The sequence below is a fragment of the Hibiscus syriacus genome, unplaced genomic scaffold (assembly GCF_006381635.1).
Source record: "Hibiscus syriacus cultivar Baekdansim isolate YM2019G1 unplaced genomic scaffold, ASM638163v2 tig00003398_pilon, whole genome shotgun sequence".
In the NCBI taxonomy this organism is placed as follows: Eukaryota; Viridiplantae; Streptophyta; class Magnoliopsida; order Malvales; family Malvaceae; genus Hibiscus; species Hibiscus syriacus.
In genome coordinates, this window is record NW_024061969.1 from 574,367 (window position 1) to 646,455 (window position 72,089).

Below are 72,089 nucleotides of genomic sequence, written 5' to 3' on the forward strand. Positions count from 1 at the left end.
ACTAAAATATAGTGAAATTAAAATTGAAAAACCTAATTCCTAATTAATCAGAATTACAGGGATTAAATATGCTATTTTCTTATTTGATAATTTAGTGACTAAAATAAAATTATCTAAAATTCGGATATTATAATAAAATAAATTAAAAATATAAACTAGGGATTAAAATATTATTTATTAAAATTAAGGGATTAAATCTGTTATTTATCCTAAATATATTATTTTAATATAAAGGACTAAAATGAATAAAATTGAAATTCGAAGACTGAATTAAAAGTATTTATAAATTCAATTTAGTGACTAAAATGTAAAGTTTACAAGTTAGGAGGACGGCGGACGGGGTTTAACTATTGTCTAATTACGCGTATAGTCCTTCCCGAAACGACGTCGTTCGGGAAGGCCTATATAAGGTCAAAACCGGCTGGCCCGAAGGGCCAGCTTCATTTCATTTTTTTTCTTTCTCTCTCTCTTCTCTGAGAGAGAGAATTTTCTCTCGCTTCTCTCTAGAACAGAGAGAAGCCAGCTGGCCGGCAGCCGTCAGTCGGCGTTCGTCCGCTGTCAACCACCGCCGCCGGCCACCGTCTTCGGTGGCCGGAAATTTTTTTTTTTACATCTAAACGTAGATCGGACCGTCCTAATGACGGTTCCGATGCTCTTTTCCGTTAAACTGCTCCCAATCGGAGCAAATCTAAAAAGAATACCTTCGGTTTTTCGAAGGTTTTGGTGAGATCCGGCGTTTGGCTTCCTCGGTAAGTCTTTCTCCTCCTTTTTCTTCTGTTTTTGGTTGCTGGTTGTGGGATGTTGACTGAGATCGTTGGTAGTATTTTGTATATATATATTTTTTTGGTTTTGTATCTCTGGTATGTGTTCTCTGTCTTCTTCCTCTGTTGTCTTTTTTTTTTCTCAGGTTCGGGTGGTGGCTTTTATAGCCACCACCGTTGTGGCCGTCGGACCGGTCCGAAGAGGGGGTTTTGGTGAATCACCGGACTACCAGTGGTGACTCGCCCCTTAGCCATGGCGTGTGGAGGGCAACTGGTCTTCTGGAGTCTTCATTTGGGACGTGGCAGCGGCGGAGGCGACGAAAGAGTGTCGGCAGCGGTGATTGGAAACTGGGGCGGCGCCGCGTGGCCCTAGGGTAATGATACCCTAGGGTTTCTTCTGGCATATCAGAGGACCGTTGGATCTCTCAGATCCAACGGCTGTGATGATGAGGCGGCTGGGATTAGGGTTTAGGAAACCCTAACTGAAACCCCCAAATGTTTAGGGTTTCTGGTTGGTCTGGACCGGTTCTGGTTTGTTTGTAACTGGGCCGGTCCAGTTGTAATTGGGCCTGTAATTAATTATTTATATTAATATATTTAATAATATATTAATAATAATAATAATAATAATAATAATAATAATAATAATAATAATAATAATAATAATAAATAATAATAAGGGTAAAAAATTAGTATCTTCATATGTTGTTAAGGAAATTCGACTCTTTTGCAGCTAGTCCAGAGCCATTGGAACAGCATATGCAGTGGGATGATCCTAAGTACATTCCCAGTTTTAAGCTGCTGAAAGAATCACCATAATGGTGAAAAGCATTGCTTTTGCTATTAGCAGTAATCCATGTATGACAATTTCTTTCGTTGCAATTTTGTACTGGACTGCAGTTGTTTTGCTAGTAGGAAAACTGTAAACAAGTGGCAACTTGAGTTCCATTCAGGTTCAGGTTTGAGATGAAATGAAAGCTGATTGAGTGTCTTTTTTATTAAAAATAAGATCGTTTAACTTTGAACGCAATATGACATCAACATGAATTATAATACCAGAAGAAAAAAAAGATTAGAATATGAAGGTAGCAGGAATTAGAGCTGTCCACCGCAGAATTTACTTAAGTTGAATTTAATGCATCCTTTGACGAGATAATGAAGGTAGCAGGAATTAGAGCTTTGGTTAGAGACTGCAATGGAAGGTTGATGGACAGAGCCAATAAACTGGTACAAACCTCATCAACACCGGTCGCTGAATTAGGCTTGGTTCTCACTTAGCCAATTGCAGCATGTGGTCATTGACAACTCTCTTATAATTTCTAGCTAGAAAGCTACCAGCCCTTGATTGTTGGAGGCCAAAGCCATCCAAGATGATACTTTCTTTAAACTATGTTGATGGAACTAGTTTGAATTGGAGGCAGAATTTTATGTTTTGTGTGAGTTTCAGCTGGATCTAGTAGTATAAATCGATTCTAAGCCTTGCTTTTTAACTGGAGACTTGGGTGTGAGACGTTTTAGTTGGTGTTGGAGTTTAAACTCTTTGTATTTTACTGCTAATAGTTGTTTATTCTATTAATAAAATTATCTGATTGAATTAAAAAATGGTTAAACGAATTCATTTTTATTAGAAAATGTTATAATTACAATAAAATGACTAAAGATTTTAAGAATATTTATGGAATGCAGATAAATTAATGTGAGGTTCTTTTTGGGAAAAAAAAGCCTCGTTAAAATCCTCCCTTATATCATAGTTTAGAAGCTACTACTCGAACAGCAGAAGGCGGAAAATAGTGTCCAAATAATTTATTAATACTAAAAAACCATTACATTATCTGCTCGATACAAGCCATGACCCTGGTATGTTGATGATTTCGTCCAACGCACTGCAGTTCGTCTTCGACACAATTGAGGCCTGGAAGATAGTATTGAGGATGAGCATGAAAAACCTCATCTCCCATTGACCCTATTATGTTTCGCTGCTGTTGTTGTTGATGTAATGAAAGGGTTGGCAATAGATAACTATGCACAACGACATTCTGTAAGCTCATTCTAGAATCTCTTGTTCGTTGAAAGCTCTCTAGTTTCGTCGTCGGCATAGTAAACCGATGGGAGGGTCCTTTTGAGAGGGTTAACAATGGAGTTATCTTCATCATCGTCGGAGGGTTTTTTAATCAAATTAAATGAATTAACCAAATTAACTGAATTAATCGAAAATATTATATATATATATATATATATATATATATTTATATATTACTTAGCATTAGGGGTGTTTAAACTTTGATTTTAATCAAATTAACCGAAAGTATTGACTATTGACTATTGACTATTTAATATTTTGGTTTGATTAAAAAATTTAAAAAAATTAATTCAGTTAACAGTTAAAGGGAAGAAAATTTCGATTAAAAAATTTTGGGTTATTTGTTATCATGAAGATCTTTCATACTTTAAACCCTCGAATTGGACTTGGATACACGATTTTCGTTCGTTGATAGTGTTTCACGTCGCTCGATTCTAATTTGTGGTTTGTCGGTGGTCTTTCAATAGCTTCATCCCCCTTTGTGGTTTGTTTGCCAACGCGGTTAAATTTGTTCGTATCTATCTTTTGTTCGAGTTTATTTAGTTAGGTTTTTTGACCTTTTCCTATTATGGTCCTTGTGTTGTGATCTTAAGTGGCTAATTTTCTTGTTTTTCAGAAAATATATTTATTATAAGTTTAGTTTACTGTTGTGATTGTAAACATTCATTGTAATTTAGATATTTTCGATTTTAATAAAATTAGATGCTTTTATAAAAAAAACTCTTGTATGAGTAAGCATATTTAGTTGGTTGGTCAAGTTACTCATTTTTATTCTCTCATATTACCTTAGATTATATGTTCTAAATCTACTACGAGCACTCTCATTCCTTCCTTTAGAGTTCCCACTTCTTTTACCCTCTAGATAAGATTAAGATTAGACTTAAAATTTATAAAAAAAAATAATACTCTTTTACTTTCTCTCTGTATCGTCTGGTTATGTTTTTTCCTACTTGTAATTAATTTTTTTAAGAAAGTACTTTTTTTTGCATTTTGAAGATGAATAGTGAGAAGCTGACGTAGGGGAGGTAAAGTTTCAACAAAGATAAAGAAAAGCATATTTGAAAAGGGCTAATTTTTTTCCTTAACTGCTTTTGGTTTATAAAAAATTATAATTAGTATTTATCCCAAATTAAAGGGTTAAAATAAAAATTAAATCATTTTATTAACGTGTCACATTATCAAACTAACAACATTTAACGTTTTAGTGACCAAATTTAATAAAACGATAACATAAACTGCTAAAAGTTAATTTTTTTATATTTAATGAGTAAAAGTATATAAATATAAAAGGTAAGTAGTCATTTTTTTATTTAAAAAAAGTTTGTTACCAAAATAAGCCGATATGGAGGAAGCATGTTAGTCAACCCTGCTGATAATAAAAAACGAAAAAAACGACATCATTGAAGAGAGAAATCTTGAATTCAAATATTGATATTTTTTCTCACATTATTTTATATAAATTCTGATTAAATAATATTTTTTAGAAGTGCTAAATTTATATATTACACAAAAAAGGTTTGTTACAACAATAAGCACATGACAAAAAACATAGTAAAAAAAAGTTAGTTACAACAATAAGCACATGACAAAAAAATAGTAAAAAAAGTTAGTTACAACAATAAGCAAATTATAAGAATTCAACTGTTGGTGTGTTAATTGTCATCATAAGATAATGACACGTCATTATTGATTTATTTTTGAAAAACTGTCACTGTATACATTCATTTTCACCCAAATATTTCGTTAATATTATTATTATTTTTATTATTTAACTATTATTATTATTTTTATTTCTTTCTTTTACAGGCCCATTACAAAATGCCTAAATTGGGCCCAATTACAACTCAAGGGCTAACTGGCCCAAAACCTAGCCCAACAAAACCAAACAACTAGGGTTTGAAACCATAGGGTTTCCAGCCGCCACCGCTAGTAAAAGAAGGCTCTCGTCGCCGTCAGTGGTTTGGTTATCGATTCTTGTCATCTGACAGTCACCATTTCAACTACCCAACATTATAATCTCTGCAAACAGTGAAAAAACAAACAAATCAGTTTAAATCTACACCTAAACCCATTAAAAAATAAGTTAAATCCCGATAAATCCAGGATGATAATTGTTAGGTTTAGGGGAAATCATACCCCTATTAAGAAGCCTTACCAAATCATCACCAAACACACAAAGGATTCATATAGAACATACAAGGAGGAGAGAAGAAATGGGTATCCGATTTTCAAAAAGAGAGGAAAATGAAAAAAGAAAAACTTGAGAGAAAGAAGAAGAGGAGTTAAGTTGGATTAAAAAAGGGTTCGAGCTAAAGATAGAGAGAACAACAATCATTTTGAGAGAGAGAGAAAATAGAGAAAATAAAATATAAAGGAAGAAGCCTCACCCCTCGGTGTCAACAAAGTAGTTTTGAGGTACCTTTTATTCTTTTTTTTGGGTTGGGGTTTTTGAGAAAAAGAAAGGCATAGAGTTTACAATTTGGGTGTTTGTTTGTTTAGGGGTTTGAAGAGAAGAGTTTTAGAGGGTCGAGAGGGGTTACTAGACCCCCACCGGATCTGTTTAGGCGATGGCCGAAGGGTTTTAAAAATGAGCTTTATAATGAAATTATAATATTTCTTTATTTCGATTGGAGTATGAATTGACTGTTCTAAGGTATAGAAAGTCGTTTCTTCTTGATAGGAAATAATTAAATATTATTGTGTTTCATCCTAATATTCAAATAATACTAGTTGCAGGGATCTTGAATTAAATTAAACTTGAATTCGTAAATTACATTGCAAATATAACTAATTAATCGACTAGGTACCAATTTAGGGCGATGTGTGAGGTACTAATACTTCCCCATGCGTAACTAACTCTTGAACTCAATTTTTTTGGTAATGTAGACCGTAAAATTGTTGTTTTAATTAAAATTAATATTTTTATTAAAATGAAAAATATGTTTTTGGGTGCCCAATCACACCCTAATCAAAGATTGGCGGCGACTCCTCGAACCGTTTTATTTTAAAAGGAAACACCAAATCAACCGAGATGACATTCTTATATCACTTAAAATTAAATTTATTTGTTTTAAGAAAATGTCCTTAGTGTGGCGTGGTATAGTAGACAATTGGAGCAATGGAGATGCAAGCAGATGGGTAAATGACGAGGCATTCAGCTGGGTGTTGGGAGATGGAAAATCAATTTTATTCTGGGAAGATAATTGGTGTGATTATGGTTTTTTGAATATTTTTCTCCCAAGATCATACAGGTTGGCGATTAACAAAGGGTTAATGGTGGCAGAGTTTGCGACAAAGAAAGGTTTTGAGGATATTGAATGTAGTTCCATTTTTCTAGATATTTATTGGAAAGAGAAAAGCTAATGGTTTCAAAGCTGGTAAATCAAATTATGAATGTGAATTATGTTTTTCTTCCAGCCAGATCGACTAGTGTGGTTACATGATAAGACAGGGCTGCTCAATGTTAAGAAATTATCCTCGCTCATTGTTAATGCTAATTTAGAAAAACCTTAGTTTAATTTTGGCAGGATTTGGAAGTTGAAAGTTCCACCAAAATTTAAAAACTTTTTATGGATGCTTAAATTGGAGAATCCCGACAAAGGTGTTTCTTAAAGAAATAGGGTGAAGCTGGAAAACGACCAATGTGTGTGCTTTTGGTGTGGGATATATCAAGAGGATTCGTTCCACCTTTTTGATGGTTGTGCTTTTGTGGAAAAATTTTGGTTCATCTTCTCGGAATGGTGGAACATCAATTGGAATAGTGTACCTGACCTTGAAAGTTTATTAAATTTTGTTTCAATGTTCCATTTTCTGGTGATAGCAAGTCTCTTTGGATAATCATGATTAGGGTAGCCTTTTGGAGTTTGTGGTTGGCAAGGAACGAAAGAGTTTTTGAAGGGAAATCTATCTTGATTAAGGATGTTATCTTTTCTACAAAGTTTCATGCTTAATATTGGCTTAAGGCATCGAAAGATGATTGGCCTCCAAATCTGGATGATTGGTGGATTAATTCGCGTTGTGAACCGAAAAATGTCTCAGGTGGTTCTTGCGAGGTACATGCAAGGTGTACTCCTGCAGTAGATTTTGTCAAATTCTTTCTAGGTCGGTCATAGGCGATAACATAGAATTAACATTGTTGACAGCGATTAAAAGAGTTTTGAAGATTTTCATCGAGCCCAAGTGGTGAGGGAAGGGTACGCTAAAGGTTGTATTTCCCTCAAAGACGGTGTGGAAATGGTTAGTGGATGTGGAATCAAGGCCGTAGAATCGGTGACAATGCTTAATAGAGATCGACAGGTTGGTGAGTTCCATTGAAGTTGTTCATTTCTCCACTTCTAGTTAGAAACTTTCTTCTTTGGCTCATCATCTGGCAGTGGAAGAAATGCATCAGAGTATTATGTTTAAAGCATGGTGGTAACTTATTCGAACGCTGTGGAATCGAGATTGGCTTAGTGATCGTTATGCCTCTAGCTTTGGTGATTGTTTGTTATATTTTATTACGATGATCTATAGTGTTGTCATGTTTGTAGCAGCCTAGTTCTTCACTCTTTTATGTGTGGGAGGCCTCCTGTGGCTACTGTGTTGATTGTTTGCTATATGCTACGGTTATGTAGATAGGGAGTCTTTTCTTCTTTTTTGGCGGGATTGGAGGACTTCATATAGGTTGTTGTAGTTTAGATGGGGATTATATTTCAATGCAGTGTGTTGTTAGTAATATTGTGGTGGCCTACGTGTATCATAGCTTTATGTTTGTATGGCCTTAGGGGATATGGTGTATCTGTGGCTGAAGCATTATTGTTGTTTATTTCTCTGTCCCAAGTCAAGAGTACTCTTTTCCTCCATTTAGGTTTAGGGAGGTTTTTAACAAGGTTTTTAACTTAGGCTGGATTAATAAAAATCATTTTACTGAGGAAAAAAAGAAATAACTCTATAAAGTTTTAATATCACATATTTCTTTATAGCATGTCAAATCCAATATGTTCATGCATCACGTGAATACACAGGACACAATATTTCAGGTCAAGCGGTGTAAATTTAAGAAGTTATTAAGAATTTAGGGGATACAGAATTAGATAAATAATAGAAAATACAAATAAAATATCTAAACCATATATGAATTTGAATATTATGGATCACACCCGAGCACCCCTTAGTGTATCTTTGTACATATATATTTATAATTTATAGTATAACGTATACAACAATGTTCAAGATTAAATAATTGAGAATTCATCTTTCTAACATAGTCTCTAAATTTAAATTGATTGAGTTAGTTATAGGACTTACATGAGGAAATAGTTATACGGTTCAACACGTTATAAACAAAGTCCATAGCCTTACACAAGCTTTATCTGAGATTGCTTGCAATACAAATTGAAACACTGGAGTAGTGCAATTATGATAGATTTGAGGCTGACATCGTCTTCCCAATTGGTTAATACGATTCGAGATTGTCCACATCAATTGCCAGTAAAAAATGGTACTATCACAGGCCCCTGTAAAACCATGTCAACTATTGTATATTTTCCTTAATACTCCTTTCCCCCAATAAAAACTTGGGTAAAGTACATAGATGGTCTCCCAACTATAAGGTGTTGCTTTGTTGAGTCATCTAACTATTAAAAGTTACAAAATAGTACTCTGACTATAAGGGCACTTTTTGATTGGGTCCCTTGACTATTTAAAGTTACAAAATGGTCACCTGACTATTCATATATTCCGAACTTGTCCTTTTCTTTTAAAATTTGACAGTCATCTAAGTTGGACGTAACCTATTGACTGAGATATGATAAAATACAATACCATAATTGTTTGAATTTTATATTCGTTTGAGATTCTAGTGTAATATTTAATCTTATCATAATCAGGAAGTTAACGCTTAACTCAAATAACTGTTAATTTTTAACGGAAAAGGGTGAGTTTGAAACATATGAATAATTCGGTGACCATTTTCTAATTTTTAATAGTTGTGGGACTCAATAAAGTATTGTCCTATAGTCGGAAGATCATTTTATAACTTTTAATATTCAAATGACTAAATAAAATAACATCATATAATGGGAGCATCATTTGTATACTTTACCCTACAAACTTTGAATAATGGTTATTGTAAACCTTCCAAGTTAAAAGGCCTGTACTTATCTCTATATATTTTCTAACATGATCATTATGATATTTAAAATAAATAATTCATATCGTATCTATTTTCAAATTTTAAGGGTGTTTATAATTATATTTATCTTACCGATATTATAGTTACTCCAGTAGATTTTCTATCTAAGAAAAATTAATAGGAAGATTAACGATAATGCTTTAATTTTTTTATAAAAATAATGTATTTATAAATTTAATATAGATAATAAGAGAAGAAAGAAGATAAAGAAATGAGGGGAAATAACCGGGAGAAAAAAAAAGAGAAATCGGGGGAATGGGAATCGGTTTTCTGGAAAAAAGAAAAATGGTTTCTATCGGTTTTGTAAAAGGATTCAAGAAAAAACAATGTAAAAGGGGAGTTCCCCATTTTCGAACAGGAATAAAAAAGGGAGTTCGAAGCAAATTTTTTTAGGTTTTTGTATTTTCATTCGATATATATATATATATATATAAAATTTTATTTTCTTTCTATTGAAGCAATATAGAGTAAAAAAGGTAAAGAGGAAAAGGAGGTTACCTTCATCATCAGGAACTTCACCAGCGATCGGGCCTCCTTTCATAGATTTTAACGGTCAGGAGGAGCGCAAGGAGGAGGTTACCAACATACTGTAAAATCGGCCCAATCCAACAACGGATGGAGGCGATCTGAGCCTGGGAAAATGAACGATTTTCGACATTTTTGAGACAAACGACGCATCTTCTCGCAAAGCTAAGCCCAGATCCGAGACAGGGAGGTTAAGGCGAGCCTCATGGTGAAATTTGGTGGCCAAAGACCACCGAAGGTGCGACGACTGATGACAGTGTTGAAGACGGCGCGACGACCGATGTCAGCCCGGACGGCGGCATGATGGCCGGAAACGTAGAGAGTGGTGAGAACATATCTCTCTCTAAAAAAATTTTAAACGAAAAAATGAAATAATTAATAAAAAAAGAAAAAGATGATTTTTATAGGAAATTTTAGGGAAAATTACACTTAGGTCCCCTTAAGTTAGGCATGTTTTTGTAAAATGGTCACCTACAGGGACCTTTTTTGGAATTTACCCATTTATGATTCATGTTATATATATATATATTAATTGTTGTTTAGTCCCTATATATTTAGGCATATTTTACATTTTGGTAATATGTAGTGATTATTTAATTTTTTTTGTTAAATATTTAGGGATTGATTTAGTGATTTTCCCGTTTTATTTCTCAGCACTAACATTTTGGTTTATTTTCTTATAGGTCCTTCTACTTTATTCATGTTTTTCCATTTCCGTCTCTAGTCCTCTGTTTATTTATTTCTTTTATTATTTTCTCTAATTTGTGTTTGTTTTAATTTAGACACTATTATTATTATGGTTTATTTGAATTTATTCACTAGTTTTTATTTTTATTCATTTTAGCCACTGTTTGGGTTCCGTTTATTATTTCATTATAATTTAGATATGATATCTTCAACTTATACATATTAGTCACTGATGGTTTATGATTTGGCTATTATTTTTATTTTTATTTCATTTTAGTCCCATTTCACTTGTTATCTTTTTTTAGGAATATTTTAATTTGAGAGCCTTACTTTAATAATTTCCATTTTGATTATGAATAATTAAAGTTAGTATATTTACTATTGTAGTATCTGGTTTGTAAAATATTTGCAGTGGTTGCCTTTATTTCTTGTTGGTTGTATAGTTTAATCCCTAAAGTCTCTATCTTTATTATCTTGATCCATTGTTTACATATTTCTTAATTTCTTGCTATTTATAATATTTTTAAATAGTATTTTACTCGAGGAATTTATATAAGCGCGCCTTAAACGACAAGGAGTGTATTTCCAAGAATTGTTCGAATAAAATAATACATTTTATGTCCGAATGAATTTGTTTTTAATGTAATTAATATATGTATTTTATCTAAATTTTGGGCAATATTATTTTGTATGGAGAATCCATAGAAATGCCCCCTTAAATGAGAAGGAAGGTATTTCAAGAATTGTTTGTGCAAAATAACAACCTTATATCTTTCTAAAAAAAATTATAATTTAAATGTTATTCGAATTTGCCAATTTCAATATTTAGATGACGTATAATCACCTAGGTACATATTTCGGACGTTGTGTGGGTGCTAATCCTTCCCCACGTGTAATTGACTCCCGAACCCTTTTTTTAAAATGAATTTCTAGTTAAACACATATCATTTTTTTCATCTTTTAAAATTATTTTTTAAAATTATTTTAAAATGTATTTTTTAGGTATTCGACCTACCTAACCCAAAGGTTGATGGCAACTCCAAATCCGTTTATTTATGCATTTATTTAAAAACCCAACCTTTTCCAAGATTAAGTTGGATCGATCCCCGCCATAGCCCCAAAAAGCTTAAGGATCGTTCTGATAGCTTGGCGACTCCGCTGGGGAAATTAGAGAGTCATATTGTAATCGATTATACATAATATTTTTAGTTAAAAATAGTAAATTTGAATGATATTTTAATTTTGATCCTCATATTTTGGTTACATCGCATTGTACATCTTTTATTTATTAGTTGTACTAACATGTGATTTGTATGTTTCAAATTTCAAACTTATGTTTTACTCTGTTTATTTTTGGATCGAGGCAAAGAATTGTGAGTTCCCACCCCGCTCGCGCTATAACTGTTCAATTATTAAAAGTCTTCTAATTGTGCTCTATCCCCGTTTGGTATAGGTGAACGCTATGCTTACGCAAGAATTTTTTTTTCTCCGCATGGACTTTAGCAAGTAACCTCTGGGGTACATATGCCTCATGTTTACGAGCGAAACATTAAGTTTTCTCACATGGACATGGGGAAATGCATCATCTCGAATGGAACTCGATCTATTTTAGCCTATAATGGGTGAGGATCGAGGGTCTTGCAGGCCCAAGGGGGCACCAACAAAGGACAATTTGAGGACCTTTTTAGTAGTACCAAAACCTTGTTTGTTTTGTTTCAAAATTCTGTATGTGGTTCTTCGCAAGTCACAAAGGGGAAATTCACTCTAATCTTTTCCTCAAATCTATTTATTTATTTTGCAAAAAGCATGAGATCTAGAAGAGTATACGATTAGGTTTTATATTTATGCATGAAGCCTGCGAAGTAGATATCACAATGTTAAGATTTATATGTTGAACGTAGTATGGGGGTAGAAAACATGTCTGGGTAGGACTATTATAAAAGCATGTCAGGGTAGATACCATGTTTGGTAGGATCTTTTCCTTTTGTAAATATTTAATATGATTTTTGATTAAGTGGTACTAACAATTTCTTTTGTTTATCTTATTTTTATCTGCCTTATGTTTGCATTTGCATTTTCACATCATAACAAAACAAGTTGTTAATTCACAAGTGATTGATCAAATCAAAATGCTTTCATATCATCAGAAGAGTTCCATAACTAGATAGTCAACTTCGTAAGGGTGATGATTTACAAACAAAGTTGATAGACGAGAGAAGAGCTCAAAGATCGAGAGAAGATTCCCGTTAAACAAAGATCAACATGGTATCAAATAGTCAGATGATAGTTAAGTCAAGAGTGAGAAGATTCTTCACAAGATATAAAGGCTTCTTTCCTCTTGGAGAATCCCATGAAAATGGAAATCTAGAGATCACATAATCACAAGGGATGAATTAAAATGAAGAAATTTGGGTTAACACTTTTAGCAGTCCAACAATGACTACAAATACAACATCAAATTGCGAGAAAGGCCTAGATCTAGTAAATAAAGAAAATGAAGCTTGTCAGTCTAGTGTAAGGAGCACTTATGGTCTGATGAAGGTTGTTCTATGTGTTAGAGTATGCCCAAAGACCAATCATATGATGATTGTAATAATACATTTATTTACCGATTTTATTGGAAAAAGACATTGCCACTATTATTTTCAGTTATATGTATGTGTTTAACATAAACTGAAAGATAATAAAGTCCATATAATAACATTATTAAAAGATCCATAGTCAAGTATTATTATGGGCATGGACAATAATAATACGCTTAAGACTAACAAGTTATTGATTGATGACAATGAATTATCATTGACATAGAGATGTCAGAATTGACACATGATTATATTGTTAGAGAACAATGTATTAGATTGACCCATCATGAGCATATGTCTTGGATTATTATCTAACGGCCATAACATTACTCATGGTGATGACTATATGTATGATCCTCAGACTTGAGATCAATGTCATCCCAACATTTATTGTTGTATGTTTTGATACAGTTAAACATGCTCTGTAATTGGTTGCACTATAAAGACTGTTATTGAATATATCTCAATATATATAGTGGGGTGTGTATGATTTTGATATTATTTCTCCTTCCTACATAATAGGAAATATATCACATGCCACTTGATTGAGTGAGACTAGAAATGCATGGCCATGTTTGAATAAGTTGATATGTGATATCACAAATTGTTTGATAATTATAGTCTACTCTAGAAATCAAGAAACAATAGAAGAGCTATAAAAGTGTGACTATTCTAAGACTTGTGCCTATTTTAGATATAAAGGAAAAAAAGATGCAATAAATAAAAGAGTTAATCACGAAGATGATATGTCGAATCATAATTTCTTGTAACTTAGCTGACAATGATATATTGCTAGATGTCACTCATTGTATGTAATATTATAATTATTCTAATAATTACTACAAATATTACAAGAACCTACAAGGTCACACCCTACGATTGAAATGAGCAAAGATCTACAATTTGTTGTATGTTACTAAAATATATCTAGAGTTAATATATGTATTTGATGTACATATGATTTTAATTATCCCAAATATAGTAAGTAAACATTAAAAGAATGTAATTTTGATTACAACTCTTTTAATTGATATTTAATTTGAAATAATTAAATAAGATTTTCAATAAACATTAAAGATTGTAATTCATATTATAAGCCTTTGATGTATATTTAATTTGAATTAATTAAATAAGAAATTTATTAATTCAAAATAAATTTAAAAACCCTAAGTGTTCGGTTAACTGATATATTTAAGTAAGGTAAGGTCTAGCAGCCACTAACTTTAGTCGTTTTTCTTAAAACAGATTTTGGGAAAAGAAAATTTTGCTCTCAATCGGGTGAACTAAGTAGAGGACGAGACTTATTTTCGTGGAGGCTTACGATTGGAACCGTTTGTGATCACCACTTCTCGCTGTTGTCTTTGTTGTTTTTCAAGGATCACATTGTAAGTATTCGCATCATTTCCTCTCGATTTTGGTTTCACATACTTGGATCGTTGGTGAGACCATTGAGTTTTGTTTCCGCTGTGCCGAGGGGTGCGTCGACGGTCCCAACACTATAATTATCACTTTTAGAATTAACACTTTGTGTATTTGCATTTGCATCTGCGTTTGCATTATCATTTTGCATTAGCTTATTAATTTTTCTATTTGCTTCTATAATAATATTGTTATATCATTTGTACTAACTTGCTTTTATGATTATTTTTCTTTTTGCTTGCATCACATGATCATGACATAATCAAAAGGTGTTGATTTGTGAGTGTTCATCAGAGTAAAAGGTTTTCATGATGGACAAAGGGTTTTATGTCAAGTAAACTATAACACAACTAGGGAATGGTATCTTGAGGAGACTTCAAGGATAGTGGAGAGTTATGCACCCAAAGATCGTATGTATAACGAAGAGCAAAAGGTGATAAGAGAGATAAGAGACCAAATGTCCAAGAGGATGGATAGATTAGTTGTTCTGGCCAAGGGAAAAAAGACTTCTGCAAGAGAGAAGAAATAGCTCGATGAAAATGATCTTGAGACATTAAATACACAAGGGACTATTTTAGAGCAAGCTAATCCCAACCAATCTGAGAAGTCACACACATCCACCATTCATATCAATAAGTTATCTGGAGACCCCAAGGAAATGATGACAAATGTAGAAGTTCATAAATATGAAAAGAAGTCATACAATTAGAACTCGTGGTAATTTGAGAGTATGGTCCCAACGTCATAAGAAATAAACCTGAAGACTCTAGTTCAATCCAAGTCGAGAGGAGATCAAGGACATGCCACTGAGAATTGCACCACCTTCAAGCATCGAGTCAAGCACCTTTTAGATCATGGAGTTTGAGATGAAAGGGTGACCTAGTTTTGTAACTGATGTCCTATTAGGTTGGAGCCAAAAGCGTTCAAAGGTAAGGATATCAATGGAGGCATCCAGGAGGAAGAATGTTTGTTAAGGTACGGAGCTCAAGTACGTTCCTTGAGGAGTAGACAAAAAGGGTCCCTGAATTGAAAAGTGATACAAAACAATGGAGAAAGAATAGAAAGATGCATGAAGGTCGAGCCAAGAAATCCTCTCATAATTTATAGATTGTAGAAAGAAGATGAAATACAGTTGTGGATTATTAGGAAAAATGCCAAGTCAAAAATTAGATGTTAAATGTGTCCATAGCTAATATGGAAGCTTTATATCAGTGCCACAAGCATAAAAATGATGATGAGTTAGAAGCCACTAGAGCCAGGAACAAGACATTGATAAAGATTGTAGATGATTATGGAGATATTTCACGATAACTTTGTAACCACAAAGACTTTCTTACGAGGAAAAATGAACAACATTTTCTACAACTCTGAGAATAGACACAGAAGATGAAACAAAAAGACGATGGTATGAAATAAGCTATGATCTAAGCAGGCACTGTGGTTCACAAGCTGAATAATTTAGCTGGATTTGCAAGAAAATTGAAGCAGATTGACAACTCAGCACCTGAGCATGAGAGGACGTTAACTTGGCTTCTGAGAGAAATAGAAAAGTTAGGAGTTAAGGCTATTCCTTATATGTAAAGTTTGTTTAACATACTGAAACCTTTGTGTTCAATGAAAGTTGTTTTAAGATGATCACTCTAGTATGATACCTCTTGCATTGGCATCACACCTTTTGCATTTCCATTTCTGTATTTTAACATTCGTATATGCATTTTTTCATCTTTACATTCACATCTATATGTCATACATTGCATAATATATATTGCATCTTAGCATACATTAATCACGGATCCTGGTGGTAATTCACGGAGAATCTTGTGACAGAAATGATGAAGGTAAATTGAAGCAACCCCGTTTGTATGTAAAGAAGGTTTGAAAGCCATGGAGATTAAGCTTGGGAATGCCATTAAGAATTGTGGGATACCTTAGAGCAAGTTACAAGATCTGATCAATTTAGAGACATGGTTTTTTAATGAGCAAGTGGGGCATCAAATTATAACAACCTTGAATATCCAGTTGAGAACCCACATGTTGGATGAGTAATAGGGGTTTTAATTAGAAAGATACCATTTCATCCATCATGAAGCCCTGTTTCACTTGCATTGTCTTGTTTGAGTTTTTATTTCTTTCTTTATTTATCTAAATATTTTGTAAAAATGTTAAATGATTGAACTTATGCTACTTTTAAGGCTATGAGCAATAAATCAAATTATTAATCCGTTATTTCTTTGAGTATCAAATTAATTAAAGATTCTTTTAATTTTTAATAATTATAGATCTTTGGCAAGTGGCAAAATTAGACATTTCATATCTCTTCCAAAGCCAAAAATACAATTACTCGATCTTTTTTTACCTTACATAATTCATGGTCATTACCAAAACTAAGTTTTGTTACGACATTTATGTGAGACTCCAAAGTCATACATTTACTTTTTTTGAGACACCAAATTCATACTTTTACCTTCTCGGGTAAAGTCGATATGTTTATAACACTACCTTCCCCCATATACACGACTTCAAAGTCACACATTTGTCTTTTCAAATACAAAACCATCATTTTTCTTTATACCAGTGAAACCAAAAGGCCTCAAAGTGAAAAACTTTCATTTGTCTGTGAATCTGCCTGCAAGAAGAGACGAGATGGGGCATCATGGATTAACTTGTTGAAGAAAAGCTCGAGTAATTGGGGCATATTTGAAGAAAGAAGAAGAAGAAAAAAAAATAAAGGGATTGATTTAAATAATTCTATCATGCATGAATTAAAATTGTTTTCATGTAAATAAAAAATAATCCTGAATATTCATCCCTGGGATACCTCTTTTTAGAAGAACTACTATGTATGAAATGATGAACGACATTATTTCATTCATCCCTTCACAAAAAGTGAAAATATATCCCTTTTTCTCCCCATTTGAGCCTGAATTATGTTTTTTTTCCGATTCAATCCTAACCAGGGATCACCCTCCACATTGGGGGGCAAGTTGAAGGATATTTGCTCGTAGGAGTAAAGATCTTCAATCCAATTTTGTTACAGGGGGAAGTCTCCGTGAAATAAAGAGGAATAACAAGGAACCACAAGGTATATCAAAGGCAAAGTGCTTAGAGATCATATCTAGTCCAGAACAACAAACGAGGTTCCAAATACAATAAACAAAACATACAAGAAAGTGATCAAAGCAATTGGAGTCCTATACTCATCCAATAAATTCATAAAAATATAAAGATAAAAAGGAGATAGAAGAAAAAAGAGAAAAGAGAAAAGATAGAAAAATAAAAAGGAAAATATATAAAAAGAAGAAGAATAAAAAGAGAGAAAAAGAAAAAAAATGAGAAAAAAATAAATCAAATATTTTAGAGGGATTCAACAAGAAGAGTGAGAAATGCAGAAGGTTGATCAAGCCACAAATGTTGATCAAGTGTAATCATTTCAAAGATTGAGATTCAACAAGAAGAGTGAGAAATGCAAAAGATATAAGAAAATGGAAATGAACTCTATGGTGAAAACCCAAAAATGGGCAGTTTAGAGGGATCCAGAAAAAGCAAAAGAAAATAAAAGACATATTGCAAGCAAATCCAAGCCAAGCAAGGCAAGATTGAAGGCATCAGAATGAATTAATCCTTGGTTTAATTACCCTTAAACACTTTTTTGGGAGCCATGAGCCCTGACCTAAGTTACGTCCCTAAAATAATCCATTATAATCATACATGGATTTTTAAGTTAAATAGACTATCTTCAGATTTCATTCCGCTTCTCAGGATTAATTTATATTTGAAAAAAATTGGTTTTCTAAAATCTTTAATGCATGATAGGAAAAATAATAAAGGGGTTCAAGTCATAAAATTTTTAATAACATCTTGAAGACAAAAGAGGATTCGAGTTGAAAACCTGAAAGGGCAGCTCGAATATTAAATTATGCAACGACGACATAAAAGACATTTTTACAAAGTTCTTGATGAAGTACTGCATATCCCAAAGGTGTTCCTAAGAGTTTGGAACCAATGAGTATCTTTAGAAGATGAGCATAACAACCACTTCTTCAAGTCAGTGGATGTCCAAAGAGACATATATGTTGTAATAAAAAGGCCAATATGAGAGACCTTACCTTTTCTATCAACCTACACCTTAAATTTGTCAGTAATTTTGACACTTTCCAATGGGCTATGATTTGTTTTGAAATATTAAAAGAGTAGTTGACTTGTTTGATATTCATTAAACTCTTGTTTTATGATTGTGAAACCTAGAAAGGGGTAATATTTTTCAAAAAATTTTATTAAACATTTATCAAAATTCCTTCAATTGATATTTTTAATTTTTTTGGAAATAAAAAGAAGAAGAAAAACATTTTCAAACAAGGCAATCTCTTTGGAGTAGGTCTTGGTAGTTGACACATGTCTCTCAGACACAGAGTTCATGTTTATAATCAGTGCTGGAGCAAGGAAATGACAAATGTTGGGGCATTTTTGAAGGCCTATATCATCCAGGAATATAAGATTATTGAATTGAGCAAACATTTATTTTCAAAGAAACATAAAGGTGTGAAGAATGAAAATGGTGAAACAATGAATTTGCTTCTAAAAATCAATAAAAAACTTAGAGTGCTAAGTTCAAGGTTAACAATTGAGCGAACACTTTTAATTCCAGTTGTTTCTAAGGTTCCGACCATCATCCATGGTATGTATGTGTCTCATGGTTCTCTTAGGTAGTCTGATATTCCATCAATTGTTGTGATGGTCAACTCCAGGAAATGACCTTTGATTTCCCACTATAGGGAAACAACACATACACAGTCTGCAAAGCTTGAAATGGTGGATCATCTTTTCAAAAATGAAAGCTCTATTGGATTTCTACAAAAGTTCATGCGAAGAAAGTCAATATTATCATGGGCAAATATTTATTGGGGGTAAAAAGAAATTGAAACAACTCAAGAATTGCAAGAGTGTACATTGGTGCAAACAAAAAATAACTTAATCAGAAAGAGAATAAAGATCGCTCTTCCAGCCGTTCCCACCACAGATCAAGAAAACGTGCATTTATACATGATACATGAATTTGTGTCATTGCATCATACACCATTTAATACATACATGATAATTTTGATCTCCCTCGTGAGGATGTCTTTAAAATTTGTTTTGAGAAATTTTTGTATTACTTAAGATGGTTTCCATAGAAACTTCAATCTTTGTTATTCTTGACTTCCTCATGAAGAGAAGTTGATCTTTGTAATTTTTAACTTCATCGTGAAGAAAAGTCAATATTTGTTATTCTTGACTCCCTCGTGAAGAGTAGTCAATATTTCAAGGTTATTCTTGACTTCCTCATGAAGAGAGGTTAATCTTTGTTATTCTTAACTTCCTCGTTAAGAGAAGTCGATCTTTGTTACTCTTGACTTCCTCGTGAAGAGATGTCAATCTTTGTTATTCTTCACTTCCTCGTGAAGAGAAATCAATCTTTGTTATTCTTGACTCCCTCGTGAAGAGGAGTCAATCTTTTAATATTATTCTTGACTTCCTCGTGAAGAAAAGTTAATCTTTCGGTATTGTCTTTCTTGACTCCCTTGTGAAGAGGATTCAATCTTTCAATGTTATTCTCGACTTCCTCATGAAGAGAACTATGACTCCCTCATAAAGAAGAGTCAATCTTTCAATATTATTCTTGACTTCCTCGTGAAGAGGAGTCAATATTTCAATGTTATTATTGACTTCCTCGTGAAGAAAAGTTGATTTTTGTTATTCTTGACTTTATTGTGAAGAGAAGTTAATCTTTGTTATTCTTGACTCCCTCGTTAAGAGGAGTCAATATTTCAATGTTATTTTTGACTTTTTCATGAAGAAAAGTCAGTCTTTCAGTGATTTCATTCTTTACTTTCTCGTGAAGGGAGTCAACCTTTATTGTTGTCATTCTTGAATTTCTCATGAAGAGAAGTTAATATTTCAGTGTTGTGATTCTTGAATTTCTTAGAAAGATGAGTTAATCTTTTAGTGATGTCATTTTCAACTTGACTTTCTCGTAGAGAGGAGTCAACTTTTCAGTAGTATCTTTCCTCAACTTAGCTTTCTCTTATAGAGGAGTCATTCTTTTTGTAATGTTGTCTTCAATCTTGACTCTCTAAGGATTTGTGTCCTAGAAAGTTCACTTTAGTCTTTGTTGAGATCGTTTCCCTAGAAACCTCAACCTCGTCTTTCATAAGAATCTGGAAATTAACGTTATCTATTTTGGGTCGTTTTGGTGAAAGATCTAATTTTGTCTTTCTCAAAGACCTTTTCACTTTCTCAAAAGATTACTGATAAAAGAATTGTATCGTTGTATTCATTATTCAGAGACATTGCACTTTCAAGATGAATATTTTATATGTTTTTCATGAAAACTACATATTTATTACAAGTAAAAGTCATCAACCAATTCAAAATCCCAAGAAGGGAGAGGTTCAAATGGCATTCGAGTTAAACCAAATTCCCATATCTGGTGGCTAGGAGACAAATTTCAACAGGAGATATTGATTTTTCAAAGATTCTCCCAGATTCTAAATCTTTGGGCGTGCTGGTTTCAAATTCTCAAATAATACGCTAATGATTAATAATGTTTGATTTTGAAATTTGGTCTTTCTGAAAAGAAGTAAATCAAACCACATTCGATTCAATATTTTCTGAAGATAATTGGAGTAGATCAAATATTTCTCAAATATGATCTCCCCTAAAGAGTAGTGGAGCATATTTTTGTTCTTTTAGATTTGGTCTTCCTGAAGAGAAGTGAAACAAATCGATTTTGATTCAATATTCCCTGAAGAACAGTGAAGTAGATCAAAGTTTTCTCGAGTCTGATATCCCCTAAAGAGTAGTGGAGCAGATTCTTCTTTTTTCAGATTTGGTCTTCCTGAAGAGTAGTGAAGTAAATCAATTCTGATTCAATCTTCTATGAAGAGCAGTGAAGTCTATCAAAGTTTTCTCGAGTTTGATCTCCCTTAAAGAGTAGTGGAGCAGACTCTTATTGTTTTAGATTTGGTCTTTCTGAAGAGAAATGAAGCAAATCGATTATGATTCAATCTTCCATGAAGAATAATGAAGTGGATCAAAGTTTTCTCGAGTTTGATCTTCCCTAAAGAGTAATGGAGCATATTATTCTTCTTTCAGATTTGGTCTTCTTGAAGAGCAATGAAACAAATCGATTCCGATTCAATCTTCCCTGAATAACAGTGGAATAAATCAAATTTTCTCGATCTGTTCTACCCTGCAGAAACAGTGGAGTAGATCCTTTATCAAATTTCAAAGTACGAAGATGGAATCAGATAAAAACGCGTTGTCTTTTTATCTTTTCCCTATTATTGTTAACACAATAATGGGCAAAGAGGGGTAGCTGTCGACAACCGTTTTAGTCCGGAAACCTATTTCTATATTATTATTATTTATTATTATTATTATTTTGTTTGCAAGATACAAACCCGAAATTGGGCCCAAATTACAAACATGCTCGATCGGGCTAAACAAAAACAAAGCCGACCCAATTACAACAAACCCAAACCAGACCCAAACCAACTAAACCCTAACCCTAAGACTGTATATTCTTGTTTCTACCATCAAAGCATGTTGTCGTCGCCGGTAGAGCTCCTCGTCGTCGGTAGAGCTCCTCATCGCCCATCATCAGTGTCGTACAACTCCTGTTCCACCATCATCCTACAACCACCATAAAAAAATCAATCAATCAACCCTAAATAACAAATCAAATCAAACCTACCAACTAATCCCGAAAACTCTGGGAGCCATACTTGGAAAATTTAGGATCTCAACCGCACACCATCATCATCCTCACCAAACCCGTAATAACCATAAAAAAGAAGAAAATAGATAAAGAAATGAGGGGAAAAGAATCGGGAGAGAAAAAGAGAAATAGGGGGAATGGGACTCAGTTTTCTAGATAAAAGAAAATGGGGTTTCTTTCGATTTTGTAAAAGGATTCAAGAAAAAGAATGTAAAAAGAGACTTCCTCATTTTCGAATAGGAATAAAAAAGGGTGTTTGAAGCAAATTTTTTCAGGTTTTTGTATTTTCATTCGATATATATATATATATATATATGTATGTATATATATTATTCTTTTCTTTTCTTTTTATTGAAGCAATATAAAGTAAAAAAAGAAAAGAAGAAAAGAAGGATACATTCGGTCGGAACTTTACCGGTGACCAGGGCCTCATTTCGTAGATCCAAACGATCAGGAGGTGTGGAAGAAAGAGTATACCAACATACTTGAAAATCGACTCAATCTAACATAGGACAGCGGTGATCGGAGCCCTGGACAGCGGTGAATGGAGCCCGGACAGCGGCACGATGGCCGAAATCCTAGAGAGAGGTGAAATAATCTCTCTCTAAAAAATCTTAAAAAAATAAAAATGAATTATTTAATAAAAAAGAAAATATGATATTTATAGAAAACTTTAGGGGAAATTGCACTTAGGTCCCTCTAAGTTAGGTGTGTTTTTGTAAAATGGTCACTAGTAGGGACCTTTTTTGTAATTTACCCATTTATGATTCATGTTATATATTTTTGGTTTAATTTTTTTAGTTCATGTATGTTTAGGCGTGTTTTACATTTTGGTCATATGTAGTGACTATTTAATTTTTTATTAAATATTTAGTGACAGATTTAGTGATTTTCCCTTTTTTATTTCTTAGCACTAACTTTTTGGTTTATTTTCTTACAGGTAGTCATACTTTATGTGTGTTTCTCCATTTCAGTCACTTGTACTCTGTTTATTTTTTTCTTTTATTCTATTCTCTAATTTGTGCTTGTTTTAATTTAGTCACTATTATTATTGTGGTTTATTAGAATTTATTCACTAGTTTTTATTTTTATTCATTTTAGACACTGTTTGAGTTATGCTTATTATTTTATTATAATTTAGATATGATATATTCAATTTATACATTTTAGTCACTAATGGTTTATGATTTGGCTATTTTTTGTTTTTATTTCATTTTTGCCCCATTTCACTTGTTATCTTATTTTTTAGGAATATTTTAATTTGAGGGACTTACTTTAATAATTTCCATTTTGGTCAAGAATGATTAAAGTTGGTTTATTTACGATTGCAGTATCTAGTTTGTAAAATATTTGTAATGGTTGCCTTTATTTCTTATTGGTTGTATAGTTTAATCCCTAAGTCTTTATCTTTATTATCTTGATCCATTATTTACATTTTTTTATTTCTTTCTATTTGTAATATTTTCAAATAGTATTTTACTCGAGGAATTTATAGAAGTGCGCCTTACTGACAAGGAGTGTGTTTCCAAGAATTGTTCGAATAAAATAATACATTTTATATCCAAATGAAGTTGTTTTTTTAATGTAATTAATATATGTATTTTATCTAAATTTTGGGCAATATTATTTTGTATGGGGTATCCATAGAAATGCCCCATTAACTGAGAAGGAAGGTATTTCGAGAATTGTTCGTGCAAAATAACAACCCTTATATCTTTCTAAAAAAGGATCATAGTTTAAATGTTATTCGAATTGGCTAATTTCAATATTTAGATGACATTTAATCGCTTAGGTACCGATTTCGGGCACTGTGGGGGTGCTAATCCTTCCTCACGCGTAATCGACTCCCAAACCCTTTTTCAAAATGAATTTTAAAGTTAAACACAAATCATTTTTACGTCTTTTAAAATTATTTTTTAAAATTTTTTAAAAGGTATTTTTTAGGTATTCGACCTACCTAACCCAAAGGTCGATGACAACTCCAAATCTACTTATTTCTGCATTTATTTAAAAACCCAACCTTTTCCAAGATTACGTTAGATCGATCCCTGCCATAGCCCAAAAAGCTTAAGGACCATTCCGACAATATTAAAATAAACATAAATATAAAAAATAGATCCAATCGAGTCTAACCTTGAATATGAAACCTGAATTGCTTTATATTTTTTAATTTATCAAGTAGCATTAGTGTTAAAAGAGAATGATAATCTCCTTAGAGGTCTTGGGTTTGAGCAGCGATGCCTGTAGGGTGTGTATACAATATCAATTATTTAAGAAAATTTTGATTAGGTACTATATTGTAATTATTTGAGACTATTTAAAAAATTAATTTTTTATTCAATCTCTCCCAATTTTTTCTTGAAAAGGCTTCGATGAACAAATCTTCCTTTAAATAGGTTTAAACAATGATATCCTAATTAATTATGTAATTTTCGTATTTCTACCCAAAGACTATTGTCCATGTACCTACAAGTAATGGTTTAGAATGGATTTCATGTAGTTGTTTAAACTCAATACTTTAAGAGAGAACAACATTTATTTTAACCACTGAGACTACTCAAAAGGTTTAATTATTGCAATTCTAAGTAATCAAATTGTATTCATTTATATAGGTTATCCACACTTGAGCTTGAATGTATAAGCTAAAACTACTTAAGTTGTACGATTAAATGTTTAATTACCTCGTGGTGGAATTTGAATCGATTGTTGAAATTGACGAAAGATATCAGTAGGATAAAATGTAATGATATGAAATAGGGGTCAAAATTCAAGTAGATATTTTTTTAATGAAAATTCAATATTGAATAGGTTCAAAAGGTGAATTCTTGAAACAAAGGGAAATTAAAGTTAAATGAAAGCAAGTTTTTATTTGGTAGAAGATTTTTAAGGATTTAAATTTAGGGAATAAGTTGAACTGAACACAAAGATGATGGACTAAATAATAAAAAGAACAAAATTGGGTTTGAAATAAGGAGTTAAAGTTATTTTTTTTCAATAGAGGTCGATAAGTATCGGATTCAAATTTAGCCAATAATTAACTGATATCAATAAAGAAATTGAAGAATCAGTGACTAAAACACAACTAATAAAATATGACCAAAAGTGTGGTATCAATACATGAGAGCCCTGAATAGCGAAAACTAATAGCAAACGTCATGAAACTCGTGCTTTTGAATAATTTTGATCGATAATCAAATATATTTATGGAGATAGAGTCCATTGGGGTTTTGATCTATGACATTTTAAAAATATATTGATATTGTTTTAATTATTGTTATTTTTTCTGATAAAGGGATAATAATTGAATAAATCATTTGTAAAATTGATTATATATCTATTAAAGTTTTTGAATTAAATTTTGAGCCACTTTAATGATTAATACGATCTTTAAGACTTAGATGTAACGTCTAAACCAAATTTAGAAGACTATAAAATGATCTAAATTAGTGTTTTTGATTCCTCCACACGAGAGATTAAAATGCTTATAGAAAAACAATGCAAATTATTACTTATATTGAGAGCTTGGTCTCACTCAATGGAAAATCAGAGCGTGAGTAAAAATAATTTGAATGCAAACTTTTTTTGAAGAAGTCGTTTTAATAGTATGAAATAATTATAAGATAATATTTGTTCAAAATGTTTCAAAAATATATTGATATTTTTCGTAACTGTCCCTTAAGCTCAGTTAATTAACAATAAAATATTACTTTTGATAAAAAAAATTCTAACCCAATGCCATTGTCCACGTACCTATCAGAATGCATTCTATTTATAACGAATTATTATTTTTATTTTGTTTCATCAAAAAGTTGAAATTTCGATGAGAAGAAATAATGAAATTACAATTAAAGTCAATTTGAGTCGAACTTTTTTAAGTCGTGTTGAGTTGAAAAGATCAAAATTTTGAAGCTCATCCCTACCAACAAATCCTTCCTCCCCGCAAGTCCTCCTGACACAATAGCTTCATGATGCTCACTGCCTAAATCCCCATTTCCAGCACAATGACGATATGAGAATCTACCTATGTAGAGAGAATTGCATCAGAAACAACTTGTACCATTAAATTACCAATTTGAGCATTCAATGTTGCATCAAAAGATTGATTCTCAAAAAACAACATCAACCGCCGACACCGGAGAGAGTACTTCTTCAAACGAGACATTAACATACTCTCCCACAAGATTCACTAAACCTTTAGAACACAAACTAGCTTGATCCACTGAGGTATTTGATGGACAATCAAGACGATCATAACTGCACTTCAACCCCAAATTAGAAGAATAGCAATGAGCTTCTCTTACTCTAACAGGGAAGCTAAAGCCATCACATAAGAGCGATGCATTTTTCTTAATAAAATCCACATGATTTTGTTGACTGGTAATATAGACAACTGTAGAAGGTGGTCGGTCGATAGTTTTGATGGTGGGTGGCTATAGAGGTTCTGGTGGAATCATCTGGGTTTTTGGTGGGGAAGATCGTACGTTAGTTGACTCTGTTGCAAGGTTATCTATAAGGCCTTGGACAGGTGTTATTTGGGAGTTATCGTGGTATTAATGTTGATTTTACGTCCTAAAAAATGATGGTATAGACTAATTAGTCATCAAATAACACCACGTATATCAACAAGTGATCGTCGGTGGTCATACGATCGGTATGTTCTTGAAGATTATTTTCTTGTAAGGTTCTCTAGTATTGTTGTTATTAATTGGATCTGATATACATTTGTTTTGGTCATGAACAGGTGTTGTTTGACCCCTCTACTTGTTTTAATAGCTTGGTTCTAATAAATTGAAGACAAAAGTATGAGGAACGTATAGTACATCAACCATCGGAGGTGCATCAAATTTATGTTGAACACTATGATGGAATATTTGAATGTAATTGAAGAAGTTTTCTTAATAGTATTATATGCTTATAAGATATTATATTTTATAATGTTTTTAGACTATCTACTCAACTGCTCAAACCATATTTTTTATAGAGAACAATATTACCAGAGGTCGTTTAAATGGCATTTGGAATTGAATATAGGAACTACTCTTTTATAAATCTTTCTTTGATAATTAAAGATCTTGATCAAGTTCATTCCATTTTTGAAGTTCTTATGCAGTTTCCTTAAATTTCTTTTCCCCTTATAGTTTTGAAATAATTGATCTCAGGGCTAGATTTGACATCGTCACGACTAAGCAAGATAGAGTCCATTTGTTATCATGTTGTTCTCCTTTACTTTGGACCCTCGAATTGTATTTGGATACACAATTTACATTCGTAGATAATTTTTCTAGATGCTCATTTTGTCCGGAGGGGGTTTCATTCCATTTTCATTTGGGTTATATATATATATGTTTGTATATGGTCATATTATTATTATTAATTATACTGGTTAATCATTATTATGTCATGCATGTGGATATATATATATATATATATATATTATTAGGGCCCACCTAAAGAAGGCCTGAACCAATAATAGTATAGAAGTTTAGGGTTTGGGAAACCCTAGCTACATCAAGCCTCGAACACCACCCTAAATCACAACTGTCATATTGGACAAGATCTAATAGACCAGATCAAAAGCATATTAGGGTTTTGACCCTTAACCCATATGCAATTGACTACCATCCGTTGGATCTGATTTTAGATCCAACGATCCAAATGTTAAGGATATTAGGTTTTACCCTAATGCATCTAACAGCTGCCATCGCCGTCGAAGCCTGACCATTGATCTGCCCCCCGTCTAAGATGTGTTCTTGGCTTGATACACGTGCGTGTCTCTCCAGCTCCCGCATGTGCACATAATCGTTCCCTCACAAGGCCCCAACCATTTTAGGATAGGATCGCAAGAGATTTGGGTCATTAAATGCCCGACTGCGGCCACCGGTCTAACTCACACTGCCACCAGCATGCCTGACCTCCGTGCCTACAGCAACTGATTGTTCCCCCTTCATCTGACATGACAGATTACCAAAAATTGTATTATTTCCTCATTTTTATTACATGCAAACCGAAAACACCAAAAATAATCAGAAAATAGGAAAGATAGTATCCCCTCATCAAAGATCAAACTAGGCAGAGCAAGAACGTGGAAAAATCCTCCCTTTTTTATGATATATAGCAACACAACAAAAAATTGGGGATCTTTTTTTTACATAGCAACATAACCGAGAACAAAAAAAGAGAGGAATTTTTGAAAATTGAAAAAAGGGGGAGAGAGAGAACAACAACCAAAGAAGAAAAAAGAGAGGAAAGGAACGAGAAAGAAGAAGCTTACCTCATTTTTCACCGGAAAGTCTAAACGTCGCCAGAAGGTGGAGTTCTTCGAAGGTAAATCCCTAGATCTAGGGTGTTTTGTGGGTTTTTAGGCTTAAAGAGGTTTGTATTTGGGTTTAAGTGAGAGAGGATGGTTTTGGGGAGGTTTTCTCCAGCTATGACCGCTGTGTATGGTGGCGGGGCACTCCGTGAGCGGTGGCCGGAGGCTTTCGGCATCCCCCGGTGAAGAATAGAGAAGTGAAAGGGTAGAGAAAATTTTTCCCCTTTTGGGAAAAGAGTGAAAATGAAACAAATGAGAATTTAGACCATTTGTTTTTCATAGTTTCGGGGTTATTTACCCAATTCTACGCGTCGTCGTTTTGGGGAGGGAAGACAGCACATTTAGCACCTGGGTAAATCCCTTCCCGAGTCCTTCTAGGTTTGTAAATTTTCAATTTAATCTAAATGAAGGTGTATTTCTTCTTATTTCAGCACTGTATATTAATATATTTTATTTTAGTCCCTTTCTGTTTTTTATTTCATTTTTGTGCTTATTTTATATTGAGTATTTTATTTTAAAAATTTCCATAGTCTTGAATGTTAATGATTGTTTTATTGTGATTATAGTGTTTAGATTATATGATATTTTGTTTATAGCCATGATTTTTGTTGGTTTTACATCTTAACCCTTAAAGTTACTATCGTTTTACTTTGGTTATCCATTCACATGTTCGTTTAATTTCCTATCCACTACTTTTAATATATAATTTACCAAAATTCTATATTATAGCAGTTTGCACTACCTTCAAACAAATATTATTATGTATTAATTTATATAGTGAAAAATTGTTTTGTTTGCACTAATGAAAAAAAAACTAGAATAAAAATATAATCATATAAGGCACTCTGTCTAGTTTCTCTTATACATTTTATAACGAATTTTCAAAGTTTACTGATAGAAGTTGTTTCGGTAGAATTGGCTGCCCTGTTTTCTGACATATCACCGATTAAAATTTCATTTATCGTTTTTTTGTACATCTCGAAATCAGTTACCGTCTATTTTAAATGAAGCTAGACTGATATGCAAATTTAATGATATAGAGATTATTCTCTAATATACTCTGTATAATTTATGGTGAATTTCTAAATTCACTATTTGAATTCTAATTTCTAGACAACTTTCCTTAATTAGCATCCTTAGCTTAATTTCATAATTATGTAAGCTTAATTAATAAACCTTTAGGCTAGAATCACAATTCACATAGCATTAGGAGTCACTTACCGTAGTAACTCTATCACTGGCTTATCGCAAGCCAATGTTTGTATGATAATATAAACATGAGTTAAATGTGCTTACCTTTGCCTGAATATCGAACCTTCTCCACTATAGTCTTCTCAATCCCATAATTTTTCCTTCCTTTCAAGCTACTTGAATCCCTAAATTTACCTTGATATGAGGACATTATATAATAACATAAAATATTCCAACTATATGTTAGCATCGAACTAACATATTCTAAACTTAAATATAAATTTTGATAGAAATAAATGCGATACTTAAAACGATATAAAACTAAATCGTACTTCCATCGTAACTTTTAAATTTCTCAAAATATTATCCTTAAATTTCAAATATATATATATATATATATATATATATATATATTATATATAACTAAATCGTACTTCCATTGTTACTTTTAAATTTTAAATTTCTCAAAATATTTTCCCTAGATTCCAAAAATATATCAACCCTTCGACTTTTGCTAATTGCACTATCAACCCACTAATTATGAATTTTTTCTAGAATTCACCTTAACTTCCCATTAAATTCATAATAGCCTTTCACTATTATGGTAATGTCACATTAATCACATCAAATTTCCATTACCTAATAAAATATACAAATCAACACTTGAATATATAAAAACTTGTAATTTCATCCTTAACTTTCTAAAACTTTTCAATTTCAACAACCCAACTTGATAAACTTGGAATTTAATCCCAACTCAACATTTAAACTCAAAAATCAGAACATAAATAAAATTTCCAAAAATGTATTATTTTACCCAAATGGTACTTCAACAATTAAAAACTTGAAATCAAGTCCATATATTTCTTGGACTTCTTAAATTCCACCCCTAACTTTTACCTAACTTTAAATTTGGTTCCAACCAACTTTGCAACTTAATTTTCCAGCATCTTAATACTAAATATTATCATTGATTACTCCAAATCTCACATTTATACAATAATATCCCAATATCATTAAAACTTTTAAACTAGTCCTTATTCACTTTCAAGGTTCCAAATTGATCTCCAAGTCACTTATAACACTTCTAATATCAATTCTAAACCATAGGCAAATTTTCAATATTTCCCTAATTTTTCCCCTTTGGTCGAATAGTTTTATTCTTTTCGAACTAATCTCTAAACTTGAATCAAGCTCAATTTCATCATTCACACAACATTTAAAACCAATTCAACTCCTTTCCATATCAAATGTAAATCAAACACAACATTTTCCTAAACATAACCCTATGGCCAAACCATAAATATAGTCTTACACTTGATTTTTAACAACTTTCATTCTTGATTTCAACTTCAAAACAATTCTAAGATCAATAATCAAACTTAAATCATAAGAATCACACCTCCCCTTCATCCACATCTCACCAACTTAAACATAAAACATGAAGATTTTTATGCCAAATGAAAGAGAATTTCATGTAGGTCATTTTTTCCTTAATAACCTAACTTAAAATCTTAATAAAAATGGACCAAAAATTAAAAAAAAAAACTCACCTTTGGCTATGGAGGTTTGATAGCTTGCTAGAATAAAGAAGCTATTTTTTAATATTTTAAGCAATTATCTCCTAACTTTGACTTTTAAAAGCTAATTAAATTGAATTTTAATTAAATTTAAACCAAAAGTCTAAATAGCCCTTAATGAATCCCTATTTTTACCTCCATGCCACTTTTTAATTTTTTTTAATATTCTTAAATGGATTTAAAAATCTCACCTCTTAATTTCCCTTATTGACCATCAATTTTTCCAAAATTTCATTTTAGTCATTAAAATTCTACTATTTGGTCAAATCTAAAAAAATTACACTATTCTGAGCCAACTTTCTCTGATCTAAAATATGAAAATAATATTTCCAACCATTTTTATAAGATCCTTCAAATTTTCGTAAAATTCTGGTTCGATCCGATTATCGGATTTCAATACCGAACTTTATCGCTTTATAGATTTTAATATAAATCTCGTACTGACAATCTGATTCCCATAAAAATCCTCGTTTTAGGATAAACTTTTCATTTACGAGCTAAAATCTATAACTTTTAAAAATTAAATTTTTGGTCCCTAAACTATTATAAAGTTTATACTTTAACCATTAAACATTCAAAACTTATATTTTACTCACTAATCAAAATTTGGGGTATTACATGTTATAGGGTGGAATAGGTTATGCTCCACTAAAGATGTTAAGGCAATATGGGACACGATAGTTTGTTCCAGCCACCTTTGGCCTGAGTAAGTCCTAATTTTTGTACCATGGATATCACTAAAAGAAAACAACTCGTTTAATTTCAGATGCTTGTAAGTTAACCTTTCAAACTGATGTGGTAGCATCTGATGTCATGTTAACACCATACTATGTGGTTTGGAGAGATGCTAGGAAGAATGACATTATTCTCTTATCTGATTGTGATCGAGCTATTCCTTTAGAGGAGCAATTCACATTTGTGCCATCCGAGTTATAAATATTGAGAAGTGAATATGAAGCCAAAATTTCCAAAAAAAGAAAAAGAGTGTGAAGATCTTAGGTGAGAAAATTCCATATTGGACCTCGATGTTGGGTTTCATGGCAAACAATTTGAGCTCATGCGAAAGAGGAAGGACGAAGTTGAGGCTGATTTCGCTGATCTACAAAAAGATTATCAAAATATTAATCGAGCTTGGAAAATTGTTGGACTAGGAAAAACTTCAGAATGGTGGAAGTTGGAACTCAACGCTAAAAATAACTGTTGAATTAAGGACATCAGAGATGAAAGAGAACGCATGGTTAGAGAGTTAGATGTAGAGAAAAAGAAGAGAGATCAAGAGCTCGAAGGAGAGAAAAAGACATGGACTAGTGCATTGAATGGTGAAAGAAAAGAAGCCAAAGAATCAAGACAAAGGCACACCCTCAGCAAGAAATGAGAAGAGAAGCTCACTTTTGAAATGCAAGGCTTGCAAGATAAGATTTAGAAGATCAAAGCTAAAAATAAAGGTAGGGTAAGTGAGCTAGAAGGAAAAACTGAAGAATCAAAAAGTTAAAAATTGAGAAAAGTAATATGTTCGAAGGGTTCAAAATGGAGGTGAATAACATGTTGAGTGAGCTTGAAATTAGAGGATAAAGAATAGATGAATTTGAAGCTAAAAAGAGGTAAAGGAGTGAGGAGTTTAAATTGGAAAGGTAGTATCGAGATCATGTGCTCCAAGGCAAGCAGGATGAGGTATTCCTTTGGATACAACGATGTGGAGTGAAGCATGAGAGAATAGAGGTCCTTAATCAAGAGAAACACGAGATTAAACAAATGCACGAGGAAGAGTTAACTCAGATCCAAGCTAAGAATGAGGAGTACAATCCTTACATTTTGCAGCTCGAAATTCCCTATATTTGAAGAATGCTCAGCGTAGACCAAAAGATTTAAGGATCACCCTCGAGGAGAATGTCACTTTGCAAAGAAATGTTCATAACTTAGAAAAGGCACTGCAAAGTTGTCAAGTGTAGATCACTGGGCTTGAGTGCACTATATGAAGCATCAAACGAAAATGGCAGAACGCGAATGATTATTATGAGAATTGGAAAGAAAATATGAATCGTGTGATAATCAAAACTACGAATCAGTTGATTGGCATCACAAGGAAGCTAGGGGAGATGGATAACCAAGCAAGAGTCTTCCAGATCTACGCAAATCTAGCGTAAGATTTAGAAAGAAGGGTCACTTGGTTTGTCAACGAGATAATGGAGCTGAATACTCGAGCTAGGCCTTTTTTGTAATGGGTTCGTCTTGTAATGAGGATACTTTTGTCCTTAAACGAAAGTTGTTCTAAGACTGATCACTTTTTATGAATCAATGCCTTTCCACATGCATTTGCATTTTATTTACCTTTCAAGTTTTATTTTCAGCATTTTACTTGCACTTTTATAGTTATTTGTGTTTAGCATTTCATTTTCGTACAATTTATACTCATCATCAAACCATCAAAATTAATAATGAAGGGTACACTACAAAATACTAGAAACTTCCAAGCACCCGTATAATACCAGGAAAAAGGCAATGGATAAGAGATTAACCCAAATTGAGAAAATCCAGTTAGAAATATAGGAAAATATGAGGAAGGCTCAAGAAGAGATACATGAACAAATAATGAAATCCTAGAATGATATGATGAAGAAAATTGCAAGCATATTATAGGGAAGATATACATTTCAAGAAAAAAACTCCAGCTATCGGTGCTATTGTCGAAGAACCCTTTTACCCCTCAGGTTTCACACCACGAGCTGATCGTGGAAAGGCTCCAACTATTGGTGTTACCACTGAAGAACCCTTATACCTCCAGACATTACACCACCTCATGTTAAAGCACAAAAAGGAACAATTGCTCAGCCAGGAATAGTTCTAATAAACTTACCTAGCACATTTGTAAACCCACACCAAGCTGAAGATGTCCCAGATTTTGATGAAGAGTGAAGAAAAGAGAAATGCAAACAACTATAAGAGAAATGAAAACAACTGAAATATGAAATTAGGGATATGAAAGAAGACACAAGCATATATGGGATTGATGTAAAGGAGCTGAGTCTGGTTCCTGATTTAGTGTTATATCCTAAGTTTAAAGTTCTGGATTTTGAAAAGTTTGATGAAACGAGATGCCCTTCTGCTCACACCACTACGTTCTGTAGAAAAATAATTGGATACGTTGGTTATGATTGTTGATTCATTGCTTCCAATAGAGCTTAGCAGGTTTCGCCATTTGATGGAATAACCAGTTAAGCAGGGTTCACATCAGGTCATGGAAGGATCTGGCCAAAGCTTTTATCGAGCAACATAAGAACATGAAGGATGTGAGGCCTAATCAAATCATGATGCAAAGCATGGAGAAAAGATCTAATGATATTTTCAGGCAATAATGTCAGAGATTGAGGGATGTGGTTATACAAGTACATCCGCCGTTAGAACAAAAAGAAACCAACATGCTCTTCATAAATAATTTGAGATATCCTTTTATTGGCCATATCATAGGGAATTCGTCCAAGAGTTTTGTTGATTTAGTTAATCTAGGAGAGATGATCGAAAGGGCAATCAAGAGTGGGAGGCTTGATGAAGGTGAGCCTAACAAGAAACCGCTAATGAAAAAATGACTCCAATAACATCACTGTGTCTCGACATCAGGCTACAGGATTATCTGTAAAAAATTCTACCAGATAAGGAACAAGAGAGCCGAGACATGAAATGGATAAGATTTAGTTTCACCCCATCCCTATGTCTTACAAGGAATTATTCAGGTCCTGTATGATAGACATGTGGTGTCTCCTTACCATGTGTCACCTCTGCGGCCCCCATATCCCAAATGGTATGATGATAATGTCCAATATGAGTATCATGCAAGGGTTTTTTAACATTCAATAGAGAACTGCATTGCCTTTAAGAAGATCGTCCAATGATTGAGGCAAAAGAACGTCATAAACTTTGGTTATAGTGAGAAACCAAAAGTGGCTTAGAACTCACTGCCAAGCCATGCAGGTTTAGGAGTCAATGCCATTGTTAAGGAAAGGGGAAAAAAGATTATGACAAGTGTGAGTGAGGTAAAATTACCAATGCGCTGGATATGGGGTCAGATGATCAAGGCATGCTTATTGGTTTCTAGCCCAGCAGTTGAACAAGTGGAATAAAACCTTGTCTGCTAATATCATAATTATGGGGGCATGATATACAAGATTGCTCTGAATTTTGAGCTTTGGTTCAAAGAATGATGGACGATAAAAAGATGGAATTTTATAAAAAAAAAGTTATGGAAAAAGAAGAAAGAGAGATTTTTGCATCTGAAGGTTCATCCACGAGAGTTTATAATGTCAATTTCCCTCTAGTCATCACACCAAAAACTTGTTTGGCAGAGAAAGTAACTCCTAAGGGTGTGTTTGGTTGGGGGATTGTGAGATTCCCATGGGAATGGAATCCACATTCACTCGTTTGGTTGGCCGGGAATGTCATTCCCGGTAATCTTACATTACAAATAGTGGATTTTTTGGGGTATATTGCCGGGAATGTCATTACCTCCCTTTCCTTAGGTATTGTTGGATTATCGACGTTTTGGACTAAAATGACGCTAAAAAATTTTTCTTTTAAAAAATATCCTTATTCGGTAATTGAATAATAAAAATTCTATGAAGGTTAAATTACAAATTTATCCTTAAACTATTTTAGATTTACAAAAAAAGTCTATAATTAAAATTTTATATGAAGTTTAGGGGTTAAAATAAAATTTTACCCTTTCATTAAACCTTTTTATATTTTCAATTTTGTAAAAAAATTATATAAATTTTATGAATTTAAAATTTTTAAAGAGAATATATAAATATGTTCCAACTTGTTAAAAAAACAAATATATAATAAGGATAATTTGGTCAAATATACATTCCAATAATCTTTTATTCATTTAACCAAACACGGTAATCTTACATTCCTCCTAAACCAACCAAACACAAAATACAACATTCCAGTAATCCTATTCCCTGGTAATCTTTTATTCCCACTGGTAATCTTACATTCCGTGAACCAAACGCACCCTAAGTTGGTCATTAGACCTCGTCTCTATTCTCTTACAAGGACAACAAACAAGTCCCTTGAGATATGAGTGTAAGATGGATAATGTAGAGGAATCATAGATTGCTGAAGAAGACGTGGGTGAAGTAGGCCATTTCACCAGGAATGGGAGATGTTACTCCCTAGATCAACCCAAAAGACCTGAGAAAAGAACTACCACAGATAAAGGGAAGAAGGTTGACTTACTACTGAAAGAGGATGAGGCAGTCATTAACGAACCTATGACTAAGAACATGCTATTGAGTTATTGAAATTATTGAAACACAGTGAATATATTATTGTTGTATAGCTACACAAGCTACCTGATCGCAGCTCAGTCCTTGCCCTTCTATTGAGTTCTGAGGCGCACCGACACACGTTGTTGAAGGTTTTGAATCATAATTTTATGCCAAAGGATGTACTTGTAGACAAGATGAATAGGTTGGTTGCAAATATCCAAGTAGACAATTTCATTTCTTTTTCTGATGATGAGATCCTGTCTGGAATGATTGGTAGCCATAAAGCTCTACATATCACTGTTAGGTGCAAAGGACATGTTCTGTCTCGAGTGTTAGTTCACAATGGCTATGCTCTGAATGTGATGCCCTTGGTAACCTTGAATAAGTTTCCTACCAACAATACAAACATGAGGAATTTCCAAAGCATTGTTGGAGCTTTCATTGGAACGAATAGAGAAATGTTAGGGAAGATTGACATCCCCTAACCATTGGCCCATCTACCTACGAGGTCGAGTTCCCTGTGATGGATATTATGCCCACTTATAATTGTTTTATGGGAAGACCTTGTATTCACTAAGCAGGGGTAGTTCCATCTACACTACAACAACAGCTGAAATTTGTGATTGAAGGGAGGTTATTATGCATAAATGCCAAATAATACATTATTGCTTTTGTATCCACCACTTCCCCATATGTTGAAATAGATGAAAAAGATGTTGAATGTTCATTCAGGTCCCTCGAGTTTGTTAATGCAACATTTGTGGTTGATGGAAAGAAGATAACCAAGCCCAGACTATATAACTACACCGGAATAGAACTCAAGTTGACATTGGGGAGGGGAGCCAAGTTTGGAAAAGGGCAAGAGAGCCACCTACAAGGACCCATTAATACCATTTTTCTCGTCACTAAGAGAGATCAATTTGGCTTAGGATATCAGTCGACTCTGAAAGAGAAACTGAAGGGCATAAAAAAGAGTCAACAGATGAGGAAAGCGAGGTTAGATGGAGAGGACCTCAGCTGGAAGCCGATGATATTCCTGCCATTGCATTACACTTTTATGTCTGGAGGACATATGTTTCAAGGGGTTCAATGAGACAAGAAGTCGATTGTTGAGAATGCACTGAATGACCTAGGCATCAATGTGATATTCGATGATGAAAATGAAGAATGAATGGATATATGCATCTATCCCGCTCCACTAGGATTTGTATTAGATAATTGGATTGCTGAAGAATTGCCCGTGTTTTTACAAATCTGTTTCAGAGTAATACACAAAATCTTTCCCTTCTGTCTAAACCCGGGGAATTAGGTGATCTTATTTAAAGGGTTAACCTATTTTTTTAATTTTTAATTAAAAATACATTTCTATTAATTCACAAAGTGGCATACATTCTCTCATGCATTTCTTTATTCTTTATTATTTAAATATTATTATTTCATTCTATTTATCTTAACATGGGATAGATTTTCTTGTATTTGTATATGTATATGTATATATATCTTCTCGTTCTTTATTCTTTCAGGGCCTCACATATCAATACTACGAATACTGATAACACTGAACTAGAGATTGACTTCGAGTTACCTATATGTTAGGAGAAATCGAGGATTGTGATAATGATGAGGAATGTGACTTACCTTTTGAACTGCTAAAAATGGTGGAAAGGGAAGATAAGCATATTCTGCCTCATGAAGAGACTACTGAAACTCTGAATTTGGGATCATATGAAAATATGAAAGAAGTAAAGATTGGAACCACCTATCTGTCGAGGGACGATAGAATTTAATTAAATTGCTTCGGGAGTATAAATATATATATTTGCTTGGTCATATAAAGACATACTGGTTTAGACACAGGATTGGTGGTACACAAATTGCCGATAAAGCCAGAATGTAGACTTATGCAACAAAAGCATAGAATGATGAGACCCATATATTGCTAAAAATTAAAGAATAGGTAAAAAAGTAATTCGATGTTGGATTCCTCAAAGTGGCTAAGTATCTTGCGTGGGTGGCAAATATTTTCCCAGTACCAAAGAAGGATGGGAAGGATCATATGTGCGTTGACTACAGAGATCTCAACAGAGCCAATTCGAATGATAATTTCCCTTTTCCGTACATAGACACGCCGGTGGATAATACTGCTAGAAATTCCTTGTTTTCATTCATGGATGGGTTCTCTGGCTATAATTAAATAAAGATTCACCCTGAGGATATGGAAAAGACTATGTTTTTCACCATGTGGGGCACATTTTACTACAAGGTTATGTCGTTTGGGTTAAAAAATACAAGGTAAACATACTAGAGAGCCATGGTGACATTGTTTCACGACATAATACATAAAGAAATAGAAGTTTATGTCGATGATATGATTATAAAGGCTAAAACATAGGAAGAACATGTTGAGAATTTGAGAAAACTATTTCATAGATTGAGGAAATACCAACTGAAACTTAATCCAAGTAAGTGTACATTCGAGGTAACATTTGGGAATCTCTCGGGCTTTGTAGTGAGCAGAAAGGAGATTGAAATAGATCTAGGAAAATTCAGGGCCATTCAAAATTTTCCACCCCACAAACAAAAAAAGAAGTTTGAGGATTTCTATGGATATTAAATTACATCACTCGATTTATCTCACAATTGACTAAGAAATATGACCCCATTTTTCACCTTCTCCGTAAAAGTAACCTATATGTATGGAGTGATAATTGCCAAGAAGATTTTGAACCAGTTAAACAATACTTGTAAAATACCCCAGTCTTAGTGCCACATATCTCAGGAAAACTCCTAATCCTCTACTTGTCAGTCTTTGAGAACTCAATGGGTTGTGTATGAGGGCGACATGATCAAACTGAGAGTAATTTACTATCTCAGCAAAAAGTTTACTGATTGTGAAGCAAGATACTCAACGATCGAGAAGTTGTGTTGTGCTTTGGTTTGATTTACTCAAAGGCTCAGGCAATATATGTTGTATTACACAACTTGGTTGATCCTCAGACTTGACCCTTTGAAATACCTGATGGGTGTACCTTCCCTATCTGGAAGATTAGCTCATTGGAAGATCCTATTGTTAGAGTTTGATATTCAATACATAATTCAAAAAGCAATTAAAGAGAGAGCCATAGCAGATTTTATTACAAGTAGGGCTGTTGATGAATATGAACCACTCAATTTTAATTTCCCAGATGAAGATCTAATGGCTATTTCAGTAGAGGAAGAAGTTATATCCACCAGTGAACATTAGAAGTTGAACTTTGATGGTTCTTTAAATGCATTTGGGAATGGGATTAGGGCAATCTTGGTCTCACCAAATGGAGAACATTATCCTTTATCGAGTCAGTTGAATTTTGGTTACACAAATAATATGGCCGAGTACGAAGCTTGTTTCTTGGGTTTCAGAGTTACCATTGAACATAAAGTAAAACTACTCAAAGTATATAGGGATTTAGCCCTAGTAATTTATCAACTGAGGGGAGAGTGGGAGACAAAAAATCCCAAGCTGATGTAATACCATAAATTGGTCATGAAATTCATCAAATAATTTGAAGAAGTGGCATTCAATTACCTCCCAGAGAAGAGAATCAAATGGTAGATGCCTTGGCTACGTTAGCAGTAATATTTAAAGTAAATGAACACTCAAACATGATGCCCATTAAGATGTAGGCTTATGAGTATCCAACCAATTCATATAGCATCAAAGAAGAGGAAGATGAAAATCCATGGTACTATGATATCTAGCAATACATCAGATATCAAAGTTATCCCGAGCAGGCAACTGAGACCGAAAAAAGACTATTAGAAAGATAGCTGGAGGGTATATGGTTGATGGTGAGATCTTGTATAAGAAAAGTCCATATCATATTCTATTAAGATGTGTGGATGCCAAAGAGGCTAAAACAATCATCGAGGAAGTACATGAGGGAGTATGTGGTACCCATGCCAATGGACATGCAATGACTAGAAAAATAATGAGATTTGGGTATTATTGGTCAACAATGGAAACTGATTGCATCCATTATGCTAGAAAAATATCACAAGTGCTAGATTTATGGAGATAAAATCCATTCCCCTCCCCATCTGTTGCACATAATGACAGTCCCATGGCCATTATCTATATGGAGCATGGACGTCATTGCACAAATTTCACCTAATGCTTTAAATTATTAACTTTTCATCTTGGTAGCAATAGACTACTTCAGTAAATAAGTAGAAGTGGCTTCCTATGCAAATGTCACTCAATCAACAGTCTGTAAGTTCTTAAAGAAAGAGATCATTTTTCGTTATGGTCTACCAGAAAGAATCATCTCTGAAAATGCCTTGAACTTAAAAAAATAAGATGATAGAATTAATCTTTAAGTAATTCAAGATAAAAATATCATAGTTCCACCACTTATCGCCCAAAGATAAATACGGCAATAGAAATAGCTAATAAGAATATCAAGAGGCTTATAGTAAAGATGACTGAGACTTATAAAGATTGAAATGAGAAATTACCATTTGCTTTGTTTGCTTGTCAAACTTTAGTACAAATGTCAACTGAGGCAACTTCATTTTCTTTAGCCTATGGGATAGAAGCCGTGTTACCCATTGGGGTAGAAATTCCCTCACTTCGAGTTTTGTCAGAAGTGAAACTAGATGAGGCAGAATGAGTACAAACTAGATATGACCAATTGAATTTGATCGAAGAAAATAGATTGAAAGCTATTTGTCATGGTTAGATGTACCAGAGGCATGTGATACGAGTATATAACATGAAAGTTAATCCCCAAAAGTTTCATGAGAAAGATCTGGTGCTTAGAAGGATCCTTCCTATTTGAAAGGATTTTCGAGGAAAATGGATACCGAATTGGGAAGGACCTTATGTTGAGAAGAAAGCCTTTTCTGGAGGAGCCTTGATCCTCACCGAGATAGATGGACCAGAGTTACCTAACCCTGTGAACTCTGACGCCGTCAAAAAATATTTTACCTAAAGAAAGAAAAAAGAAGAAGAAGAAAAAAAGAAGAAAAAATAAGAAGAAGAAGAAAAGAAGAAAAAATAAGAAAAATAATAATGATAAAAAAAGAAAAGGAAAAAGAAAAAAAATAAATAAAGGGGTTCAAGATGAAAATTCGTAAAGGGTGTGTTGAAACCGAATGAGGCCTCAATTTGAAAACCCATAAAGGGTGGCTTGAGTCATGTTGAAATTTGAGATTTGTGCATGGTGGAGGTCCTGAATTGACAGTGAAGTTGAAAAGGCTTTGGGTCTAAGTAGTAACGTCAAATGATGGTCAGAGTTGAGACTGAAGACTAAAAGAGTCATGTTTGAAACAACCAAAAAAGAAATTGAATACAAACGAGATTCGATACTTGTTTATGGCATTTAGTATATGGATATTTGTATTCCAGAGAGAACTTCACACCCTTACGCCTTGTTATAATTCTCGGGATCCCTTTAACAGAAGCTACACTTAAGTCACTCTGCGACGTGCCAGTTCAAAAGCATTTGTACTATTGATATATAGGGACGCCTACTTTATTTTCTTTTACTTTTTCTAGTTAAGAGTTTTCCATGTATTTACCCAAAAAACTCTTTACATTTATATAAATAAAAAGAGGTTTTTTCTTGTTAACACTCTTTTACAAGCTTTATACATTGAAATTAAACACATATAGTTTAACTTGAAAAAAATAAGGTCATTGTGTATTATTAAGAAAAAAGTTTTGGAAAAGTGCAGGTGCTTTGAAGCTGACAATGGTTTTAGCATTAGTCTTGCATAATGAGCTAGGGTGATCCAAGACGTTTGTCACTGATCAAGCAGCTGGTCATGAATACTATCAGGTTTCAAGAAGGAAGAAAATCAAGGCCATGTCCAATTACAGAGTATCTAATCAAGGTTTTCAGCTAGGGTGAACCGATCGTAATTTTTATACCCAAGATTGGATCGAGTAACAAGATGGCCGAACGAGCGAGGGTTCTCCTTCGAAAAAGAAAAAACACTAAAATTACATTACTGCACACATTTTAGGCATAAACAAGATCACAACATTCATAAAATATTTGATAATGATAAATGAAATTAAGAACTTACAGGTCTTCCAAAGAAAGGTTAAGGCTGAATATGTTCAAACCTCAAGATAAAAGAAACCAATTCAAAGTCCCAAAAAGGGAGATATTCAAGTAATACTTGGGTCGAGGCATATTCCCATATTTGGTGGATGCGAGACAAGTTTCATAAGAGAAATTGATTTTCAAAGATTTTCCCAAAGTCTAAACCTTCGAGTATGATGTTTAATAATTCTCGAACATACGCTAACAATCGGTAGTGTTTAATTTTCAAATTCGATCTTATTTAAGTAAAAAAAAGTGGATCGATCCCGGTTCAATTATTCCAAAAAAGTGGTTGAGTGAATTAAATTTCTTTAAAAGATTTGGTTTTCCGTAAAAGATTTGGTTTTCCCTAAAGAGTAGTGGAGCATATCATCATTTTTTCAGATTTGGTCTAGTTGAATACCAATGAAGTAAATCAAGTTTGATTAACTCTTCCTTGAAGAGCAATGAAGTGGATCAAAGTTTTTCAAGTCTGATCTCCCCTAAATAGTAGTGGAGTAGATCCTCGTTCTTTTAGATTTGTTATTCCTGAATAGCAGTGAAGCAAATCAAGTTCGATTTAATCTTCCCTAAAGAGTAGCGAAGTGGATCAAAGTTGTTCAAGTCTAATATCCCTTAAAGAGTAGTGGAGAAGATACTCCTTCTTTCAGAATTGATTTTCCTGAAGACAAGTGAAGCAAATCAAGTTCGATTCAATCTTCCTTAAAGAGCAACGAAGTGAATCAAATTCTTTTCGATATCCGATTACCCAAAAATGTTGAGCAGATCATGTCCGACCTACCCTGAAGTTACAATAGAGCGGATTAACTTTTCAATTTACTCATAATCAGAAAAATATGAGCATTTTTTTTAATTTTGGTATATTCTCGTTGTACGATAATAAGCAAAGAGGAGTAGATGCAGATGCTCATTTTGTCCATAGGGGTTTCATTCAAGTTTCATTTGGGTTAAACAGACATATATATATGGTCATAATTATACGGGTTAATCATTTTTTAAGTCATGTGTGTGGCTATATATATATTTTATTAGGGGTGTACTTGATTATTAGTATACACATATAAATAAATATAATAAATAATTAAATCGAATATATATATAATGTACTAAATTTTATTTTATTTTTATAGGCCCAAACAATAGCCAAAACCCAAACATGAAGTGGTACAATTGAAGCAGGCCCCAACTAATAGTAGCTTAGAAGTTTAGGGTTTGGAAAACACTAGCTATATTAAGCCTTTAACGCCGCCTAAATCAAAACCATCATATTTAACAAGATCCGATGGACCAGATCAAAAGCATATTAGGGTTTTAACCTTTAATCTATCCACAACTGAATACCAGTTGTTGGATTTTATTTTAGATCAATGGTCTAGATGTCAAGGATATTAGGGTTTAACCTAATGCATCCAAAAGTTATCACCACCGTCGAAGCCTGATCATTAATCTACCCCACGTATGAGATGCACGCTCGACTCGATACACGCGCGTGTCCCTCCAGTTCCCATACGTGCACCAAATTGGTCCCCCACAAGGCTAGTAGTGTTGTGATATGATCGCAAGAGATCCGGGGAATTAAATGCCCAAACTGTTGCCACCGGTCTGACTCAGACTGCCACCACCACGCCTGACCTGTGCGCTTGAAGCGGCTGAATGTCCCCCTCCCTATGAGATGACAGATTGCCAAAATTGCAATATTTCCTCACTTTTCTCGCATGCAAACTGAAAACACAAAAAATAATCAGAAAAGAGGAAATATAGTGTCCCCTTAGCAAGGATCGAATGAGGCAGAGCAAGAAAGAGGAAAAATCTTCCATTTTCAATGATATATAGCAACATAACACAAAATCAATGATCCTTTTTTATACAAAGCAACATAATCGAGAACCAAAAAATAGAGATGACTTTTCGAAAACTGAAAAAGGGAGAGAGAGAACAACAACCAAAGAAGAGAAAAGAGATGAAAGGAAGGATAAAAGAGAAGCTTACCTCTTTTGTCACCGAAAAGTCTAAACGTCGCTAGAAGGTGGAGTTTTTCAAAGGTAATTCCCTTGATCTAGGGTGTTTCATGGGTTTTTAGGCTTAAAGGGGTTCAGATTTGGGTTTAGGTGTGAGAGAGAAAGGATGGTTTCGGGGAGGTTTTCTCAAGCTCCGACCGCTGTGTGCGGTGGCGGAGCGCTCTGGTGACCGAAGGCTTTTGGCCTCCCCCAGAGAAGAGTGGGGAAAAGAGAGGGCACAGAAAAAAATTCCCCTTTTGGGAAAAGAGTGAAAATGAAATAAATAAGAATTTAGGCCATTTTTTGCCATAGTTTTGGGGTTATATACCCCATGCTACGTGACATCATTTTGGGGAGGGAAGAATGAACATTTAGCGCATGGGTAAATCCCTTCCCAAGTCCTTCTAGCTTTGTAAATTTTTTTATTCGTCATTAACTGAAGTTGCATTTCTTCTTATTTCAGCACTATATATTAACATATTTTAGTCTTTTTCCTTTTGTTATTTCATTTTTATGCTTATTTTATATTGAGTATCCTATTTTAACAATTTCCATTGTAGTCTTGAATGTTAATGATGGTTTTATTATGATATTTTTGTTTATAGCCATATTTTTTGTTGGTTTTGCAGTTTAACCCTTAAAGTTACTATCTTTTTACTCTTGTTATACATTTACATATTCGTTTAATTTCCTATTATTTGCGTTTAAGCTTCCTATATTTATGGTATTTTGTTTAAGTCCTCGTTGGTTTCTCTTTTTTGTAATGGCACATTTTATTGAGATAAAATGTTGTACGAGGAATTTATGGAAATGTACCTTAACTAACAATGAGTTCGTTCCCGAGAATTGTTCGTATAAAATAGTATATATATGTTTTTACGTCACATTGATTTTTTATATATATGTTTATTAAATATATGTATACTCACTAGAAAAATTGAATAAATGTTATTTTGTTTGATAAATTTATGTAAACGCACCTTGACTAATAAGGAATATGTTTTCAGAATTACCCATGCAAAATAACACCCTTTTTTATATATTCAAGTGATTTATTTACTTTATTTTATTTTATTTTTTATAGATTAAATATATAATTTGATAAAAAAAATGGTAATGATATTTTGAATGGAGAATCCATAAAAAAAATGCTCCTTAACTAACAAGGAGTGTGTTTTTAAGGATTGTTCGTACAAAATAAAGCCTTTCTCGATTTTTTTTAGGATCATAATTTAAGTGTATATTCACTTTGCAATTAGATGGCATATAATCTCTTAAGTATCGATTTTGGGTGTTGTGGGGGTGCTCACCCTTCCCCACACGTAATCGACTTCAAACCCTTTTCAAAATGAGATTCTGGTTAAACACTTGTCATTTTTTTAAATTATTTTTATTGAAATTATTTTAAAAGATATTTTTAGGTATTATACCTACCTCATTCAAATGTTCATGGCGGGTTCAAATTTATTTACTTGTACATTTATTTTATATTTTATTAAAAAAACCAATCTTTTCCAATATTAAGTTGGATTGTTTCCTCGCCATAGCCCTAAAAAGCTTAAGGATAGTTTCGAAAATTTTCTCACTTCATTCGATTTTGATTTGCATTAAAGATTGATCCTAAATTACAATATCAATCGTTAGCACCGAAGAGAGCATTTCTTCAAATGAGACTTCAACACTCTCCTACAAGATTCACTAAACCTTTATAACATCGATTAGCTAAATCTACTGAGGTACCGATGAAGAATCAGAACGATCATAGCTGCACTTCGACCCCAAATTAGAAGAATGATACATTTTTCTGAATAAAATCCATATAATATGGACGTTCTAAGAAGTGATGGTAAAGACTACTTATTCATCAAGCAACACCACGTGTATCAACACGTGGCTGCTGGTGGTAGGGCGTAGCTTAGTGAGGGCCCAAAACGGCCCTGCCCCTGTTAAAATTTGTATACTTGATGTAATTTTGGTCTAATAGTATTTTGGTTCATGTAAAAATAAATATTTAAATTCAAAAATATAAGATTTTATTAAATATCTAATAAGGACCGAACTAAAGAATGACAACATATATTCTCAAAATTTGTTGTCTAATAATAATTTAGGTCATTGTAAGTTTAAATATTAGACAAATTATGTGTTATCTCGTGAATTTTGAGGGTTTTTTTTATTATAAATCTAGGGCGAATACAAGGTAATAAATGTACAAAGATTCTAAACTATTTGACTATGAACGCTCATATCTTTACATACGCAGTGCTAGAACTCTAGACCTCAAGGATAACAATAATATCTTAATCACTAAGGCGACTTGGTTCTTGCTGAATTTTGAGTTTAAATACCTAATAAGTATTTATATATTTTTTAAAATAATCTAATACTTCGGTCCCTGTCAATATTTAGTTCTGGCTCCGTCCCTGACTTGTGGTCATACGATGAGTATGCTCGTGAAGATTATTTTCTTGTAAGGTTCTCTAGCACTGTTGTTATTACTCGGATATAATATACATTTGTTTAGGTTTTTGTTTATTTTAGTGAATTTATGAAATTCCTTCCTAGAAAACTTCTTAGATGTTGAATATATGAACTACTATCATCATCATTATAATTTGAAGATTTTTTTAATAGTATGAGATGTTTATAAGATATTATATGTTGATAATGTTTTTAGACTATTTACCCAACTACTTAAACCTGAATCATTTAGGGAGAACAATATTACTAGAGGTCGTTTAATTTGAATGACATTTGGAGTTGAATATAGGAACTATTCTTTTATAAAAATCTTTGATAATTAAAGATCTTGATCAAGTTCCTTCGATTTTTGAAGCTCTTGTTCAATTTCCTTCAGTTTCTTTTTCCCTCAAAACTTCAAAATAGCTGAGCAATAGACCAACTCATCATCTGAACATGAGCTTGAATCATCAAAATTATTGGAGTCGTAGAATCCGTACAATTCATTCTTTAAATCATTTGCCTTTTTTTTATAAATGCATTTCGTCTACCTCAATTCTCATTTTATCTCTTCTCATATAAATACCCAAACAATATCTCCTATTTATGAGCAAAAAAATTCAAAAATAACTCAATATGTCTGTTGTTACTTGTCATATAATAATATTGAGTTCCATTTTAAAAAAAATATATACATTAACAATCACATGCCAACGACTATTTTTTTTTTAAAAAAAAATCCAACGATTATATTTGTAGGAAATCATCATTCAAATATAATGAGTTCCTTCAAAAATGTTTACTTTTAAAAATAAAATATAATAATAATATTAACATCTGTTAAAAAGTTGTTTAAAATTAATAGATGAAACAAATGGATATGACAAATTTAAAAAATTTATATGAAAAATATGAACCATAAAAATCGTCGTACCCTTGACGAGATCAAATACAATTAATATTTAAAAAAATTCTAGCTATACTGTAAAAATCACTATAGATATCAAAATAATTTGTATGTCTTATAGGCATAGGCCCAATTAATTTGGAAGCATGGATTTTTGAGTTCATTTTTCCCTCCCATTCTCCTTTTCTTGTCAAACAAAATAAATAATTAAAAGGGTAAACTACTTCAATAGTCTCTTATATTTGAATAAGTTTTTGTTTTTCCACTAAAGTTTCAAAAGTAACCAATTGATCACTTACTTAATGATTAGTAAAAAAAAATATCATCTCACCATCATCCACTAAAGTTTCAGTCGATGTTAGATTGATTACATGAAGAAGGTTATTTTGAAGAATTATCAGTCGGTAATGACGGCGCCATGTAGAAGAGATGACTAAATGTAGATCAAGTGAAGACGTTAGAGAAGAATTTCGAAATCGAAAACAAGCTCGAACTCGACAGGAAAACGAAACTCACTCAAAAACTCAGTTTGCAGCCACGAGAAGTTTTTTGGTTACATAACCCATATGCCAGATGGAAACCAAGCAATTGGAGAGAGATTTAGATGTTCTCAACACCATTTATGAATCTCTTAAGCTCAATTACAATACCCTCGGCCATGTAAATGAAGCTCTTCTCAAATAGGTAATTGATAATAATCAATTGATTTATCATAGTAATATTGGGAATCTCTGGGTTTAATTTGTAACCAAAGTTAAAAGTTTGAAAATGATACAGATTAATGAACTGAAGGAAAACATTCATGAGTTGTCGACGATTTCACCTTTGGATACCTCATCTATGGCGACGGAACTGACAGACGGAACCGATGAAAAGACAGATAGTCTGATAGTGATCCAGAATTCAGTTCAAAAAAAAATAACATGTGGTTAATCAGATTTACAAATAATTTATTCAAATTTAATCCATTTATTAGAAAATATTTTATTAAAATATAATTTAAAATTGAGACTACGATCCTCCAGATGTCGATCCAATCCTAAAATCCTAGAATATCTGAAAGAGAAACAAAGACGGTGAGGTGCGACCAAAATGTACATATAAATAGAGTATTAAAAAAACATACACAACTAGCTCGGAAATATAGACAAACCAACATGCAAACATGAGCTAATAAGCTCATAACTACCCAATCCGCAATACTCGTAATTAACCGAACGCCAAACAAGATGCAATGAATCATGTAAACAGGAGGACTGGTGACCGCTAACATTCAGAAAATGGGTTGTGGAAATTGTATAACGGATACACCACCAGGTGCAGTAATAAGCTAAATCAGGAGTGGTGAACCGCTAAGCTTCCTCCTTCACACCCCAACCCATGAAACCAAACATGTGTGACACATTTATACAGATTATAGGACAACACAAGGCACATGATATAGAAAATCAAAGTAGTTTCAAGAGCATTCATAAATACGAACAGTCACGGAACATATCGTTCAGACAGTTATACTTTAGAAAATATATCGTTCAGATAGTTACAGGTCATGGAACATATAGTTTAGACATCTCACAACTTTTTAAAAAACAGATTTGATAACCAATCATTAAATTGTGCAATTCATAAAACAAATCACAATAACAAAAGAAAAGACAAGACATACATAGATTCAAATATAACACCAAAACATCGAACCACATTTAATTATTTTCATATCCAATAAAAAACTATTAAACAAAATTTAAAATAATGGTAACACGGTAAGATACATACTTCTAATAACTGGTCGAAAATAATAAAATTTCACTTTCTTGTCGCTTCATCTTACAGAGAATCGAATATCAACTATATTCTAATCTTTCTCTAATGCAATCAACTTGAAGGATACCACTAAATGTACCCCCCTCAGAACGATGTGGGTGGCCCGACCTGATCTAGGGTATCACATTAGGGCCATCAGAGCGACCCACCGTAAAAATCTCGAAAAAAATAATTTTTTTTATTAAAACATGTAAAATCATAAAACACTTTATAAACACAAAAGTAAAATTTAATAAAAATCATAAATAAAACATATTCCAAACACGAATATAAAAACAAAATATAACCTACATGCCCCCTAAACATATGCATCGTACTTCGCAAGTAACGCCGGTGGAACTCCCTTATCGATGTCGATAGTTGCACTGGTTCAAATCATTTTAACCTGAAAAATGAGCAACAGAATGAGCTTTGGAAAGCTCAGAAATACAGAACTACTAAATGATAGTGAAGAACATGTAGATAACAGATAAACATATGTTCATTATTGTTTTGACATCTACAGATTTTGTTAGCAGCGGAGATCTCACTGATATTTCAGGTAGTAAAAGACAAGAAACTTTCAGTTCAGTAGGTTCAGGAGATTAGAAAAAGGTGTCTAGTGTGTTCCCCTAAAACCAGTAAAAAGTATTGGTCTTTTAAAATAGTAGAAATTTAAAACGTATTTTCAAAAACCATAGTAATCCCTCCAACCGAACACCATATGCAGCTCCCCAGAACCGCATAACCTAACGGAGCACCTCGGGGCCTGAAAGCCTACCCAAGAAAGTTCTCGAGGCCTCAGAGCTTACCCAAGGGTCACCTTAGGTCCATAAGGAATTACCAGTCGGCGCTGAACCTATATAAGGAATTACCAACAGTGACTGAACCTGCCAGAGATAGGAATTACTAGTTGATGTTGAACCTATACAAGGAATTACCAGCAGCGACTGAACTTGTCAAATTATTCATATCAGAACCCAAAGTACACCAAATAAAAAACATTTTTCAGTAAGTAAATAGAGATATTAGAAATCAGAGCAGATATCAGAACAGAAATCAGAGAAAACATTCATGCGATCAGGGAACACACTAGAGGTTCCAGATATTATTCGGATATACTAGATATTCTTATCGGGAAGAGAAACACAGATCTTCATTATACCGATAGAATGCCAGAAATTAGAATCAAAATAGAAAAAGTTCATTAGCTGACGGGATCATCAGTTATTTAGAATGTGATTTATCTGGATCATATAATATTCATACATTTTTTGAAGGCACTAAGTAATCAGAAAGGTATTCAGAATCCTTTACATCTGAGTTACTTGTGTTTTCATATATGAACCAAGTGATTCCATTATTTAGGAAAACCAGAATCATTTTAGGCATTAGATTCTTGGAGGATTCTTAGTGATTTGATCTGATAAGGGAGAAACGAAGATTCAAAGCATTTACGATTTGTATCAACCTATTAGAACATCGAGTCAACCCGAACTGTACAAGTTCCATCACTGATACATGTCAACTAGTCAAATCTTTGCACTTCCAGATTAATATTTTTAATATAGACAATTCTTGTCGAATTGGTCATCTTCAGAATCATTGCGGAATGGATCTTAGGGAAGGTACATCATGTAAGTTTATTAGTGTTCTAGAATTATCCAAATCACTTACTTAATCCTCAGTTATTGAGGTTACTTAGTTTAACTTGGTCATATAAAGAAGTCATTTTGGTATTCTAGGTTGATTTAATCATTTAAGAGCTTGAGGGTATTTAGTTATTCTAGGCTTAAATGTGCTTCGAATTATATTACACTTCAGGGACATTCCAAATAAATAAGGAGTTTAATCAGAAAATCCAAGATTCCAATAGAGCATGATATAGGTTCCTAGTTCGTCTCTATTATCATAACCATCCATTGTACTTAACACTTAAGTGTATCATTGTCATTTCATTCAAATATGTCGGTGGCATACTTTTGATAAATTAGGCTTGAATAAATTATAGTTCCTTTAACGCTTATGTTATTTTGTTCCTTTGATCATTGCAGGTTATTACAATTATTACAAAGCTCGAGGATATTTCAGTAATTCTTTTCAATTCAATGCTATGCAGTTTTTCTCTTAATTGATCCAGTATATCCTTTCGGGGTTATTTTCACGTTCCGGGGAAGACTTGGTCCTTTACAGTACAAGGATATTTTTGTAATTTTATCATATAGGGTTATTTTTGGTAATTTCTTATCCAAATATTTCTAACATTTAATCTTTAACGAAATTAATCAGGATTTAAGCGTTCTGAGATTGGTTGATTTACTGATTAAATCATTGAACTAAGGTTTGTTTTTGATCAGTCTACCAATTTCTTTTTCGAGCCATTAGAGTCTTATATTGTGTTCCTTCTTTATACTAATTTCCTTCATAGTCCAAAGATATTTAACTACACCTAATTAGCCAATCATTGTCATTCATGCTTTTACCATTTATCAATGGGTTACGGAAAGCATAAAAAAGATAGTAGAGTATTACCTCGGTTTTCATGCCATAACGATCTACCATTTAATCTCCATTCGATCACTCTTGAACTTGAAATCAACGTCCAATAATTCCTAGGATACAAAGCAATCGAATTTACGTTAGAAACTAAACTTATTAGAAAAACCATATTGAATCTGAAGGTAAAACATGGAAAAATGACTTACTTGGTGTAAATTTAACAAAACAGACTTCGGAATCGGACTCAGGACGTCGAAAAAAAATAAAATAGGGCTTTTAAAAAATTTAACTTTTTCGGTCAAAGTAAACGGTCAATGAGTTGACTCGATCAAAGTCAACGAGTTGACCTGGTGAGTTGACTTAATACGGGTTAACTTGGTCGGGTTAAGTGGGTTGGGCAGGCGGATCGGGCAGTCAGGTCGGGTCGACACAGTTGTAGAAATTTTTTGGACCGTTCGGTGACCACCATGCGCACTGCCGGCGTGTGCGACGACAACGTGGGCCATTTCCACCTGCCGATTCATCCAACATCATCCAATTAAACAATAAATCATCCACAAATCCATATTCAAATGCCCAAAACTAAATAAAAAGGAAACGAAAACCTTACCCACGGTAGACGGCGAATGAGCAACGGTGGGGCGATGAACCTGGTCGGGTTTTGGTCGTACGAAGTTGGGGAGTCCAACGACTATGGTAATGAGGCTTACCGGCGGCTGAAATGGCCGAAATCGGTGAGGAAAGTGGCGACGACGAAATAAATTCCTCCATTTAATTAGCCATATTTGACGATCAATCGAGGTCATTGACGAGTGGGGTTTGGTCATCGAAGGACGATGGTCACGATGGAGGGTCAGGGCACGGTAACGACGGCTGGATTGGAGGGAAATGGGGTGGATAGACGGCAGCTAGGTTAGGTATTAGGAAACAATTTGGTACTCGATCGGGGAAGTAGAAAGATTTATTTTTCACTGATAAAGAAAAATGGGAAAATTATGGGTTAGGTCCTCAAATTCTTGCAACTTTCTAAAATTGATTATAAGTTTCTAAAAATTATAATTTAACTCCTAAATTGGAGTGTGACATACATAGATTCAAATATAACACCAAAACATTAATCCACATTTAATTATTTTCATATCCAATAAAAAAACGATTAAACATAATTTAAAATAATTGTAACACGGTAAGACACTTCTAATAACTGGTCGAAAATAATAAAATTTCACTTCCTTGTCGCTTTATCTTACAAACAATCGAATATCAACTATATTCTAATATTTATCTAATGTAATCAACATGAAGGAAAACTTGATATTTATTCAAACACAGCTTAGATTTTTCTTTCGTTTGGAAATATTAATCACAATTGTTTTTATCGAAACAAGCCTCCACGTTAGTAGCTCCATCCGTGGTGTCCCCAGCTCCACGTCCATGGCCTCATCACCATACAATGCAAACAAGAGGATAAAATATCAGCAACAATTTTTATTTACTTTTACAAATGTAAAAGAGTTATTATAAAACCCAAGAGAAAGGTATGAAACGGGGATTTCCCCCTTTTTTTTCTCTGCAAAAAAATTATAACAATTCAAGGAAACAATACAAGGAAAATTTTCTTCTCATCAAGGTATTCATTTTCTTTAGGTAACCATTTTTATTTCTAAAAACCTAAGCATCAAAACAATAAGGAGAGAAAATAGGGGGCTTGGGTTTGTTACCTTATTTGGTCAGTCTTTGTTCACCGGAGTTGCATCATCGTGGTTGGAGCGTCGGGGAAGAGGGTTTTGTTTCGGTCCTCATGGGTCCAAATGGCCACCATAAGCTTTGTTGTTTTCTATAAAGTGGAAAGGGATAAAGTTAAGAGATAGAGGGGTGAGGTTTCGGCCTTGTCGGGTGTTACACCACCTATATCGATCGAACCAGTGAAAGACCACTAGGTGTGGTGGTCTGTATAGTCCTCGGTTTTGTGAAAGGACGCTAGTTATGTGATAGGGAAGAGAGGGGGAGTGGTTCAGTTTAGTTTCGGGTCGAGTTTGGTTTCCTCGATCGAAGTTGACACTGGTTGAAGCGTCATATGGTCACCGACGAGTGGCCTGTGATAGGCGCTGACCATAGAGGCCTTTAGGGTGTCTTTTACATGGTTAGAGAGGGAGAACTTGTGAAGAAGATGAAAAAAAAGGGGTTTAGTTTTGGTTTAGTTTAGTTTTTTTTATTTGTAATTAGGATTATTTTTAGATTTTTTGGGTTATTTTCGCTTTAGCCATCCAACATTCGCCATGTTTTAACATTTAAGTCACTAGTTTTAGGGTCAAATCACCTTTAGGTTCCCGAATTTTAATGTTTTCTTTCATTATGGTCACTGGTTGTCTTATAATTGGTTAATTTCAAATTTCACGCATAGCTTTCTATTCATTTCCATTTTAATCACCACATATGATTTTTTTGTTTATTTTAAATCAGTTGTCTGATTTTATTTTATTTTATTTTGGTCACCTGTTTACATTTTAATTTTGATATGATGCTTTTATTTTATCTTTACCATTTTATTTACATTTTTTTCATTTTGATTCGGATGCACTATTTCATTTAATTAAAATATGATCACTTAAATATGCTTTTTATTTCAAATTAACCACTGACTATTTATTTTATTGCATTTTAGACAATGTTCAATTAATTTGTTTGTTGTCAATGTTTGACTCGATCTTGCGGTGACCCGATTGGGGGTCTTACCTGCATTATTACAATATGGACTTTTACTAATTTCTAACTCTAACATATTTATTAATTTGTTTGAATTATTAATTGACCTTACATTTTATTTGATTTATTTTTTTTATTTTGTCCCTTATTTTTCGGTAATTTAATATCAGTCATTTAATTATTGCACTTTAGTTTCTTTTTATTTTATTTTAGTCCTGTGAATATGTGTGTTTCATATTTTTTTATTGAGTGCCTTACTTTTCTTGCATTTTTGTCCTAATTTAGATTACCATAACTTTAAGTTTGCCTTTTAAATTTAGATTCCTTTTGATTTAGACCCTAGAGCTTTTAATTTATTCAGATCACCTAATTAATATAATTAATTAGGATTAATATTAGAGCCTCCATCTTAAGCCTAATTTCATCCTTAATTCTTAAATAATGAGTATTCTTATTTTTGTTCTCACTTTTTCTCGAGGTTCCAATTTAATTATTTTAATCCTGAATTTCATTAAAATTAATTTAAGAAAATGTTAGAGCCTATATTTTAAGGTTTGGACCTTTAGGTTCTTTAATTATTCATAATTAGACACTTTGAGATAGAGAAAGCCTTAATCCATTCTTAGTTTAATTAGGGTTAAAAATAAACTGTTTGTTTGCGTCATGTTAAAAAATAAGGCTATGTTCACTTATTAGGGAGTCAATAGTATATCTCTCGCAAGTATGCTCAGAGGGTGACTACTGGTGATTCCCGAAATAGATTGACACCCTTTTCAAAATCGCATCATGATTTCTAAAATACAGAGGCAATGTTCGGTTATTGGGCACAACTATAACACCCCTAACTCGTATCCAACCCGAATATGAGTCTGAGATGTAACATCAACTTTCAAAATACAAAATAATGAAAATTTCCCATAAAAAAACTTCATATTATTTCAAAATAAAGGGTTACAAAACTTATCAGAGCAAATACAATTCAAATCGTTTAACTTATATGCCAACCACATTTAATATAACAAATACATAAAATACTTTTATGATCTGATATCCGGAAGGGAGAAGTTGACATGTCTTGTTCCTCTTTGCTCCTTAATTTTCTCAGAACCTACGTGTGAAACACTCACACGCTAAGTCGATGACTTAGTGAGGCATAAATAAACTTAAATATAACATCTAAATACTAATTCATACTATACACACTTCATGTAATCATATTAATTATAAAACATTATGCATCAAACATAGATACATACACATACATAATATCTCATTATCCTTATTATTATTCATAGCATTATTAGCATTATTTTCATTTTATCTCTTAGTCATATGCTCTTGTATCTAATATTCTTAACCGAACCATATACACATCATCATATCACATATATCACTCTACAAAGAAAAAACATATAATTATACCAAGTTTATTTATATTATCTTCTTATTAGCCCATGTATACTTTTGAGAAATAAAGATATGCGAGTACATAGAGGTTGTTCACGTATGCTTTCACTACAGCTCGTATAAGGTCCCACTGGGGCATATGAATTTATCCCGAAGGACCACTATGTCTCGAAGGACCACTATATCCCGAAGGACCACTCTTTAAGAACCGTATACATATTCCAATGGACCAAATAAGTGTACCGAAGTACCACATATATGTCCCAAAGGACCATGTAAAATCCTCAACTCTTGGCATGCCAACTATACCTCTAGCTCTCATTTCACATAACATGGGCAATATCATTTATGTTTGTCACATATACACATTCATATCACATAGATACATAATTTCATAATTCCTTTTCACATAACTCATGTAGCACATATAGCTCATATCCATTCTTTTTCATATGTTCACGTAGGTTATATCATATGACTCATATCATATTCTCATATATCTTGTCACATGCCTTATATATTGTGATCATCTATTCACATATCTTGTATTTCATATTCATATAATTCTTTGTATCCATTTTTATCATATAAGTATCATATTACATAGTTTCATTACATTAACATATATTTATAGAGATCATATAACATATACATTCATATTCAAGTACTCAATCACACACAACAATCATATCAACACATGCCTATATTCATGAATTCATGCGTTATAATATAGGAAATAGACTCATCACAAGTCTTATTTCCCTTAAACATCATATACCAACTAGTATGAACTTACATGGCCTCACTAGTTAATACTAATCTCTTATATTTTTTCTCGATGAATATTACTTGTTGACTTGTCCAGACTTTGCTCTCGATTGATATCTATACGAATACACATTCCAATAAATATCGGTATTCAAATTACTTGAAAGGATTATTAGAATTATAATCTAAATAAAGCATTACTTTCTTAATCTCCACCTAAGTAGTATCGATACTACTATTACAGTACCGATCCTCATATGCTAGTAATATCGATACCCCTCCTCGGTATCAATACTTATTTTGCATTCTATAATCCTCGTTTCAAAAATGGTACCAATACTGTCCTTATGGTATCGGTACCCTTGGTATCGATACTAACCCTCTGAGTATCGATACTCCTTGATATCTTATAGAGTATCAATACTGATTTATAGAGTATCGATGCCCTCTCTCAAATTTTAACCCTTTTCTCCATGAAGTATCGGTACTGGATGAACAGTACCGATACCCCATGCAAAGAATTCATTTATCTCACCTGAAAATCTTACCAAACTTACTTAATTTTTCTACCATAACCTCCTTTTAGTCCTTTAAGCTCAACTACACTTATTCTAACCAACTTAGATCACTTTAACTCATCTTAATATCCAATATCCCACATACATACTTGAATTCAATAATCAAGCCAATAAATCAACATGTTCCAAATTGGTTTCTAACACTTTGAATTTCTTATTTCAACTTATGAAAAATCAAATTCCACTTAAAAATCCATTTACGTATTTTTTTTTCAATATTTCACTTTAAAAACTTTTCATATTTAATCATTCATAACTCATCCATCTTGGAGTTTCAACACATTTTAATCTCTAATTTAGCTTTCTTAACACACCAAGAATCAAAACTAAACTTAAAATCAAGAAATAATCATTTTACCAAAACTCACCTTTTAACTGAACTCACTGGAAGAAGAAGAAACTGAACCCAATTCTCTAGACTTTTCTTTCCCATTTCCACGTGGTTATATCCTTTATAAAGGAATAATACAAAATTTCCTTTGAAAAGACCAATTTACCCTTACTTTATTAAATATTTACTAAATAATTCTTCATAAAAATATTCCTAATTAAGTCCTTAAACTTTTCATTCTTTTAAAATTAGACCTCAAAGTTTCAAAACTTCAATTTTAGTCACTATCCCTGATTTTGGGATGTTACAAATCTCTCATGCTTTAAGAAACTTCATCCTCGAATTTTCACTACACTAATAGATGAAGATACTGTCTACACATATCTTATTTATATTCTCATGTTGCCCCTCAATTTAATCTTTCGTGTTATTGTCTGCTCGATATGAGTACTATAAATGACTGCAGATATATGTGCAAGTATACACAATCGAACAAGTAATACAGTGATAAGTTGAGTATTATCTCCACAGGGAATTGGAGAAATCAAATAGGTTTGTCAAGGCACTTTACTTTGTCACCTATGTAAAGTTAGTGATGGTATAAACAAATGATAATGTTGTGGCAAAATGGAATGACTGATGTGGAAATGTTGTGGCAAATTTAATTGTGTTAAATGCAAACAATTAGAAATGTCAAGGCAAAATAGAATGTAAATACTGGATTTAATATATAGGACTTTAGTTTTCTCACACGACAAGCTGCTATGGGAATGAGTGATAGGAGTCACTGGGAAAATCTAAGTCTATTTCTTCGAATGGTATTTCTTCTATACCTAATCTGCTCGATAGAGTCTCCTAAGGTGCCCTATGCTATCTCTAGTAGGGGACTCGACATATTAAAGATGCCCTGGAAAATCCGATTGGCGTAAACCCCCGCAGTGATCCTATTGGTCCAGATAACAGGATATGTCTCGGCAATACCTTTTTGCGGTAGCATTAACATCTAACCTATCGTTCTTGCACAACTCCTTTTAGTCGAATGAAATCCTAACCTTATCTCTAAGTTGGATTAGGCCTAGTTACTAGCTAGAACCCCTTGTTTATATATTTCCTCCCTAGTTTATCTTAAATACTAAGGATATTTTGCCAAGGTATTCTCTCGAACCCTAAAAACATCCTAAGAAAAGGCTACTCTCGTAGCTCCTATAACCTTAAGGCATTAAGTTTCATAAACAAAACAGATTAAAGCATAGCAAATAAACCATTTATTGAAATAAAAACTTAAACATCCAAGCGAACTCCCACCAAATAGGATTAGTTCATGGTGAGGTTCGAAATAAACAAGAACCAAGCAAGTTTCATTCGTTCCTTACAACCCAATAACAAAATATAAAAGCAAAGGACTAAGGGGAGGAGAGAAAGCCTTCGACATGCACTGCCCAATACTTCCCTCGGCCACCAAGAACTGCTCCCAACGAACTGGCTCCTCTCGGATGCTCAGGATGCCACCCCCAGGCTTCTAAAGGAGAAATGCCACGGCAAGTAGGATTGACAGAGAAAGATGAGACCTTCTCTCTTTAACTTTTTAAGCTCAAATCTGGGTGGAACCAAAGTCTTCAACAATGTGGCTTCATCCTCTATTTATAGGGGAAAACTAATCCTAGGACTTGATTTTGACTTTCCTAGAAAACCCCAAAACCATGGTTAAGTTACTTGGGAGTCGGACAAAACATGCTATGATACAGCCTGGGTAGCTGGCTGAGTGACCGACATAATCTAGTTGCAGGCGCCCAAGGACAGATAGAATTTGCATGATCAAGTGGCATCATCAGCAGGACCGGCACTTGCAGTGCCGATCCTTCAAGGCAGAACTTCGAGGTGGATTTCTCGGGTAGAGCTCTCGAAAAGTCTGAGACAGCTGGCTTAAAAAATATCTTCTCGCACTTAAAGCACTTTCGAAATGTCAATCTAACTTGGCAATTGCATTTTGCTTAGCAATCTCCTGATGTAACAACATTTCCTTTCATCTTTTCCCTTACTTTCAATTACTGCACATCATCAGACAAGCACCTTTCCCATAAGGCAACACCGCTTTAAAAATAAAATGCTGCGGCAAACTGAATTCCACCACATGCAACTAAATGCTTCTAAATGCATCTAAATGCTTCTAAATGCATCTAAATGGTCCTAAATGAGCTATTAGTGTAACAACCCGAGAGAAAAAAATTTATTAAATCGGTGTAATTTGGTGAAATTTAATGGCTAAATTAAAATTTATGAAAACTTATAGGCCATTTTAGAAGTTGAAGGAAATTCAGGGATCAAGCCCTGAATTCCACCAAGGAGTGTTGGCAGGCTTGTATTATAAGCGTGTTTTTCTGATTGAAATTAGAAAACACATGCTTTATTTGCTTAAAATTTCTTCCTCCCGTACCTCTACTTTCAAGCTCAATTCCGACGTCGTCCGACTTCCAATCGAAAAATTGAAACCACCATCGTGTTCATCGTCGACCCGTGATCAAAACCCAGTAAACCAATTATAGCGAAGCGCTGCCAAACGACGTGAATTTCGAGTCAAAGTCTTGATGTTTTTTTAGCACCACCGCCGGGAAAATCTTAAATTCATCTCCGATCGTTGATCGGTTTTTGACACCTCCCGCACCATCGTGTTCCTGTTGTCGTTCCGAGTCTGACGGTGTCGTCCTTGTCTCCGTAGGCGGCGGCGCGTGTGGGAGGTGGAGCGGTCAAAGTTTCGATCGAAGTGAAATCGAGCTCTCAACTGTTCAAAAATTTAAACCGAGGTTGGTAAGTGACTCAAAATCGCTTAAAATAATTTTTAGAATTTTTTTCAAGAATTTTTGGAGTCTGGAAGACCCTTCACGCGCCCCCACGCGCCGCCCCTACGCGTGGGGGAGTTCCGAATTGATGAGTGGTGTTATGACCGGTTTGACCGGTCCAAACCAGTCTGAACCGGTTTGACCGGTCTGAACCGGGTTGACCGATCTGACCCGGCCCGACCCGTTGACCGACCTAACCCCGTTGATCCGACCCGACCCAGTGACATTCTAGGAATTTTTATTGAAAAATGTGAGATTCTGGAAATTTTTGTGAAAAAGGTGTCATTCTGGGAATTTTGTGAAAAAGGTGACATTATGGGAATTTTTGTGGAAAAGGTGACATTCTGGGAATTTTTGTGAAAAAATGACAAGTTGGGAATTATTTTTAAAAAATTGACATTTTGGAAATGTTTGAATGTGGACTATTGAACCCCTTTGACAACAACTTTGACTGACTTTAAACGGCCATTAAACGACCTTTGATTTTGTTTGAGTATACCTATTCTGACAATTTTTGACGTGCCAAATCTGTTTCCGAAGTCCGTTTTGCCAAATTTAAACCCGAAGGCCTCCAAATCATCAGTCAAACCCGTTGACTTTGATTTTGACCAAGAATTTGAATTTTCAAAAAGTCATACTTTATGTTTTTCGACGTCCTGATTCCGATTCCGTAATCCGTTTGGTCAAATTCAGACTCAAAATCCTCCAAATTGATAGTCAAACCCGGAAAATGCTTATATACTTAAGAATTTAGCTTTGAACAATTAAGTAAGACTTGGGGCTGATAAATTATTATTGTTTGAACGTACAAGACTCTCCGGATCCTTCGACAGCTCGACCCAGCTCTTCTAGATCAGTTAAACCACGTGTGCCAGTATTCACCCGTAAGATCCGTAAATTTTATGATTTTAGAGATTAATTATGTTACCCATTAGTAATATAGTGTTATTATAAATTAGGTTCGAAAACTGTAGCAGAACGTGGTGAGACCAGCAATCAGTAGATCTACTACTTGAACCTATTATCGAGGTGTGTTCCCTATTTATTACTGAACTGTTTTATTATTTTAATATGTGGTACACTGAATTATTTGGTTACTGTTTTATTGATGCACCGATTTAATGTGATGGTTTATGGATTATGATTGCTATCTGATTTTGTTTTGAAATGGTATATGATTACCATGTTTATGGATTTATGGAATTTATGTCACGGTGCAATTGAATTTTTTGGAATATGAATTTATAAAGTACAGCTCTGATCAAGCTGGAAAATTTTACGGACCTAATGTGACTCTTAGGTAGGCTCTGTGGCCCTGAGATCATTCTCGGGTAGGTCCTACGGCCTTAAGATGTGTTATTAGGTAGGCCCCACGACCCCCGAAATCTATCTTGGGTAGGCTCTCAGGCCCTAAGATGTTCCCTTAGGATAACTCTTTTATGGGATTTACTGCAGTATAATTTTTTTATGAGATTTACTGGACTATAATTTGTTTAGTGTACCTATCATGATTTTATAGTAATGTTGGGACACACTGAGCCTAGCTCAATTTTCGAAAATGTTTTCCTCTTTCAGATACTGTTGGTTAGATACACCTGATCGAGCACTTGGATGATCAACATATCTCTTGAAGTATATCGTATTGTAATGTTTTATCTTTTAAGTTGACTCTATTTTGGTAACATGGGCCTTATTTTAAAATATTGGATTTTATAATAATTACTCCTTTCCTATTTATATTTGGTTTATCGTAAATTTGGATTTTTAAGATATGTTTAAATTAATTTGTTTTTCCTCATTATATTTATGATTTGTATTTTTAATGTATAAATTATTATAATTTCATAAACATAATTTATAATGTGATTGTACCATGATTGAATAATGGTTTCGAAACAATATCTTTAAGAATCATGAATGTGATTCACTAGACTTAGAAGAAACGCATAGACCGGGTCTAGGGGGTTACATTTATTGGTATCAGAGCTAGGTTTTTAAACCTCGGACTGTGTATGAGTCTAAATTGAAATTTCGGTTTTGAAATATTTTACAAAACCTGTTGCTAAGGCCATGTCTCAAAGTTTTTACGATTTTAATTGTGTTCGAGACTCTAAGTGCTTATCTAACCCTAAGTTTTATCTTCTGTAGTAAACTAGAGATCTACAAAAATGAGTGCTAGACGTGGACATCGAACTAGCCGAGGGCGAGGTCGAGTGGCTAGATTTGTAAACCCGATCGACGAGATTCGGGTAGATCCCCCACCTCCGACATGTGATCATGCTCCTGCGACCCCGACGAATTTGCCTCATGCCGCTGGTATTGGCATGACTACACCGATCATAGGAGCGACTGATATTGAGTCTGATTCTACCAGAGTTGCACTTGATGAGAATTTTTGTAGACAATTTCTACAGTTGATTCAGGGAGCGGTCAGAGCTGCTGGTGCTGTATCTGAGGTGCCTATTTCTCAAATTTTGATCACAAATGGGGTCAGGACTTTTGGAGGACAGCTTGGTGGAATTCCCACTGAAGCAGAAGATTGGATTCAAGATACAGAAAGACGCATGGATCAATTGGGTTTGGACCCAACTAAGAGATATTTGGGGCAGTAGCGATGTTAGATGGCAATGCCCACACCTGGTGGGAGTCAGTGACCAGTAGTGTTCCTACCGATCGTTTGACATGAGATTTCTTTAAGGAGCGCTTTCGGAGCCGATTCCTTGGTGAGCGTTACTTAGTTCAGAGACGACAGTAGTTTCAGGACTTGGTTCAGGGTGATATGACTGTTTCAGAGTATGAGATAGAATTCTTAAAAATTGTTAAAGTATGGAATCAGTCTGGTGCCTACCGAGAGAGATCGATGCCATAAATTTTCCCTCGAACTCAGATACGAGCTACGTAGGAAGGTGGTAGCCCTTCAAGATGAGATTTTTGATGTGCTGGTGAGCAAAGCCAAGGATGCTGAGGAGATAGAGGCTTTAGCTTCTGGTAGAGAGCGTGTTGATCAGGAGCGATCTAGGAAACCTTTTGGCCCTACAGAATCATCCGCACAGTCCAGTAAGAGGACTCGTACTTCAGCCCCTAAGAGGAGCAATACACGCTTCAGGCCTGCAGCATCATCACCTTTAGCTGTTAGTAGAGGTGGTTCTTCGGTCCCGTTTTAAGTGCCTCATTGTGGCTTTTGTGGTAAACAACACACGGGAGAGTGTTATAGGAAGATCGGAGCATGTTTTCATTGTGGATCTAGTGGTCATTTTCGGAGGGATTGTCCTCAGCTAGCTTCGTCTGAACGAACCGCTACCCAGACTCCTGTGCGTTCACAGAATACAGTACAGACTCTAATTAGAGATCGTATCCAAGTAAAGGCTCGTGGTTCAGCGTCCAGGACAGACAGTAGAGGCCGACCTCAGCAGAATAGAGGGCCAACAGTTTCTGAGGCTAGACAACCAGCTTTGGTTTACGCTACTAGACGTCGGGATGACAGAGATGAGCCTGAGGTTATTACAGGTACATTTACTATTTATTTTATTCCATACTTTGCATTACTGTACAATGGCTCCACCCACTCCTATGTATCGAGCTCAATATCTCAAAACCTTCAGATTTCGATAAAGAACACTGATAATACTGTTACGGTTACGAGTCCACTAGGACAGGCAATATTAGTGAATAAAGTATTTCGGCGTTGTCCTCTAGAGGGTCAGGGAGAAATTTTTCTCGCTGATCTTATGGAGCTTCCTTTAGAGGAGTTCGATCTAATTCTTGGGATGGATTGGTTGAATAAACAAAAGGTAAATCTGGATTGCGAATACAAGCGAGCTACTCTGAAGACTTCAGATGGTCGGACTATTGTGTTAATTGGTGAACGGCGTGGCTATCTCTCCAATATTGTTTCAACTATGGAAATTGATCGTATGATCAAGAAGGGGTATGAGACTTTCATTGCCTGTATTCTGAACACTAAAGGTTCCTTGTCCACGATCGAGGAGATTCGTATAGTTAGCGAGTTTTTTGATGTTTTTCCGGAGGAGCTGCCTGGGTTACCTCCTGATAGAGAGGTAGAGTTTGAGATTGAGACTTATCCGGGATCTTCACCTATTTCTATGGCACCTTATCACATGGCTCCAAAGGAACTTAAGGAGTTGAAGGTCCAGTTGCAAGAATTATTCGATCGAGGATTTATTCGACATAGTACCTCACCTTGGGGAGCTCCAGTTTTGTTTGTGAAAAAGAAGGATGGGTCGCTAAGGCTATGTATTGACTATCGGAAGTTGAACAAGATGACGGTCAAGAATAAGTACCCATTACCCAGGATTGATGACTTATTTGATCAGTTGCGAGGAGCTACTGTATTCTCTAAGATTGATCTTCGTTCGGGGTATTATCAATTGAAAATTAAGGGGACCGATGTTGCAAAAACAACCATTCGCACTAGATATGGTCATTATGAATTCTTAGTAATGCCTTTTGGTTTGACGAACGCTCCCACAGCTTTTATGGATTTGATGAATCGTGTGTTCTTCCATATTTGGATCAATTTGTGGTTGTCTTTATTGATGATATTCTAGTTTATTCTCGGACGGAAACAGAGTATGACGAGCATTTGAAGATTGTTCTACGGACCTTGAGAGAGCATCGATTATATGCCAAACTAAGAAAGTGTGAGTTTTGGCTTCAAGAAGTGTCGTTTTTGGGGCACATTATTTCTGCACGAGGTATTCAGGTAGATCCAAGCAAGATTGAGGCTATTGTGAATTGGAAACGACCCAAGAATGTCTCTCAGATCCGCAGTTTCTTGGGCTTGGCTGGATATTATCGACGTTTTGTTGAGGGTTTCTCGATCATTGCTGCTCCTTTGACAATGCTATTAAGGAAGAACGTTCCGTTTGATTGGGGAGAGGCACAACAGGAGAACTTTGAGAAATTAAAGGGGTTTTGACTCAAGCACCAGTATTGATTCAACCAGAGTCCGGGAAGGATTTTACAGTGTATAGTGATGCTTCACATTCAAGACTTGGATGTGTTCTAATGCAGGAAGGTAAGGTGGTTGCTTATGCGTCCCGTCAACTGCGACCACATGAGTGTAATTATCCAACTCATGATTTGGAGTTAGCAGTAGTGTTTTCTGCCTTGAAAATTTGGAGACACTATCTTTACGGAGAGAAGTGTTATATTTTCACTGATCATTAGAGCTTAAAGTATCTTCTGACCCAGAAGAACCTTAGTTTGAGACAACGACGCTGGCTAGAGCTTCTAAAGGATTATGATTGCGTGATTGATTATCACCCTGGTAAAGCTAACATTGTGGCGGATGCTCTAAGTCGAAAGGCGGCAGCGGAGTTGAGGTCTTTAATGGCCAAGATGAATTTATACGACGATGGCACTTTGTTAGCAGAATTACAAATTAAGCTGACTTTGGTTGATGAAATTAAAGTTAACCAGCCCCTTGATAGCTCCTTGCTATCTATCTTTGAGCAAGTAGAGCAGGGGACAAGAACAGATTACGCCCTTGATCAGGATAAAGTTTTATGCTTTAAGGGTCGATATTGTGTGCCTGATGATGTTGAGTTGAGGCAGATTATTCTTAATGAGGCTCACAGTAGTCCATATGCTATACACCCCGGTGGAGATAAGATGTACCAGAATTTGAGGGAGAGGTATCATTGGGTCGGCATGAAGAAGGACATCTCGGATTTTGTGGCAAGGTGTTTGACTTGTCAGCAAGTTAAAGTAGAGCATCAACATCCATCAGGTTTGTTACAGCCTATCAAGATTCCTGAATGGAAATGGGAGCGTATTACTATGAATTTCGTTACTGGGTTACCAATGACTCCTTCGAAAAAGGATTCAGTTTGGGTGATTATTGACAGACTTACAAAGTCAGCTCACTTCATTCCTGTGCGGGTAAATTATACTTTGGACAAGCTGGCGAGATTGTATATTTCAGAGATTGTCAGATTACATGGTGTTCCATTGTCTATTATTTCTGATCGAGATCCGAGATTTACTTCGAGATTTTGGAAGGCGCTACATACATCTTTGGGAATAAGATTGGATTATAGTACATCCTTTCACCCACAAACTGATGGTCAATCTGAGAGAGTGATTCAGATTCTGGAGGATATGCTGCGGGGTTGCGTAATTGATTTTCATGGTAGCTGGGAGAACTTTTTGCCGTTGGCTGAATTTTCTTACAATAACAGTTATCAGACCAGCATTTGTATGGCACCCTACGAAACACTCTATGGGCGTAAATGTCGCACTCCGATATGTTGGACTAAGTTGCGTGACCGAAAGACTTTGGGACCTGAGTTAATACGCGAGACGGAAGACACAGTGAGATTGATTCGTGACCGCCTGAAAGAGGCATTTGATAGTCAGAAGTCTTATCCAGATCAAAGGAGGAAAGATATTCAGTTTGAAGTTTGAGATCAGGTCTTTTTAAAAGTATCACCCTAGAAGAAAGTATTGAGATTCGGGCGTAAGGGTAAATTGAGCCCAAGATTTTTTGGACCATTTCGTATTTTGAAGAGGATAGGACCTATTGCATATCAGCTTGAGTTGCCTCCTGAGCTCAATCGTACTCATGATGTCTTTCCTGTATCAATGTTGAGGCGATACCTTCCAGATCCGGGTCACATCATTCAGGTTGAAGAGGTAGAGCTAAGACCTGATTTGTCATATGAGGAGGAGCCCATTCAGATCTTGGAAATTGATGAACGAGTTCTTCGGAATAGACGTATCCCGATGGTAAAAGTTCAATGGAGTAACCGAAGCCCCTCTGAAGCTACTTGGGAGACATTGGAGTCAATGGAGGCTCAGTTTCCTCAACTATTCTCATAAGGTAAATTTCAAGGATGAAATTTCTTGTAGAGGGGGAGAATTGTAACAACCCGAGAGAAAAATAATTATTAAATCGGTGTAATTTGGTGAAATTTAGTGGCTAAATTAAAATTTATGAAAACTTATATGCCATTTTAGAAGTTGAAGGAAATTCAGGGACAAAGCCCTGAATTCCACCAAGGAGTGTCGGCAGGCTTGTATTATAAGCGTGTTTTCTGATTGAAATCAGAAAACACATGCTTTATTTGCTTAAAATTTCTTCCTCTCGTACCTCTACTTTCAAGCTCAATTCCGACGTCGTCCGACTTCCAATCGAAAAATTAAAACCACCATTGTGTTCATCGTCGAACCGTGATCAAAACCCAGTAAACCAATTATAGCGAAGCGCTACCAAATGACGTGAATTTCAAGTCAAAGTTTCGATTTTTTTAGCACCACCGCCGGTAAAATCTTAAATTCATCTCCGATCGTTGATCGGTTTTTGACACCTCCCGCACCATCGTGTTCCTGTTGTCGTTCCGAGTCCGACGGTGACGTCCTTGTCTCCGTAGGCGGCGGCGCGTATGGGAGGTGGAGCGGTCAAAGTTCCGATCGAAGTGAAATCGAGCTCTCCACCGTTCAAAAATTTGAACCGAGATTGGTAAGCGACTCAAAATCGCTTAAAATAATTTTTAGAATTTTTTTAAGAATTGTTGGAGTCCGGAGGACCTTTCACGCTCCCCCACGGGCAGCCTCTACGAGTGGGGGAGTTACGAATTGATGAGTGGTGTTATGACCGGTTTGACCGGGTCGAACCGGGTCGACCGATCTAACCCGACCAGACCCGTTGACCCGACCCGAACCAGTGACATTTTGGGAATTTTTGTGAAAAAGATGACATTCTAGAATTTTTTGTGAAAATGGTGACATTTTGGGAATTTTTGTGAAAAATGTGACATTCTGAGAATTTTTGTGAAAAGTGACATTCTGGGAATTTTTGTGGAAAAGGTGACATTAGGGGAATTTTTGTGAAAAACTGACAATTTGGGAATTATTTTAAAAATTGACATTTTGGGAATTTTCGAATGTGGACTATTGAATCCCTTTGACCACAACTTTGACCGACTTTAAACGGCCATTAAACGACATTTGATTTTGTTCGAGTATACCTATTCTGACATTTTTCGACGTGCCAAATCCGTTTCCGAAGTCCGTTTTGCCAAATTCGAACCTGAAAGTCTCCAAATAATCAGTCAAACCCGTTGACTTTGATTTTGACCAAGAATTTGAATTTTCAAAAAGTCTAACTTTATGTTTTTCGACGTCCTGATTCCGATTCCGAAATCCGTTTGGTCAAATTCAGACTCGAAATCTTCCAAATTGATAGTCAAACCCGAAAAATGCTTATATACTTCAGAATTTAGCTTTAAACAATTAAGTAAGACTTGGGGTGATAAATTATTATTGTTTCAAGGTACAAGAGACTCTCCAGATCGTTCGACAGCTCGACCCATCTCTTCTAGATCAGTTAAACCACGTGTGCCAGTATTCACCCTTAAGATCCGTAAATTTTATGATTTTAGAGATTAATTATGTTACCCATTAGTAATATAGTGTTATTATAAATTAGGTTCGAAAGCTGTAGCAGAACGTACTGAGACCATCAATCAGTAGATCTACTACTTGAACCTATTATCGAGGTGTGTTCCCTATTTATTACTGAACTGTTTTATTGTTTTAATATGTGGTACACTAAATTATTTGGTTACTGTTTTATTGATGCACCGATTTAATGTGATGATTTATGGATTATGATTGCTATCTGATTTTGTTTTGAAATGGTATATGATTATCATGTTTATGGATTTATGAAATTTATGTCATGGTGCAATTGAATTTTTGGAATATGAATTTATAAAGTACAGCTCTGATCAAGCTGAAAAATTTTACGGACCTAATGTGACTCTTAGGTAGGCTCTGCGGCCCTAAGATCATTCTCGGGTAGGCCCTGCGGCCCTAAGATCTGTTCTTAGGTAGGCCCCACGACCCCGAAATCTATCTTGGGTAGGCTCTCAGGCCCTAAGATGTTCCCTTAGGATAACTCTTTTTATGGGATTTACTGCAGTATAATTTTTTATGAGATTTACTGGACTATGATTTGTTTAGTGTAACTATCATGATTTTATAGTAATGTTGGGACACACTGAGCCTAGCTGATTTTGCGAAAATGTTTTCCCCTTTCAGATAATGTTGGTTAGATACACCTGATCGAGCACTTTGAGGATCAACATATCTCTTGAAGTATATCGTATTGTAATGTTTTATCTTTTAAATTGACTCTATTTTGGTAACATGGGCCTTATTTTAAAGTATTGGATTTTATAATAATTACTCATTTGCTATTTATATTTGGTTTATCATAAATTTGGATTTTTAAGATATGTTTAAATTAATTTGTTTTTCCTCATTATATTTATGATTTGTATTTTTATAGTATAAATTATTATAATTTCATAAACGTCATTTATAATGTGATTGTACCATGATTGAATAATGGTTTCAAAACAATATCTTTAAGAATCATGAATGTGATTCACTAGACATAGACGAAACACATAGACCGGGTCTAGGGGGTTACAATTAGACACTCAATAACTTAAGTGGAAAGGTCCCAAAATGTGACCTTTAACGGAGTTATCACACCCTCAAACTTAAGCTATTGTTTGTCCTCAAGTAATGGATAGTAATAAGCAAAATAAAAATACCATGACAAGTTCAGAAGTAGAATAGTCTTATGGAATAAAATTTCAACCCTCAGCATATATGGCTTCAACATGCTAGATTGGTTTGAGAAATCTAGTACTGTCCCCTAGGGCAAGATTATTTGTATGGGTGTGTGCGTGTTGTATCCAGTCCATGCTTAACAAACTTAAAAAAATTCTAAAAATGTTTTCTTAATTTGCCATGACATTTATAAATCTTTACTCCCAACTCACTTTATTTTCTTTACTTCTTCTACGAGGGGAGTCAGCCTATCACACTACCCTCCCATACTCTAGATGAAAGGGAGCATAACTTCCACCCCTGAGCTAGTCAGGTAGAGTCATCCCGTGACTACTTTCATTCACTCATATTCCATGGCATAGCGGAGTGTCCCTCTATAGATATGTCGAGGCATTTATTCACAACTTTATCATCATTTTTCAATTTTTTTAATTTTTTTAAGCAGGAGTTTTCATCATTCAAAGTTTTATGCCATGGCATTTAAGAATTCTCTTATAAAAAAATTCCTAAGTTTCTCAAGCATGGAAAACATAAAATCGTGTTTTCAAAGATTTCAAAGAATCAAGTCCTAGAGTTGGTTATATCATCCTCAACCAGTCATGTACATTCTATCCTAGCCATCAAGAATTCATCATCGAGCATCCCTAACTAATTCCAGAAAACTATTCAAACATTTATTAATGTCATGGCATATTTATTTTACTACTACTATCATGCAATTATGTGAGAACCCTACTTCCCCCAAACTTGAGAGAAACATTATTGTCAATACTTACTAAAACTAAAGACAAATGAACTACATGCTATGAATGCAATGCAAGATACCTTGACTTTAAACGGGTAGTGGTGTAACGGTCGTGCGGCAAGTGCACTTTTTCACTTTGGCGAGGCTGGAATGTTCGTAGTCAGAAGCTGGTGCAACCGGAGAAGTACTTGGACCTTCAGGGACAGTTGAAAGCTGGGGCTCCTCATGTTTAGATTTCTTATTCAGGCGGTGTAGGCTCCTTTGCAAAGGAGCTTACCGTGGCATCTCAGATTGTGACTCCTCGGTTGACTTGGTGGGCTACGGTACTTTTGAGGTGCTCTTCTTCTATTGGTGCGGCAGGTTGCGACATATCAGGATGTTCCACTGCCAGGGGTTCAACAAATTGTGGGGATTCTGGGCGTTGAGCGAGTTGGAGGTTGGCTTCTTGATCTACATCGGGTGACACAGTATGGACGGGATTAGGGTCAGCGGGCTCTTTGGCTTCAGCGGGCTGGGGACTTTCTACACTGTGCGATTGATGAGCGTCGGCAGTGGCAGGACGAGGTACTTCTGCAGATGCCTCGACATCCTCATTTGGTGGCACTAGTGTTGCACGGAATTCTGGGACAATGAAGTTTGTATGCAAGAGAAACTCTAAGAAGGCATTGGTGAAAAATTCATCTCTACGCTTAGCGTAGGCAAAATATGTCATCAGTTTGTTGGACAGCTGCCCGACATGCTCTTCAGTGCACTGGATTGCCTGCTCTAGGGCTTCTGAGTTTTCCCTGGTATGTGGAGATGGTGAAACACGAGATGTGGTCACCTCCTTGTCTTTTCCTTTTGCGTTCTTCAGCCCCAACAACATAGGGATTTTTTTCATGGTAATTCTAGTAATACCCGGTAAAATCTATTGAATTGTTCCTCAGAAACCTTATTTTTATGGTATAAAGCAGTGATGAGATTTGGAAATACCAGAGCACTTGTAGATCGCTTCAGGCATAAATGGGCTTGTTTTACAATGATTTTCCC